Source organism: Pelophylax lessonae (genome assembly GCF_965119305.1).
Source record: "Pelophylax lessonae genome assembly, chromosome: 7".
In the NCBI taxonomy this organism is placed as follows: Eukaryota; Metazoa; Chordata; class Amphibia; order Anura; family Ranidae; genus Pelophylax; species Pelophylax lessonae.
The window spans coordinates 260,646,455-260,718,543 of record NC_138774.1 but is presented as its reverse complement, the minus strand read 5'-3'; positions in this window follow the sequence as shown (position 1 = coordinate 260,718,543).

The window sequence follows — 72,089 nt, the reverse complement described above, 5'->3', positions numbered from 1 at the left end:
GTCTACCTCCGGAGTTCCCCACCAGTCACATAGGAGATGAAACCCCTCCGGATAAAGGGACCATTCTCCTTGATCCAGCACCTGACGACTCAGGTAATCCACTTGCCAATTCTCCACACCCAGAATGTGGACTGCAGAAAGAGCCGGAATATTGTCTTCCACCCACACCAGATTCTCGGCCACCTCCTTGGCCACCAGGACACTCTTGGTGCCCCCTTGATGATTAATGTAAGCCACAGCTGTGGCACTGTCCGATTGGATCCGAACCGGAGAACCGTGCAACCAATTTGTCCAGTGGATCAGGCAAAGCTTGATTGTTCTGAGCTCCAGAATATTGATCGGTAAGAAGACTCCTCTGTTAACAAGGTCCCCTGGGCACAGAACTTCCCCAGCATTCCACCCCAGCCTGACAGGCTGGCATCCGTGGTGACCACCGTCCAAAACAGTGGTAGGAAGGACTTGCCCTGACACAATGCGGGCGACTGGATCCACCAGGGTAGAGCAGACCTTGTGAGTCGGCTCAAGCGTATCATTTTCCCTAAAGACTGAGCAAACAGAACCGCCTCAATGGTGGATACCATCAGACCCAGGGCTCTAATGCAAGTCCATAGTGAGGACAGATCAGTTCCAACAGCAACCGGATCGCTCCTTGCAACTTCTGAAGTTTTTCCAGGGGAAGAAATACCCTCACCAAGGTGGAATCTAGAGTCCCAGATAATCCAACCTCACTGAGGGCATCAGAGCAGATTTTTTGAAATTGATAGTCCACCCTAATTCCTGAAGGGTCTGAACTGGAACTGATTTACAAGTTTTTAGAGAAGATAATTTATTAAGGACTAAAACCTTTTTTAAAGCAACTGATCAAAATGGATACATACCCACTTCAAGTTGTCACCATCCTAGATGGATAGAAAACATTCCCAAAGGGCAATTCAAAAGGCTTAGGAGAAACTGTGATAATGTCAATGACTTCGAATCACAAGCACTTACTCTTATACAAAGATTCAAAGAAAAAGGATATGACCAGAAGAAGTTGATCAAAGCCAAAGAACAAGTAAAGAAAACGAAAAGAGAAGACCTACTATACAAACAACAAGGGAATAAACAGAACTTCACATACCTAGCATTCATTACCGGATTCAATAGGCAATATAAATCCACAAAACATATAAAGAAATATTGGCCCATATTAAAATCAGATAGGGTCTTATCTAAATTACTTCCAAATAAACCAAAATTTGTTTATCGAAGACCACCTACCTTAAGGAACCATCTAGTACATAATGTAGTGAACCCTCCCAAAACCGTGAACATGTTCCCACAGACAAAAGGGTTCTTCAGGTGTAAACGCTGCCTACCATGCAAGACAAATAGGAATGTACCAAGAAAGACTATCAAATTTAAATCAAGGTGCAATAACGAGGAATTCCAAATCAGGGAACTGATCACTTGTAACACCACCCACGTGACGTATGTCATAGAATGCCCCTGCAGGCTTCAATATGTCGGTAGGAGTACTAGACCCCTTTATGTCAGAATCCGCGAGCATATTAATAATATCCGTAAAGGATTCCCGAAACACAGTCTCTCCAAACATTTTGCTGAAGCCCATAACAAAGACCCAAGTGGAATAGTATTTTATGGGATTGATACCTTAAAACCCCACTGGAGAGGTGACAACAAGAGAATTAGGATCTCAAGAAATTAAACCGCTTGGATTTTTAAATTAGATACTTTGCAACCCAAGGGGTTTAACATAGACATAGGCCTTAACTGTTTTATTTCAAATTTTTAATTTTAAATAAAGGATGCAAGGTCACCAAGAAAGCCCCTTAACATTTTATGACATTCATACTTTATTTATATTTATTTTTATCCTATTTTCTGTTGCCAACTAGCATGTGTTTGAACACTGGGATCTTTATTTTTCTCCGCTCTGCCCTCCCATGAAATTTCACATCAAAAAGTCCTCACATATCACCTTTAGTTTGTTTCCACCCCATGTATCACATTCGTATTATATATGTATGTCCTTTCATGTACACCATATTACCTCACTTTTTTGGATCCCTGGAGTAGGTGATTTAGATATTTTCTTTCCTTCATACCCTTGCCCCTTCATATTACCCATCCATCAAGATTTATTTGGGGGACTTTAATCATACAGATATAGACTGGGCAGAAGGAACCGCGCATTCAGCCAAGGCTCGGCAGTTCCTAAATGTTTTGCAGGACAATTTCATGGGTCAGATGGTGAATGCACCGACAAGAAACAATGCGGTACTTGACCTACTGATTACCAAAAATACAGACCTGCTCACGGATATAGAAATACGGGTCAACTTCGGAAACAGTGACCATAGGTCAATTAGTTTCAGTATTAATTATAGTAATAGTAAACACAAGGGTAATAAAAGGACACTATATTTCAAAAGAGCCAATTTCTCAAAACTGCGCTCTCTGCTAGAAAATATCAAATGGGATAGAACCCTTGGAACAAAGAACATGGAGGAAAAATGGGAGTGCTTCAATAGCATACTTAAAGGGATTGACCAGTGTATTCCAAAGGGAAATAAATTTAAAAAAGAGCAAAACTAAACCCTGGGTGGCTAAACTCCAACATAAAAATGCATATCAATGCTAAAGGAAAGGCCTTCAAAAAATACAAGACTGAGGGGTCATTGGCAGCATTCAAGCATTACAAAGAGTGTAATAAGAAATGTAAAGATGAAATCAGGGTGGCTAAAATAGAACACGAGAGACATATAGCGGAAGAGAGTAAAAAGAACCCCAAGAAATTCTTTAAGTATATAAACAGTAAGAAAGCGAGGCCAGAACACATTGGCCCCATAAAAGACGATAAGGGAGTTTTGGCCACAGAGGACAGGGAAAAGGCGGTAGTGTTAAATAATTTCTTCTCTTCAGTCTTCACAAAAGAATCAGGGGGCTACACTAACCCAGCTTGTAAGGCCAAACTAAACAACACACCTCAGGAAATACCGCCATGGCTAACAGAAGATAGACTTAGAACTAAACTAGAGAAACTTAACATAAATAAATCCCCAAGACCGGATGGCTTGCACCTGAGGGTTCTTAAAGAGCTCAGCCAGGTGATTGCCAGACCATTATTCTTGATCTTTAAGGATAGCTTACAGACGGGTATGGTGCCAGCTGATTGGAAAAAAGCCAACGTGGTACCAATATTTAAAAAGGGGCCGAGATATATCCCAGTTAACTATAGGCCAGTCAGCCTAACATCAGTAGTCTGCAAGATTTTGGAGGGGATGTTAAGGGACCACATACAAGACTTTAGTAATGAAAATGGTATCATTAGTAGTAATCAGCATGGATTCATGAAAAATCGTTCTTGCCAAACCAATTTATTAACCTACTATGATGAAGTCAGCTGCCACCTAGATAAAGGTAAGCCTGTGGATGTGTTGTACCTGGACTTCGCAAAGGCCTTTGACACCGTTCCCCACAAACGCTTACTGTTCAAACAAAGGAAGGTAGGTATGGACATTATGGTGAGTACCTGGATAGAGAACTGGCTCCAGGGGAGGTTGCAAAGGGTGGTGATTAATGGGGAGTACTCAGATTGGGCGGGTGTGGAAAGAGGGGGGCCCCCAGGGTTCTGTTCTGGGGCAAATCCTGTTTAATTTATTCATAAATGATCTAGAGGAGGGGATATCGAGTAAAATCTCAGTATTTGTGGATGATACTAAACTAAGTATGCCAATATCTTCTGGGCAGGATGTGGAAACCTTACAAGCGGACCTGAACAAAATAATGGGGTGAACAAATACATGGCAGATGAGGTTTAATGTTGAAAAATGTAAAGTAATGCACCTGGGTGCCAGAAACCAGAAAGCAAGCTACTCACTAAGGGGGGGGGGGAACCTCTGGGTGAGTCTAAGATGGAAAAGGACCTGGGGGTACTGGTAGACAACAGGCTTGGAAGTGGCATGCAATGCCAAGGCGCTGCAAGCAAAGCCAACAGAATACTGGGATGTATAAAATAGGGGATTCACTCCAGAAATAAAGAGATTATTCTCCCTCTCTACAAGACTCTGGTCCGGCCACATCTGGAGTATGCTGTCCAGTTCTGGGCACCGGTCCTCAGGAAGGATGTGCTGGAACTGGAGAAAGTCCAAAGAAGGGCAACAAAAATAATTAGGGGAATGGAGGACATCAGCTATGAGGAAAGACTATAAGCACTGAACCTATTCTCTCTGGAGAAGAGACGATTGAGGGGTGATATGATATCAATGTACAAAATATTGTACTAGCAACCCTAGCATATGGAAAAACTTATTCAGAGAAAGGAAATACAATAAGACACGTGGCCACTCACTAAGACTAGAGGAAAGGTGGTTTAATCTTAAAATACGCAGGGGGTTCTTCACTGTAAGAGCAGTAAGGATGTGGAATTCTCTTCCACAAGCAGTCGTATCAGCAGGGAGCATTGATAGTTTCAAAAAACTATTAGATGGGCACCTTAAAGACCACAACATACAGGGGTATACAATGTACAGTTAGCAGCAAACACACACACATCATAGGTTGAACTGGATGGACTGGTGTCTTTTTTCAACCTCACTATGTAATCTTTATACTTTCATATATATATATGCATTTCTACCACAATTTTTCACTAATTTAAGTTATATTTATCTATTTTTAATTCAAATTTTATCCACAGGACTGTTCTTCCTCCTATAAAAATGTACACATATACAATTCTTTAATATTATGGGCTCAATTTTTTATATACACAAACTAGACCCCTCCTATATTTTGGTTTTTATATATATATATATAATATGTATTTTAGTTCTTTTATATTGAGACTTGCTGCTGTTTATATTTCATAATATGCATGAATTTATTTTAAATTTATTATACAAACCCGATTTCAAAAAAGTTGGGATACTGTACAAATTGTGAATAAAAACAGAATGCAATGATGTGGAAGTTTCGAATGTCAATATTTTATTCAAAATACAACATAGATGACATATCAAATGTTTAAACTGAGAACATTTATAATTTTAAGGGAAAAATAAGTTGATTTTAAATTTCATGGCATCAACACATCTCAAAAAAGTTGGGACAAGGCCATGTTTACCACTGTGTGGCATCCCCTTTTTACCACATGGGGAGAGTGGAGCTGTAGCCAAGGAAGGCCCAATACAATGGGGTTAGAGGCTTTGGGTAGGATGAGAAAGGATATCCACTCCTGGTGGAGAGTCCCTACCGACATCCTAATAGGTAGCGTCTGAAAGCGAATAGGGCCCCCTGGAAGAACAGTGCCATCAATTGCCGAGAATACCAACGGCGTAGAAAGGGGTGAAAGGGTGAGCTTCATAGAAGAAGCAGTTCTCCAGTCCAAAAAGTTGCCGGCAGCCCCGGAATCCAGATACGCAAGGGTCGATTGGGGAGAAGTGCTTACATGAACGGACACCGGAAGAAAAATACGGGAAGGTGATGTGTTTCTGGGTCCAATATTCCACCTTCTAAATGTTTTACCTGAGCGTTTCTCGGGGGAAGCGAGCAGGAGTCATGAAGGTGGCCCTTGCCTACATAATAGAGGCATAAGCCCAAAGTTCTGCGCCTAGCACGTTCTTCGGGGGAAAGGGTCCTTTCACACGGCCGCCTTTTTTTTTTTCCACGGAGCGGATGACATTTCTGTCATCCGCTACGTGTGCCCGCATATCATCCCATCCGTTTGCGGATGATATGCGGACATAATGTAAGTATATGGCACTGCGGATGTCAGCGGATGACACCGCTGACATCCGATTTTCCTTCCTTTCCGTTTTTTACACGGAAGAAAAAATGGGGTTCTGTTCCATTCGTAAAAACGGAACAGAACTGAAAGGAGGAAAATCGGATGTCAGCGGATGGTATTCCGCTGACACCCGCAGTGCCATTCACTTACATTATGTCCGCAAATCATCCGCAAACGGATGGGATGATTTGCGGACACACGGAGCGGCCGTGTGAAAGGACCCTTAGTCTGGTCCGGCCCAGCTGCATAGGTTCCTCAACAGGCAGAGGATGCTCAACGGGACAAAGACCTAGGGAGTGTTGGCGTCTTTCTTCTATGGACCTCTCCTGAAAACGAATATCGATCTGGTTGCATAAAAAGATGACATCGTCCAGACCGACGGGGATGGTTCTTCCCGCTAATTCGTCCTTCACTCGGTCAGAGAGGCAATGCAAAAAGGTAGCGACCAGGGCCTCATTGTTCCAGCTCAATTCAGCTGAGAGGATACGGAACTGGAGAGCATATTGTCCCACTTAACGGGATTCTTGGCGGAGACGTAAAAGAGCACATGCCGCTGAATAAGCCCGAGCCGGCTCCTTGAAGATGTTACGAAAGAGCTTCAAGAAGTCGGACAGGTTGGAAACTACTGGATTGTTCTTCTCCCATAGGGGGGCAGCCCAGGCTAGAGCTTCACCGGAAAGGAGGGAAATAATATAGGCTACCCTTGCCCGATCTGACCGGAAGTTTCGCGGCTGAAGCTCAAAATGGATGGTGCATTGACTAAGAAACCCCCTGCAGGCCTTGGAGTCTCCAGAAAAACGGATTGGAGGAGGCAGTGAATGCGAATCTGCGACAGGCCCAACCACTGGTTGCTCTTGGGGTTGCGGATTCGGGGTTCCCAACAAGGTCTGAAGCTGTTCAAAGCGGGAAGCCAGCTCCTGCAGGAATCGCAACACCTTACATAGTTAGTGAGGTCAAAAAAAGACATCCGTCCATCCAGTTCAACCTATAATGTGTGTGTGTGTTTGCTGTTAACCGTACATTGTATACCCCTGTATGTTGTGGTCTTTAAGGTGCCCATCTAATAGTTTTTTTAAACTAATCGATGCTCCCTGCTGATACAACTGCTTGTAGAAGAGAATTCCACATCCTTATTGCTCTTACAGTGAAGAACCCCCTACGTATTTTAAGGTTAAACCGTTTTTCCACTAGTTTTAGTGAGTGGCCACGTGTCTTATTGTATTCCCTTTCTCTGAATAGTTTGTTCCTTATGCTAGGGTCGCCAGTACAGTATTTGTACATTGATATCATATCCCCCCTCAATCGTCTCTTCTCCAGAGAGAATAAGTTCAGTGCTTGTAGTCTTTCCTCATAGCTGATGTCCTCCATTCCCCTAATTATTTTTGTTGCCCTTCTCTGGACTCTCTCCAGTTCCAGCACATCCTTCCTGAGGATGAGAGTGGGAGAGAGAGTGGGAGAATCTCTTTATTTCTGGAGTGAATCCCCTTTTTTATGCATCTCAGTATTCGGAGTCTGATTAGCTTCTTGCGTCTCGAGTCTGCGAACTAAGCCCTGTAATGGATCGTCTGGAGGGTGCGGCACGTCGGCCGGGTTCATGGCTGTTCAAACTGTCAGGTCACCTGTGGGCAGGTGACAACTGCACCCTTTAGGAGACAGGGGTGCAGCGCAAGGTAGTGAACCCAATAGCTGATTGCTGCGGATGGACAGGAACGTGAGCCCAAGATTCCCCAGGGCGCGGAGTCTAAGACCCAGCAGGTGTTCACCAGAGCCTCTAGTGGTAAAGATGGACTTGGCTGCAGCTGGGCCCAGGTCACGGTCCCTGGGATCCCCCGGGTCACGCTCCGTAGAGAGAGAGGGGAAGCAGCCACTCAGGACACAAGGGATAATGATGGGTAAGCCGAGGTCGGGGCAAAAGACAGATGAGGGTAACCAAAGGACAGGCCGAAGGTCAGGGTAACCAGCAAACAGGAATAGTCAGAGACAAGCCAAAGTCGGTACACAGACAGGTAGATCAAGCACACGGCAGACAGGAACAGAACTAACAAACACTGTTGAACAGCAAAGCAGACCTGCAGTGTGCTGGTTAATATAGACTTCCTGGAATGGCCTGGGGTGGAGCCAAACAGGGAAGAGAGATGATAAAAAGCAACCAGGAGTCTGGCCTCTAATGCAGACATGAGGATAAGGTAAGCTACCAAACACTATTGCATGTCCTTGACACTTCTCTATGAGGTCTTTTATTAAACTTTCCAGGATCTTCCCAACTATGGTTAAACAAACAGGTTTATAGTTACTTGGTAAAGACTTTAATTCCTTAAATATAGGCACCACATTGGCCTTACGCCAATCCAGTAGTACTATTCCTGTTATTGAAGAGTCCCTAAAAATAAGAAACAATGGCTTTGAAATGACAGAGCTCAATTATTTAAGGATCTGTGGGTGTATGTTATTAGGTCCAGGTGGTTTGTTCACCTTTACTTGGTCCAAATATTTCTGGATCACATCAAATTTGAGCCATTGTGGATCATTTGGGGCTGTGACAATACCATCCCCATTATTTACATGAGTTCCCCCATTGCTCCTTTGTGTGACCTAAATTTCCTTTTTACGTATTATGATCTGCGTGATCTAAGCCTTAGGCCTTGTTTACACATGCAGTTGGGGGGGAGGGGGGCAGCAAAAATTCACGATTAAGCTGCGTTTCTGCTGCCCACCAACCACCCCCCATAAGCTGGCAGCCAAGAGGCAGCGGAGGTAGTTGTTTAAATACTGCAGCCAAGAGGCTTTGTTTTCCACCTAAAGAGACCCCTAATGTCTTTTTTTTTTTTTTTTAGACAGTTTACTCTGTGTCAGTGATGAATGGAAAGAGTATTCGGTAGACATCACTTTGTTCATTCAGGAAAGAAAAGGGGCAGGTAAAGACATCCTGACACTAACCAATCACATTCTTCCAGGTAGCAGCTGCAGTTGGCGGGGGGAGGGGCTGCATGGACTGCCCGCCGAGGATTGGCGAGTTGCAGAAGCACTAAAGAGGGGCGGACATAATTTTTCAAGATTATAAAAAAAAGTTTAGCAATGCAATAGCCGGGAGAGGGGGGGGTGATGGGGGGAATAGATGGTGAAGCCAGAGGACAGTGGGGAGGGGGCAATGCAGGAGGAGAGGAAGAAGAGGGTGAGAGGTAAAGTGGTGGTGGCAGTTGGGGAGGGGGGAGGTGTCATTTTAGGTGAATAACTCTGATCAGCTGCTTATTAGCCGCTAATCAGAGCTACTCTTTGGTTCAGCAGAGTCTGAACGGACTCTGGCAGTAATAGGAAAATACTTTGCAGTTCACATACAGTCTTTTTGGAAAAATTTGCTCTCCTAAAGTTGTGTTTTTTTATATTTCCCATAGGTGTATGTTGCTTACAGTTAACATTAAATGAAATCATGTTACAGTCACTGCTACCCAGATGTTCTTTTATATGAACATTATTAAAAAGCTCTGCACGGTTTGAAATTACCAACTCCAGCAGAGCATTATTCCTAGTCGGGCCTCATTGAACTGGACCATAAAATTGTGTTGTAACAGGTTTATACAGTGCCTTGCGAAAGTATTTGGCCCCCTTGAACTTTGCGACCTTTTGCCACATTTCAGGGTTCAAACAAAGATAAAAAAAATTTAATTTTTTGTGAACAATCAACAACTAGTGGGACACAATCATGAAGTGGAACGAAATTTATTGGATATTTCAAACTTTGTTAACAAATAAAAAACTGAAAAATTGGGTGTGCAAAATTATTCAGCCCCTTTACTTTCAGTGCAGCAAACTCTCTCCAGAAGTTCAGTGAGGATCTCTGAATGATCCAATGTTGACCTAAATGACTAATGATGATAAATAGAATCCACCTGTGTGTAATCAAGTCTCCTTATAAATGCACCTGTGATGTGATAGTCTCAGAGGTCCGTTTAAAGTGCAGAGAGCATCATGAAGAACAGGGAACACACCAGGCAGGTCCGATATACTGTTGTGGAGAAGTTTAAAGCTGGATTTGGATACAAAAAGATTTCCCAAGCTTTAAACATCCCAAGGAGCACTGTTAAAGCGATAATATTGAAATGGAAGGAGTATCAGACCACTGCAAATCTACGAAGACCTGGCCGTCCCTCTAAACTTTCAGCTCATACAAGAAGAAGACTGATCAGAGATGCAGCCAAGAGGCCCATGGTCACTCTGGATGAACTGCAGAGATCTACAGCTGAGGTGGGAGACTCTGTCCATAGGACAACAATCAGTCGTATACTGCACAAATCTGACCTTTATGAGTGGCAAGAAGAAAGCCATTTCTTAAAGATATCCATAAAAAGTGTTGTTTAAAGTTTGCCACAAGCCACCTGGGAGACACACCAAACATGTGGAAGAAGGTGCTCTGGTCAAATGAAACCAAAATCGAACTTTTTGGCAACAATGCAAAACGTTATGTTTGGCGTAAAAGCAACACAGCTCATCACCCTGAACACACCATCCCAACTGTCACGCATGGTGGTGGCAGCATCGTGGTTTGGGCCTGCTTTTCTTCAGCAGGGACAGGGAAGATGGTTAAAATTGATGGGAAGATGGATGGAGCCAAATACAGGACCATTCTGGAAGAAAATCTGATGGAGTCTGCAAAAGACCTGAAACTGGGACGGAGATTTGTCTTCCAACAAGACAATGATCCAAAACAAAGCAAAATCTTCAATGGAATGGTTCACAAATAAACATATCCAGGTGTTAGAATGGCCAAGTCAAAGTCCAGACCTGAATCCAATGGAGAATCTGTGTAAAGAACTGAAAACTGCTGTTCACAAATGCTCTCCATCCAACCTCACTGAACTCCAGCTGTTTTGCAAGGAGGAATGGGCAAAAATTTCAGTCTCTCGATGTGCAAAACTGATAGAGACATACCCCAAGTGACTTACAGCTGAAATTGCAGCAAAAGGTGGCGCTACAAAGTAATAACTTAAGGGGGCTGAATAATTTTGCACGCCCAATTTTTCAGTTTTTTATTTGTTAAAAAGTTTGCAATATCCAATAAATTTCGTTCCACTTCATGATTGTGTCCCACTTGCTGTTGATTCTTCACAAAAAATTACAGTTTTATATCTTTATGTTTGAAGCCTGAAATGTGGCAAAAGGTTGCAAAGTTCAAGGGGGCCGAATACTTTCGCAAGGCACTGTACATTTTTGTTCTTTAACTGTTCCAGCAGTGCCATTACTCCAGTCAATGTCTGGGTAGTTAAAATCCCCTCATTATTATCAATTTGTTCATTGCACTGTCCTTGCAGCATTCTCTATCTGTGCAATGTGCCAAGTTATCCTCTTTGTTAAAATTGAGTTGCCTATAACAAACTACATTGATAACCCTCGTAGTACGCACACCCATGTGCAGTTCCAACCATAATGGACCGGAAGGATTTGCCCCCTAATGACCAGGCGGTTTTTTGCGATTCAGCTCTGCTTAACTTTGACAACTGAGCGGTCGTGTGACGCTGTACCTAAATAAAATTGATGTCCTTTTTTTCCCACAAATAGAGCTTTCTTTTGGTGGTATTTGATCACCTGTGCGATTTCTATTTTTTGCGCTATAAACAAAAAAAGAGCAACATTTCTGAAAAAAAAATATATATATATTCCACATTCTGCTATAGAACAGTCCCGAAAAAAAAAATCATTTTTTTTTCATCCTTTTAGGCCAATTTGTATTCTGCTACATATTTTTGGTAGAAAAAAAAAAAAAAATTGCTATAAGAGTATTTTGATAGGTTTGCTCAAAAGTTATCGCGTCTTCAAACTAGGGGAAAGATTTATGTCATTTTTATTAATTTATTATTTTCTTTACTAGTAATGGCAGCAATCTGAGATTTTTTAGTGGGACTGCAACATTGTGGTGGACAGATGAGACCCCTGACATTTTTGACACTTTTGGGGGGACCAGTGACATTACTACAGTAATCAGTAGAGATAGACCGATATGGTTTTTCCAGGGCCGATACCGATATTTTGGTCACAAAGTATTGGTATCGGTCTATATTCTGCACATTCAATCACACCTCCAATGCAGAGTGACCAGTGCCCCCATTCAATTCAGAGTGAGCAGTGCCCCCATCCAATGCAGAGTGAGCAGTGCCCCGTCCAATGCAGAGTGACCAGTGCATGGGGATTAGAGCGCCGCCTGATTACACATAGCAGGGTTCTTCTGCATACCCGGTGCGGGCATGGTCATACGAAGTCCCGCCTCCTGGACCGACTCCTATGCTAGACGTCACCAGTGTGCTGTCTATCATAGGTAGGAGCCAGTCCAGGAGGCGGGACTTCGCCGGGTAAGCACAAGAACCCTGCTCTGTGTAATCAGGCGGTGCTCTAATCCCCCCCCCCCCCCCCGCTTCCCCTCTGGAGGCAGCCCAATAGATCCTACCTTAAGAAAATATCGGTCACATTAGCCAAGTTTGTGGCCGATACTTTCAAAAAAATGAATATCAGCCTCCGATTATTGGCCAAACTTATAATCAGTCGATCCCTAGTAATTAGTGCTGTTACTGTAATAATGACAATAGCAGGGAAGGGGTTAACCCAGTGGTGATCAAAAGGTTAAATGTGAGCCTAGTGTGAGCCTAGGGGTGTGATTTCTAACTGTATGGGGGAGGGACTTGTGAAATGAGCATAGAGACCTGTGATTCTAAAGAAGAGGATCACAGGCGCTGTGTTCATTGCAGAGACAACGGTCTGCAGTGTTTACAACAGCTGGCCGTTGTTCTATCTCAACGGAGACAATGGCAGATGGCCAGCGGCAATCGGTGCTCACCCCTAGGACCGCTCCTGCGAACCGACGTACCCATACATCGATTCGCGCAGCCGAGCCAACCTGCCACAGTATATCTGCGGCGGGCGGTCGACAAGCGGTTAAATAACCTAGGAGTATGCGGTGGGAATATAATGTAACCTATTTTCTACTGTAGCATTCTAGGGTGGTGTAGGGAAACTGCAGCTATCCGTGCCCTGTTTCCGGGACAAATCCCGGGACATACAGTAGGTACAGTGGCGTGATTCGCTCCTGCTGCTGTCAAAGTCGGTCAGCCGATCAGGAGAAAGAAGGGGCGGGTTGAGGCTCCGAATCTGAATGGACACAGGTAGCTGTGACTCGGCCCGGGTGCCCCCATAGCAAGCTGCTTGCTGTGGGAGCACTCAACGGGAGAGAGGGGCCAGGAGCACAGAAGAGGGACCCGAGAAGAGGAGGATCCAAGCCACTCTGTGCAAAACCAACTGCACAGAGCAGGTAGGTATAACATGTTTGTTTTAAAAAAAAATAAAATAAAAACAAGACTTTACAATCAATCACTTTAAAGGTAGGGGTCCTGGAGCTGCAGCTCCAATAGCTCCTACATTAATCCAGGCCCTGCCTGTAAGACAGACTAAAGCAAGCCAAATCTACTTATAATGTGATGCATAAGCCTCGCATATCTTCAGTTATTTTATCTAAGCCAACTCCTCCTTTATTTGTGCTTCACACGCTCTCTCTCCTAGACACTGCAGTCTACAATTGTAGGGTTTCAGCAAAAAAGGCAAAGCTGTCAATCTGGAAAACAGTGTGCAGGACTAGGTGTGGCCATTGACAAGCTACTGGCCTTTTAATTTTTTGCAGTGAGAATGATAGCCACACTCTCTGCAACATTTTCTCATTCCACTGTAGTGCAAACCTATATAAGAATGGCAACTTTCTCTGAATTCAGGAGCAGTACATCATCATTGCCACCTCGCCACCGGAAGCTTCATTAGGTGGACTTTACTGACAGTCTCAACAGGTATTTGCAGTACTTTGCAGGGGGCTAAGGGCATTCACACCAGCAGAGTTGTGCAAAACAGCCCACCACCTTATTGGGCATTTTGCTCAATAAAAGCATTTAGTAACTGCATTGCAATGTTTCAAAATAACACCTAGGTGTATTTACTCTATTGGCACTTTTCCACTGCATGGAACTGAACGGTTCGGTTCGCTTTTGTGCTTTTCCACTGCTGGTACCGCATGGTACGATGTAGGAACGGTTCGGTACAGTACGGTGGCGCTTTTCCACTGCATGGAACCGAACGGTACGGCTCTCTAAAACAGTACCACCTCAATTGTAGTTCCAAGAGGTACCATACCGGTACCATATCACACAATCCTTTGCATGCAGTCACTACTAGCCACTGATTGGTCAGAGAATCATTGTTATCCCACCCACTTAACTTTAGTACTAGTTTAGTGGAAAAGCAAACCTATACCGTACCGTACTGAACCGTTCCAACACTGTACCATGCGGTACCAGCAGTGGAAAAGCAAACAGGGCCAAGCAGGGCCAAGTAGAGCCGAGCCGGTACTTGCAGTGGAAAAGTGCCATATTTTATCCACCTGTTTTAGGGATGATCAGCTATTAGACCCACAAATATCACAAGAAAGTATAAGAAGCTAGTCAGTTCACCTAAAAGAAGAAAGTTACAGGTGTCTGAACATCAAACGGCAATGACGTGCGAGGCCTGGAGGATCTCAGCGACTTTGTACCTTTCTCCAGCACAAAGATATATTCTGACGGATTTTCAGCTTTGACCTCCAGTAGAAATCAGGCCTTTGCTTTGTGATTCAGTCAAATGAAAGCGTGGTGACCTATATTTTCAGTCTGGGTTCACACACCCACACACGAAAAGCAGCAAGACCATTTAAGCTAAAATGCAGTGAATTTAGAGAATTAAAACACTAACAAGTTCCATAAAGTAAACTTGTAACCCTAAAATATGAAGGAAATGCAAATTAAAGAATTTATAAAATGTGTATGCTGTGACTATTCTTTCTAAAGTGAGAACGAGATGGGGTTCTTTATAAAGCACATGCGCATTTTTACTATTTAACTAGATAAATCATTAATAAAAGAGCTTTTTGTGTGAATAAATTGTCAAGCTTTATTATTGTTCATTAAAAACCACAACTATTACGTATATAGCTTGGGTACACAAAGAGAACAGCAATAGTAGCTGTGGCTTAAGGTGGAGCTAAACTCAAAAATAAAAAAAAAACAAATGCTAAAAAGGGAAGATTTTTTGGGGGTATAAATGACTAGCAAGTAAGAGTATTTTCTATCCATGTTTTCTATAATTTCTACTACCAATTTTCATTGTGTACACTGCCTGCTGTGCTTACTTCTAGGCCTTTCCTGGCATCTGCATCATGGCCACCACTGGCTGAAGTTAGTAGACACCAGACCTGGAAAAGGCAGCAAAGAAAATGGTGGGGGTGGACAGAGCAGCAAGGGTTATCACTGAAATGTCAGTGCTGGAAGAGGATAAACACAAGGGCAAGTCTCCTGGGCATACTTGCATACTATGGTAAGAACGTCACCTGCAGATGGCAGTTATAAAGCCAGAGCCTTGACACCAATCAGACTAAACCCAGACTTCCCTCCTGGGATGCACCGTAGCTTTCTCTCAAATAATTGGTCCTCATGAAAGGTGTTAGCCTACAAATTCTTCCATGGATCCAAACTACTACTAGCGTCAGCAGTTGCGAATGTTATGAAAATGCCTCCGATACCTACATGGACCTATCTTTTAGTCTCTCAATTCCTTCGCTCCATCAATCGTTCTTTAGTGTGTACTAGACCTAGCTCAGCCTTTGAAAATCTATGCCTTCAACAAGGCCATCAACAAAATCTCATTTCAACTTTATACACCATATTATACAACCCCTACTCCTCCAAACCCAACAATTTCAACACCACCTGGGAAAAGGATCTCTCCATCTCATTTTCCCAGGATGAATGGGCCAAAATATATCTCAATGTCCACAAGGGTTCAGTTAATGTCTCCACTCAAGAGAACCGCTATAAAATTCTGACATACCATAATACACAAATTTCGTCCTGAGATACCGAACACCTGCTGGAGGTGTCAAACCGATGTTGGCTCCCTTCTACACATTTGGTGGTCCTGTCCAATGATAAAACACTACTGGCAGTCGGTAAAAGACATCATCTACAAAGTTACTGAACTGGACTTGGAATTTTCCCTGACACTTTTTCTTTTACACCATTCGACCCTTCCACACAAATCCTAGCATAAAGCATTGGCAATGCACATGGTTAATGCAGCTAAAATTTGCCTACCCAGGCACTGGAACTCCCCCAACCCACCTAGCATCCTGGAGGTTTCATTGCTTTAACAAAGTGGAATAAATGGAAGAATTGATCCATATCTCAAGAGACTCACAAAACACTTTCCTCCAGAAATGGGCCAGATGGTCCCACTTCAAAACAACCGATTATTACAAAAAACACCTTCATTAAGTAATACCTCAGATACCTTTCTCCACATCTTTAAATATCAAGAAGAGCACCTCGTAGGTCTCTAAACTACTGCAACCCCTGAACTATAATTCAGATAACCACCCACCTCCTTGACATCAGAAATGCACAAATATCAACACTCATGTACAAATACCAACACTCGTGTGCAAAAACCCCATGCCCCCCCCCCTTTTTTTATATACATTTCTTTTTTCTCCACCCCCTCCTCCTCTCCCACTTCCCTTTCCTCCTCATTATTTCTCCCTCTACTCCTACCTCCTTTCCATCCCCATTCTACACCCCTATCCCATAGAAATGTTTCCAGAACCTTGCTATTTACCCACCGAAACATATTTAGCAATAAACTTCAGCCTATTACAGATACAACAATCTCTCCAATCTTCATCATTATTTAGTTCCAGAGAGCTCATTGATCTATACATCTTAGAAAACCGATAACTAGCCACTGTTTTTATGTTCATATGCCTCAGATTATTATCAGTACTATTGTTACTGCACTGTTCACACTACTGTTATTGTATTGAAAATTATTTTGTCTGTTCTACATTTTTATACCAATACACCATGTTGGTATTGCTGATATCTGTATCTCTTTTCTAATACGAATAAAAACTTTTGGAAAAAAAAATGAAAAAAAATAAAGCCAGAGCCTATATTCTGTATACACTGCACACTCATGCCCTGGTCATTATGCATGGTTATTATACATTGAAAATACTGTTCATTCCTGTGCCACAAGCAAGCGTCTCTCAGGCACATACAAACCTCAGGGAAAACAATCAAAAAAAAAAATCCCAGAAATTAGCTTTTCTGCACACAAAATATAGACAGACAACTATCGGGCTCTCTTTAAAGAAACATTGTAACTTTGCCAAATTTTGGGAACCTTGTGTGAAAAGCCCTCAGCCAATGTAAAATACCTGGGGCTTCCGGGTATAGAGGAGCATGTGATCTCCTCCCATGTGATCTCCTCCCGGGCCTAGCAGCCATTCCAAATATGACAGAGGCAGCCATGTCGGTATTCCCCAAGATCGAACACCATTTGACACCAGGTATTTTGACACCCATTGCAGCAGCAGGGGAAGCACTGGAAAAGTGAGTATCAATGGTTGGGTGTGGCCTTTTTGCAAACACTGTTGCTTTGTTCTGAATGGCCAAAGTTCTTTCATGACCGAAGGTCAATGAAACCTAAATGCCCAAAGTAAATGTAATAAACCAACATTTTTCAACACCTGACCCATCTAGTTCAATTTTCCATGGATCAAAAGGTCATAACCCTAATGCTGGTAAAGGCAGTTGTCATTTTTGTGGGAATTTTCCTAAATTTCCTTTTAATGCGCTATAATGATAATGCACTGCATGTGCCTTTGTACTTTAGTCAGCTGGCTTAAAAGGGTAAAAAATTAGTGCACCAGCTCTGTCACTATAAAGGGAGGGGAGGGTACAGGGCAACCATAGTATCAGCTTTTGAATTTATTTTCAATGGGAATACAGCAACACAAGCCCCACATTTGGCTTGTAGTTGCGATACGGCCCCATCCACTTAAGTAGGTCGCATTCCCCAGTGGTACTCCCTGCTGAATGTGAAAAGGGGGATAATTTTTGCCACAACACAAAGCATTGTGTCATGTTTATACCCCCATATGGCTGCCTTACAGCTTAAGCTTATCATGAACGTTGTGTCCATCCGAAATTAATTTACCAATTTAAGGTCTGACCTCCCTGTTCAGTTTGGGAACTGTAAAAAGTTTGAGTAGAACCCCCAATACCTCTTCCTCAGAGACCTGTATCACAACTCCCTGAGTCTAAAGTTAGGATATAGCTTTCAGTAAGTCCACTCTGTGCTGAAGAAACGAAGGAACACTTAATGCCAAAAAACTAGTTGGAGGGCAGCTCCAAAATTCTACTTTGTAAACAGAGGATTTGACGCCCTGTACCCAGGAGTCTGAAATCTCCTGGCACCAGATGTTTGCAAAGGGCAGCAAACATCCCCCAACTGATATCAGTGGGGGTGTCTCTTCATTGTGAAGGGGACTTGAGTCATAGGCTTTGATTCGCTTATCCAAAAGGCTCCTGAAAGTAGACATGTCCTCCAGTAGAACCTTGAGAATTTTACTGAGGAATGAAATAGCTGGTTCTGTCTCTGGAACAACCTATTTAAGGAATTATAATGTATTGTTGTGCTAAGTGCTTAGGAGGAATGTCAGCTTTTTCTGGATGTTTCCAATCTTCGTACAAAACATCCTTTGCTAAGGCATGAACAGAAAACCCATTAGAAGTTTTTTTTCTGTTTCCCAAAACCTTTGTTGGTCACTTTTGGGCCCTCAGTCTAACTTGAGACACTTGTGCACCTTCCCTATAAGCACCAAAAAGGTATCTTTCAATTTTTGGCAACAGGAAGGCAGAAGGGGCTCCTTTCACAGATGAATCATCTGAATCAGAAGAAGAACCACCCCTAGTTGCATCAACCGCTTCTACATCTGAGCAGTCAGAAGACTCTGTCAGAAGGCTAAGAGGAAACCGAGGGACTGTGAGCCCTAGCCGTTTTGGCTGATTGTTTGAAAAATGGTTCAATGTCCTTCCTAGGAGAGGAAATTTGGTGGAGAATTCTGCTTTGCTCTAACAGGAGTGTAAAGACTCTAGATGACACTGACTCTGATTCTGAGGATAGGGAGAGTCCTGATTCAGGGTAGAGATCTCTGGGCCTTGGTTCCCTGCCAGAAACAGCACAATACGTGGAACAGTAGAGAGTGAATGTAGCTTAGTCAAATTACTAATACCCTTCTCCTCCTACTCCCCCCCCCCCCCATGTTTAGAATCACCCCTGTTGCAGTTCCCTGTGGGTTACAATCCAATATCAGATGGAAAAACATTGCTACTTGTAAAGGGGCTGGGCAGAATCAGTAGCAATCAGCATGGATTTATGAAAAATCGTTCTTGCCAAACCAATCTATTAACCTTCTACGATGAAGTGAGCTGCCACCTAGATAAAGGTAAGCCTGTGGATGTGGTGTATCTGGACTTTGCAAAGGCCTTTGACACCGTTCCCCACAAACGCTTACTGTACAAACTAAGGAAGGTAGGTATGGACCATAAGGTGAGTACCTGGATAGAGAACTGGCTCCAGGGGAGAGTTCAGAGGGTGGTGATTAATGGGGAGTACTCGGATTGGGCGGGTGTGTAAAGTGAGGTCCCCCAGGGTTCTGTCCTGGGACCAATCCTGTTTAATTTTTCCATAAATGATTTAGAGGAGGGGATATCTAGTACAATCTCAGTATTTGCAGATGATACTAAACTAAGCATGCCAATATCTTCTATGCAGGATGTGGAAACCTTGCAAGTGGACCTGAACAAAATAACGGGGTGGGCAACTACATGGCAGATGAGGTTTAATGTTGAAAAATGTAAAGTAAAAACCAGAAAGCAAGCTACTCACTAGGGGGGGAGCCTCTGGGTGAGTCTAGGATGGAAAAAGACTTGGGGGTACTGGTAGACAACAGGCTTGGCAGTGGCATGCAATGCCAAGCCGCTGCAAGTAAAGCCAACAGAATACTGGGATGTATAAAAAAGGGGATTCACTCCAGAAATAAAGAGATTATTCTCCCACTCTACAAGACTCTGGTCCGGCCACATCTGGAGTATGCTGTCCAGTTCTGGGCACCGGTCTTCAGGAAGGATGTGCTGGAACTGGAGAGAGTCCAGAGAAGGGCAACAAAAATAATTAGGGGAATGGAGGACATCAGCTATGAGGAAAGACTGCAAGCACTGAACCTATTCTCTCTGGAGAAGAGACGACTGAGGGGGGATATGATATCAATGTACAAATACTGTACTGGCGACCCTAGCATAAGGAACAAACTATTCAGAGAAAGGAGATACAATAAGACACGTGGCCACTCACTAAAACTAGAGTAAAGGCGGTTTAACCTTAAAATGCGTAAGGGGTTCTTCACTGTAAGAGCGGTAAGGATGTGGAATTCTCTTCCACAAGCAGTGGTATCAGCTGGGAGCATTGATAGTTTCAAAAAACTGTTAGATGGGCACCTTAGAGACCACAACATACAGGGTTATACAATGTACGGTTAAAAGCAAACACACACACATCATAGGTTGAACTGGATGGACTGATGTCTTTTTTCAACCTCACCAACTATGTAAGAATAACCCCAGTTTGGAGTGGTTTGCCCTACATGTCCTTTTGTAACAGGTTCTAGTCTGTCCACTGGTTCTGAAAAATGGTGCCTGCGGCTGCTTACACTCCACTGCACGCTAGGGCTGCAACTAACGATTAATTTGTCTGTCGACTAATCTATCGGTTATTTTTACGATTAGTCGACTAATCTAACGATTACATTTTTTCTTTTTTTGCTTAATCTAGTGTTCTTTCTTTGATTAGTTAAATAATCCTTTGAATAACTTTACAAAAAATGATGCGTACAACTTCTAATATAATATTTCAACTTTTATTAAAGTTTTTCCAAAAAATACTTCAATGTGGTTGAAGTTTCAGTGGCAAAAATAAAATGTAAACAACACTTTAACATCAGGCAGGAATAATGCCATTAATTCAAAACCAAAAGCATTCAAAATGCCATATAAATTATAAAGCACTGCAGTGCTCAACAACACTTGTGCAACTGTGCAAAAATACAAGAGACACATAAAGTGCCAAACACTTTAGGGCATCAGGCATGAAAAATGCCATATCTGCCTAACAGTACTTTAACTTCTTTAAACTACAAGTCAGCTCTCTGCCTTCAGGTAATCTTTTGCTGTATTGGCCATTACTTTTGCACAGTGTTGAGCAGTGCTTTTGTTGGACTAGTTGGCTCCTTTAAAACTTGGTTACTTTTTAGGTATGTTTTCCATATACAGTGTTATTGTTGACCACTATTTTTTTTTGGTGTGTGTGTTACTTGTAAATGTAAAACATACCTAAAAACTAACAGTTTTAAAGGAGCCAAGTCCAACAAAAAGCAAGCACCGCTCAACACTGTGCAAATTATAATGGCCAATACTGAGGAATGATTACCTGAAGGCAGCCAACAGCCATCGTGTAGTTTAAAGAAGTCCAACAATACAACCCAAGAGTGTAACAGTTACAGGTTGGGGGCCTGTATCTATAATATAGCATTGCAATGGAGGAAGGTTAACATATCGACATGCTCTGCAGTTAGGCTTGCTCTTTTTTTAGTCACAATGTTGCCAGCAACTGAGAAAAGCCTTTCAGATGGGGTTGATGTTGCAGGCACAGACAAGTAACTCTTTGCCAGCATGGCCAAGATGGGAAACCTCCCTTCATTTTCCTTCCACCATTTCAGTGGATTGTCTTCCTTTGGAATGGCCTGCTCACTAAAGTACATGTGTATCTCATTCCTCACAACTTCACTGTGAATTTCTGGATCTTGGATGTGACCAGTGTCATCCTCACCATTATTGTGGTGTTCATCTGAATCTGAACCGTGCAAAGAGTCCAACATAGACACTTGCCTCTTTTCTGAAAGTTTCATGTCTGGACTCATTGCACTGGCTGACTGAACCTGTTCCTCACATTGACGTTGATGTGTTTGCTCTTCCTCATATCTTCTTTTCTCTTCAAGAGCAAGAGCTTGGACCTTGAGGTGAACTTTTAAACTATCCTCTGCTGCCAGGAATTTTAGCTTGTGGAATCTGGGGTCCAGGGCTGCTGCAATAAGACATATATTTTCCCCTCCGTCATCTCTGAATTTAGTTTCCCTCTCCCATCTTGTGGTCATCTCCTGTGCAGCAACATTTTGGAAAGCCTTGACTGCCGCTGTCTCGCAAATTGTGCCTTGTATGGATTTCTGGAGGCCTTTTACCAAAGGAGGTAGAGCGGAACCAGTCACATAGGACTCTCCACTCAAGAAAACAGTAGCACACTCAAAAGGCTTCAAGACTTGTTCCACTTCCTCAAGTAAGCTCCACTGATCATGTTTTAAATCCAGGAAGCGCTTCCCTCGTGGTGTGACATCAGGATCGGAAAGTGTTGCAGTCACAGGCCACCTCTGTTCAAGCAGGCGACTGATCATGTGTAAAGTACTGTTCCATCTTACGGATACATCATTTATTAGTGCATGATCAGGGGTACCCATTTGTTGTTGCTTTACTTTAAGCTTTGTAGTGGCCAGCTCGCTTTTTTTAAAATGTTCCACAAGGCACTTCGCAGCCCGCAGTGTCTTGCTGATCTGGGGATCCCTCAGGGCATGGTTGACAACTAACTGCAATGTATGACCAGCACACCTGAGAGAAGAGATGCCAGGATGCTTTTCTTCCAAAATAAGCAAAGCAGCGACAACATTTGCAGCATTATCATGGACAACTGCAATTACATTGGTCATGGATATCTCAAACTTCTTAGCTGCTTTTTCCACCCAGTTAGCAATGTTTTCAGCTGTGTGGCGATCTTCAAGTGGCATAGTGGTCAGATTGTAGGATGTAAGCTTCCAGTCTTCATTAATGAAGTGGCATGTGACACCCAAGTATGCCTCTGTGGCAATACTGGTCCATGCGTCTGTGGTGAGAGCTATTTTGGATTTGACATCTTTGATTGACGCTTTCAATCTTTCAAAATTCACCTCATATTTCCACTCCATCAGCTTCGTGAAATGGGACCTGGAGGGAAGTGTGTATCCTGGGTAAAATGTGCTGATCATCTCACGAAATCCTTGACCGTCTACAATGGAAAGAGGTCTCATATCTTTTACAATCATGTTGAGTATGCTATTGGTAAGTGTAATGGCCACTTGGGGTGTGCAAGCAGTGACATCCTTTTTATGAAAGAAAAAATCTTGTACACAGCTTTGCCTCTTCCTGAGGAAAAACAACAATAATAATAATTAATAACATTACCAATTTACACATCTATGATGCTCAGCCTCAACGCTAACAATATTAATTGTATTTTTTCTAGTAGAAGTTTGAGATATCCATGGCCAATGTTGTAATTAATAATGCTGCAGTGCAGTGACAGTCAAAATAGCTCTCAGGTGTGCTGGTGGTCATGGTCAGATCATTGCACTTGTCAATCATGACCTGAGGGATCCACAGATCAGCAAGACAGACACTGAGGGCTGCAAATGCAAATTGCCTTGTAGTCCATTTAAGAAAAGTGAGCTGGCCCGGCCTGAGCAATCATCAGCTAGCAATGCATTAATTATATTGTTGAAATTAGTAGTACTAGTACTTACAAAGATGGCTCTTCCTTTGTGGTCAGTGCGCCAGGATGCTTTCTTCTGAGGTGCTCGTGCATAGCAGTTGTGCTGCCGTGGTATGCCATTTCACTTTTGCAAAGGGAAAAAAAGGACCATTTTATTTGGCCTCTGCTGAAAGTATTCCCATACCCTTGATGACCGTGATCGTGCTCTCGCTCCCTTTTGTACTGGAACTGTGCTGCTGGAAGCCTTTTGTGGTACTGGTACTCTGCTGCTGGACGTGGAACTGCTGCTTCTGTTGGCTCTTTCTCCCCCAGGATCAGATGTCGCCATTACCGCTGCTATGTTCCGCTATTTTAATGCAACTCGCGCGAGATGCGTGTGACGTTGCGTCAACGCTTTTCACGCACGTCGACGATTTTTTGTAGTCGACGCGTCGTGTCAGCCCTACTGCACGCCTGCATTGTAAAAGACAAGATGGTGCCTGCACAGGTTTCAAGACTGGGCAAGGGAACAGAGGTGGCACCTGTGCATGCACATTGGGTCCATCCAGGTGTATCCCCTCTGTTTTAGGAAGATATAAAATATAGTTTGCCAGTTTTTTTTTTAAATTATAATCCTAAATACCTTCTTGCACATCCCTGCTGTGCAGTCATGTGACCTCACTCCTTTCCCCATCTAAGGGGAGCAAGATGGGCTGAGATTTCCCTCTGACCTCCCTCCAGCCAGCAGTCCCATGACCGCACAGTGGCACAGTGCAAGAAGGTATTTAGGTATTTAGAATTATAATTTTTTAAAAACCTACATACTGTACTTAATATTTTCCTAAAACAGAGGACATTGAAGTATTTTTTATGCATTTCTTTACAGCCACAGTGGAATAGCGGCAGGAGGGGAGGGGAGGAGATATGTTCTCACAACGCAGACTACTGAACTGGCAGCCAGGGAGAGATTGACCACACAGCGAGATGATGAAGGGCAGGCAAACTGACCATGATATCATGGATTAGCAGCCATGATTACCGTGGTCAGTACACATGGGAGGGGGAGAGGGGGCACAGGAACAGGCAGAATCAACCAGGTATTTTATAAAATATAGTGGGATATATTACAGACGCACTATGCTATAGATCATGTTGTAAAGGAACAGAAGAATATTTTTTTTTTTTTCAGGGCTACAACCGCTTCAGTCTTAGTTGTATATAATGTTACATTTATCATAGATGTTGGTGTACCTAGTATATTTAAATTGGGACAGACTGTTTCTGAAAACCCCCTGGCCATACCTGGATAACCCATGGCCATACCTGAATAAACACAGATGCTTGTTGCATCCTTGACATGAGCACATGATGTATTCCTCGCATGCAGAAATTTGGGAAATACATCATATGCACATGAAAATGAGAACCAGCATTCATACTCAATAGTCGCTTACAGCCATTCACTTCTATGGTCAGCTCTACGCATAACCTGCATCTCCCCGGGCATAGAAACACACTGGGATTTTTACGCAGGAGCATATTTGGGCCTTTATGATGTTGAGTGTTAAAAGACTGAACTATCCATTTAGTATAAGTCATTTCTGAGAGATATAATTCTTTAATAGTTCAGTCACAATACTGAGCTTTCGTAGCACTGTAGCATATGTCTATGGACAGCATAAGACATCATTAGAACTCCATTTACAAACTCAGTTATAGCACTGTCCTGCATATGAATATCCTACTTACCGTGCTCAGTGGTAGTGCATCGCAGTAAGTTCACTGCAAGCTAGATATGCTTGTTGGCCCACTTTTATTTAAACAGAAAGTCCAACAAATAGCTTTCCTTGCATGGGGTTCCCACCACCAATCTGAAATGAACAATATTTTGTCTCCTGGATCTTATTGGCTGCCCAGCTGCTCAGGCCTTTCTCCCTGGTCCTCCAAATCATCTAACACAGCACCCCTGTGCTCTCGAACAAACGCTGTATCTCTGTCTCTTTCCTGCAGCTCCCTGCTATACCATCTTTTGGGCTCAGGTCTCTGTCTGTCTTGTCCCAGATAGCACCATGCAAACACCTCTCTGGCTGCCCCCTTGCAACTGCACAGAGTCTCTTCAGGAGGGTGAATCCATAAACTATGGTAAGGCCCTAGATAAGGACTATAAACACCTGCACGCTCGGCCTTCTACTTACTGGAAGGTTGAAGACCCTTTGTCACTTTTTCATACATTTTCACTGTGGCAGGGCCTTGCACTAACACAATATTCTTTACTTTTTATTATTTTCCCCAAATACGGCTATGGTGCCCTGGAAGTATCATCAGCTGCAATGTAACAAAATATCTGTTACATATCAATTTGCTCATGCTATAATCTTGGCATTGAAAAGGCTACCAACAGATTATAAACCGCAGAATTTCAGAGCACAGCAGCCTCTCACAAGCAGGAGGAATGTCACACCTGTGTGAAGATGTACAATATGCAGGGAATCTGCAAGTTTCAGATATGTGATTAGGCTTTTAACTAGACAAGGTACACAGGAAAGGGCCTGCTAGTTGTCAGGTATGCCTTTGCATCTGTAGTTCAAATTACCTTAGAGCAGCCATGTCAAACTGGAGTTTTTTTGAGCCGCATGTGGCCCTTTAACTCCTTTTTTTATGACCCATTTTGGGGTTTTGTATATACAAGGGCAAATTTGATTGGAATATCTATATTGCCCTAAAGGTAGTTACTCTCTTTTTTCCACTTTTTTTGTGTCAAAACTTTTTTTTTTGGATTAATATCTGTTAGGCTCCGTTCACATCTAGGCGTTTTGGGGCGTTTTTGGGGTGTTTTTCTGCTCTAGGATCAGCTCTCAAAACGCCCAACAAGACAAATCCTATTCATTTCAATGGCCCCTGTTCACATCTGAGCGTTTTGATGCTGTATACAAAACGCCCAACGCTCAAAAAAGTACATGAGCTTCTTTTTGGGCAGATTACAGGCGTTTCCCATTGATCTCTATTCAATCTAAAAACGCCTGCACAAAAATCGCGGTAAAAATCGCGGTAAAAAACGCCGCAAAAATCGCGGTAAAAATCGCGGTAAAAAACGCGCGAAAAACGCTACGCTCAGGTGTGAATGTAGCCTTATGGATATTAATCCAAATCAATTCATGTATATAATAAATATTATATATTATTATATACATGAATTGATTATGATTTTTCATTTCTTAGTAGTGTTTATTTTATTTTATATTTTCCAGGGTTGTTTCATTCATCCATTTTTTCATAGCATTTTTTCTGTATAACTTTATATACGGTCACTTAAGGAGGCATGCTTCATATGCATCGATATCCTCTACATGAGACCTAGATGCATGTTTTCCTTTATTGCCATTTCGGCGGTGCATGTATGTATTTCATATTATCTAAATCGAGGGACTTCTCTCTCTTTCTTTTTCCTTTAAAGAGGTTTTATAGTCTGTACTAGGAGAGATCATCCCAGCAACTCACATGCATTTTACGGATATGGCTCCCTATTTCTTATTTTGCTCTACATTTTTATATTTATTTTTATTTTCTATAGCTTTTGCTTTGTCTTTTTCTTCTTTTTTTCTTTTTCTACATTATCTTTGTTATTATTGCTTTTTATTTCTTTTATTCTGTCTTCTATTTTTCATACCCATTGCAATTGCCTTGCTGTGGGTGGTGTCTCCATACATGAAATTTTGCTGGGCTGTTTCCATTTGTGAACTGGGTGTGGATGACTTACAGCTGTGTGCTCAATTAACGATGATCAAGGATGAGCTCAGGAAGTGTTAGCCACTATTTAAGCAATATCTCTTCATGTATGTGCATGGTTACGACTAAGCGGACGTTTATCCGTGAAACGCGTCAACTACTATGCGTTCATCTCTTGTCTCTGACTGTACTATGGATACACTTTGAATTGATTGTATCTTTTGGATACGAATAAAACAGATTTGGGCGCTTTCTGGCCAAGGTACATTGTAAAAATAATTTTAAATGTTCATTCGTTCTGGCTTTAAAGTCAGTTTGTTCTATGTTGCAGATACTGGTACTGATATCCCTGAAGAAGATGTTTGTATTCACTCGAAAACGCATTGGATACCCCCACCTACTTGGAACCATTATGGGTTGCCATCTATTAAAGATGGAACCAAGCTTTAAGTAGCTGGGAAATACCACTATTTCATGCTTATTCTATGTATCTCATGATGTCATTATTTGTCACTTCATATACAATGAGTTCCATGGAATATTTTATAGCTTTATAGCTTGATATATGTATTTTAAAATGAAAAAAAAAAAAGATAACTTTATTATATACGGTTGTTTAATTGCCCATAAAATCCCATTAAAAGAGGAGATTGCCTACAAATATTTATGGCCCTTAGCCTATTTTAGGTTTTAGATTAAATGAAGCCCAAGCCTCCTTACATAACTTTTATAGTATATATTTTTTTGGAATAAAATGACTTTAATATGAAATACATCATATAATGTTAATTGTCAAAAAGCTTTAATTTTTACTTTAAAAAGAGGATTTCAGGTTTACTTCCACCTTAAATAGTTAGTTTGGGCCAAGCGGGCCAAACAAATTATTTTCATGCCAAAGCAATCTGGCAGCTGGGCTGCTGATTTGGATTTTGTAGTAGCATTAGCTACAAACAGCAGCACTGCGGTCTAAAATGAGAAAGAGACACTTTCTCTCTGCTGCCAGGCACAGTTGGTTATATCACATCTCTGCCATTCAGGAAAAACCTTGTATTTCAAAAGTGATATCATGCTTCTCTGATCGGCTGAAGTGGAGAGGCACTATCTCCATTACGGACAATCAGAGGAAGCCTTGTAATCATTGACAAATATACAAGGCTTCTCCTGAATTACATAGTTACATAGTATGTGAGGTTGAAAAAAGACATCAGTCCATCCAGTTCAACCTATGATGTGTGTGTGTTTGCTGTTAACCGTACATTGTATACCCCTGTATGTTGTGGTCTTTAACCGCTTGCCGACCGCCACAAGTACATATACTGCGTCGGTCGGCCTGGGCCAGGCAAAGTGACGTATACAGGCCCCTCTCAAATAATTAGCATATTGTGATAAAGTTCATTATTTTCTGTAATGTACTGATAAACATTAGACTTTCATATATGTTAGATTCATTACACACAACTGAAGTAGTGCAAGCCTTTTATTGTTTTAATATTGATGATTTTGGCATACAGCTCATGAAAAACCAAAATTCCTATCTCAAAAAATTAGCATATCATGAAAAGGTTCTCTAAACGAGCTATTAACCTAATCATCTGAATCAACTAATTAACTCTAAACACCTGCAAAAGATTCCTGAGGCTTTTAAAAACTCCCAGCCTGGTTCATTACTCAAAACCGCAATCATGGGTAAGACTGCCGACCTGACTGCTCATTGACACCCTCAAGCAAGAGGGTAAGACACAGAAAGAAATTTCTGAACGAATAGGCTGTTCCCAGAGTGCTGTATCAAGGCACCTCAGTTGGAAGTCTGTGGGAAGGAAAAAGTGTGGCAGAAAACGCTGCACAGCGAGAAGAGGTGACCGGACCCTGAGGAAGATTGTGGAGAAGAACCGATTCCAGACCTTGGGGGACCTGCGGAAGCAGTGGACTGAGTCTGGAGTAGAAACATCTAGAGCCACCGTGTACAGGCGTGTGCAGGAAATGGGCTACAGGTGCCGCATTCCCCAGGTCAAGCCACTTTTGAACCAGAAACAGCGGCAGAAGCGCCTGACCTGGGCTACAGAGAAGCAGCACTGGACTGTTGCTCAGTGGTCCAAAGTACTTTTTTCGGATGAAAGCAAATTTTGCATGCCATTCGGATATCAAGGTACCAGAGTCTGGAGTCTTGATAAAAAAAAATCACAAAAAACCCCCTGGTCAGGAAGGGGGTAAAATCTTCCGGGGCTTAAGTGGTTAAGGTGCCTATCTAATAGTTTTTTTAAACTATCGATGCTAATGACAGAGGTGCCATACAACTCTATTTCCAGCAGCAGTGAGGAAATTTCTACTAACGCTGCTGCACACACAGCACCACTTATTGTATGTCGTTAATGCTACTACAGTCTGTTTCAGCAGACCCAGTAGCCAGACTGATCTGGAATGGAAAAATAATTAGTTTGGGCCACATTGGCCCAAACCAGCATTTCATATGAAAGTAAACCTGGAATTATCTTTTAATTAGTAAGTTGGGTGGCTCTCAGTATACATGATGTGGCCCCTTCATGATTTAGTCCACAAAATTTGGAGTAATTTTCCAGCGGGAAAGGTAGGAGGTAAGGATAAATGAAGGTCACAAAACAGTCAGGGAGAATGTAAGCTAAAGCGACCTGCAAATAATAATTTTTTTTTATAGAGTTTATAAAGTGCCAGCATTGTATGCAGCACTTTACAATATAAAAGGGAGACAGAACAGTTACAATACAATAAAATACAAGAGGGTCCTGCTCATAAGAGATGACAAGCAAACATCCCCCCCACCATCTCCCCAACTTTTGGCATAGGACCACCTTGAATGAGTCTAGAGAGGCATTTCCAGGCACCTCTTAGGAAGGGAATGGTAAAAACAAGTCCAAAATATTGGGTTTTCACTAGCTGACAAATATTTTGGACCTATTTTTTGGACTTGGGAAAACACAGTGGACCAACACCAGCAGATGACATGGCTCCCCAAATCAGCACTGACTGTGGAAACTTCACACTGGACCTCTTGTAACTTGGATTCTGTCTCTCTCTACCCTTCCTTCAGACTCCGAGACCTTGATTTCCAAATAAAATTCAACATTTTCCACAGTCTGTGATGATTTGGGGAGCCATGTCATCTGCTGGTGTTGATCCACTGTGCTTTATCAAGTCCAAAGTCAGCGCAGCCTCTACCAGGAAATTCTAGCGCTTTATGGAGATGCTGATTTCCTTTTCCAGTACTTGGCACATGCCCACACTACCAATACCTGGTTTAATGAGCTGCATGTTCATGTAACCATCCAGAGACTAGGTATCCTTTGTAATCCATACCCCACTTCAGTTTCACCACTACTGGCTTACTATTAAGGAATGGTTATGGGTTTAGTGGCAAATGCATTCTGCCACTTAAGCCGCTGCTATTTACAGACCAGTGAAAGGAAGAAAAAATTTCCCAGTGGAAACACACCACCAGAGAGAGCAGAAAATGGCTTGCGTGTTAACGCCTTAGCGCACCCAGTCTCCTTAACATGTTTAATAATCCTACCAATTTAATCCATGGTGCCACGCCAAATATCAGTCTTACCTCCACTGTCTCCAGACTAAAGCTGGCCACAGATAGATCCAAAGTCGGCCAGTCCATGTATGGCTGTTCCCCTTCCAGAGAAGTCGATCCAACTATTATAAGTGCACGCATATACAGTCAAGGCCAAAAATATTGGCACCCCTGCATTTCTAACAGATAATGCACCACTTCACCCAGAAAATTGTTGCAATTACAAATCTATAGGCATTCTCATGTTTATTTATTTTGTTTGTATTGGTATGCAACAAAAAGGTGGAGAAACAAAAAGCCAAATCTGAAATTTCATGCTTAACTCCAAAAACGGACAGGACAAACTTATTTGCACCTTCTCGAAATTTTAAGAAATAATTGCATTCCAAGTTTGTCATGCTCCTGTCATTTGTAATTAAACACACCTGTATCAATTAACAGGTACTGACAATATATAAATCACACCATCATACAGTAAAAATAGTGAAAAATTGACTCAACCTTTCTGTTGTGTGTTTCTGTGTGCCACACAGAGCATGGAGAAGAGAAAGAACAGCAAAGAATTGTCTGAGGATTTGAGAACAAAAATTGTGGAAAAGCATGGACAATCTCAAGGTTACAAGTCAAATCTGCAGCAATACTAATGTTCACGTGTCCACTGTGCACAGCATTGTCAAGAAGTTTACAGCCCATGGCACTGTAGTTAATCTCGCTGGATGTGGATGAAAGGAAAAAAACTGATCAAAGATTGCAGCAAAGAATTGTTTGAATGGTGGATAAAGAACCTTGATCAACTTCCTGAAAAATTCAAGCAGACCTTCAGCCACAGGGTACAACTGTGTTAGCTTACACTATACGTCACCATCTGAATGAAAAGGGACGCTATGGTAGAGGACCCAAGAGGACCCCACTGCAGACACAAACATAAAAAAGCCAGATTGGAGTTTGCCAAAACTTACTTGAGGAAGCCGAATTCCTTTTGGGAGAATGTGCTGTGAACAGACGAAACAAACTTACAGCTTTTGGGTAAAGCCCATCATTTTACTGTTTTCAGAAGAATAAATGAGGCCTTTAAGGAAAATAATACAGTCAAACATGGTGGCGGTTCACTGAGGTTTTGGAGCTGCTTTGCTGCTTCAGGCACTGGATGTCTTGACAGTGTGCATGGCATCATGAAATCGGAAGACTACCAGAGAATTCTAAATTGCAATGTAGGGCCCAGTGTCAGAAGGTTGGGTCTCCGTCAGAGGTCAAGGGTCTTAAAGCAGTTGAACAGACAAGGAGTCACTGCTCAAGGTGGTGTGATTGCCTGATGACTCACACCGGTGCATGCCCCGGCTCGCCTCCGTGAAAACTTGATAAAAGAAAAGGAATTGGCAGCACTCCAGGTTGAGTCAAAATCCAGATTTATTGACTGGACATCCAAATATGACAATCGTGACAAGGTAGACGCGTTTCACACACTGACTGTGTGCTTAATCATCATTAATGATTAAGCACACAGTCAGTGTGTGAAACGCGTCTACCTTGTCACGATTGTCATATTTGGATGTCCAGTCAATAAATCTGGATTTTGACTCAACCTGGAGTGCTGCCAATTCCTTTTCTTTTATCAGGTCTTAAAGCAGGACAATGACCCAAAGCACTCATCAAAAAGCACCCAAAAATGGTTTAAGATAAAGTGCTGGAGAGTATTGAACTGGCTAGCAATGAGCCCAGATCTAAATGCCATAGAGCCCCTGTGGAGAGGTCTCAAAACATCAGTTGGGAAAAGGAACCCTTCCAATCTGAGAGACCTGGAGCAGTTGGTGAAAGAAGAGTGGTCCGGAAATTGCAGTAGATAGGTGCGAGAAACTCATTGATGGTTACAGGAAGTGAATGATTTTAGTTATATTTTCAAAGAGGTGTGCTGCCAAATATTAAATTGAGGGTGCAGATAAATTTGTCCAGTCTATTTGTGGAGTTTTGCGTGGAAGATGTCAGATTTGGCTTTTTGCTTCTCCACTTTTTTGTGTCATACCAATACAAACAAGAAATAAAGAGGAGAATGCTAAACATTTGTAATTGCAACAGTTTTCTAGGCGAAGTGGTGCACTGACAGAAATGCAGGGGTGCTAATATATGACTGTTTAGAAATACCTTGCAAGGGTTTGCATTGCTTTTACTTAGATACATTCTTCAAGTGTGTGTGTTTTGAGTTTGACATATTTGAATTGTACCATGAAAGAATAAGGATGGTTCATTTCAGATGCTTTCCTACTTACATTTTTAAAGTCACAATCACACAGATCAACGTGCATGTATGCAGTGTAGGTTGGAAAAAATCTAGAACTGAAGTTGTGCTGTAATAATGCAAAATCTTTCTGTCTGCAATGTAATCTTCCCTGACATATTGAGTCTATGATTTGCCTCCAGAACTCCACAGCTGTGACCTCATTTTTTTTTATTCTTGTAATGGCCTCACTTCAGTTTTTCCAGCCACAGCTATTTCAGGTCACCCTGGCAAACGTTTCATTGGTCAACTCTAGGCAAAATAGAGAGGAAACAGACCAATGAAGACAAAAAAACATGAACCCAGTGGTTAATGCCTTAATAGAAATTAGAAGCAAGGACATGAGAGGAGAAGCTTAGGGAAATAAAATAATAAAAATGTATAGGATAACAGAAAAACAAGCTAAAGTAATACCTTGGCTTGTTATGAAATATATCAAAAGCTGATCCATATCTGTGGGAGACAATATTTTTGCGAATAAGAAAATATATGCAGTTTAATGAGTCTATATTACACAGTTGATCTCCACGACTTGAATTTGATTTTAACCACTTGCCGACCCCCCCCCGCCGCAGACATACTGCGCACTAGGGATGGACCGATTATCGGCAAGGCCGATATATCTGTGGCCGATATGCACTTTGACCGATATATCGGTATCGGCCTCAGAACTGGCCGATATTTGTGTGACGTCATTCTGCCTTCTTAGGCCACCTCCCTCGCCTTGGACAGGCTCATCTGGAGTCGGGACTAGTCTCACGGGAGTGTATCACAGCCATATACCCACCCACAGCAGCCCGGTGCCAGTCAGCCACCACATCCACAGGTGAGCCAGCGAGCCAGCCACCTACAGGCTCTGTACCAGCCAGCCACAGGCACTGTACCAGCCAGCCAGCCACCACAGGGTGCCAGACAGCCAGCCACCCACAGACAGGGTGCCAGACAGCCAGCCACCCACAGACAGGGTGCCAGACAGCCAGCCAGCCACCCACAGACAGGGTGCCAGACAGCCAGCCAGCCACCCACAGACAGGGTGCCAGACAGCCAGCCACCCACAGGCCCTGTACCAGCCAGCCACAGGCACTGTACCAGCCTGCCGCCCACATGCCCTGTACCAGCCAGCCACCCACAGCCCCTGTGCCAGCCACCCACCACAGGGTGCCAGCCAGCCACCCACCCCCCACAGGGTGCCAGCCAGCCACCCACCACAGGGTGCCAGCCAGCCACCCACCACAATGTGCCAGCCAGCCACCCACCACAGGGTGCCAGCCAGCCACCCACCCACCACAGGGTGCCAGCCAGCCACCCAACACAGGGTGCCAGCCAGCCACCCAACACAGGGTGCCAGCCAGCCATTAAGCTATAAACAAAAATTAACATGTTCAGTACCAGATTTGTGCCAAAAATTTTCTTTATTTTTCAAAAAAGTAAATGTACAAAATATCGGCCCATATCGGCAGATACCAATATGTTCTGACCAAAAGATCGGTATCAGCCCTGAAAAAAACATATCGGTCTATCCCTACTACACACCCCCCGCCTGTTGTCCCCGCAACGTTCTGATTCGGTTCAAAACCGTTCAGTCATCAGGTCCAGGCCAATGATTTTTGGCCTGGACCTGTTGATCAAGTCTGACCAATGGCAGAATATCCTGTACACAGGCACAGGATATGATGTGGAATAAACTTATATAGTGCTATATAAAGGTTGCGCTCAACCAATCGAATACACTTAGTATTAGGTGCAAATTATAAATCGTATCAAATAAGCAAGCATAAACAAAGTGCAAGGTGCAATAAATAAAATATAAATATTCAATCCAATATTGTTAAGTGCAAATATAGGCAAAGTGCAATAAATTATGACAAAATAATCAATTCTGAAAGAGATATGTAAAGTCTCTGATTATAACAATTGTTTTGTTGCCACACTTCTTAACCACTTGCCGACCGCTCACATGAAGCGTACTGAGGCAAAGTGGCTCGTTATCGTCCAGCGACGTAGACCTACATCGCTGGACTCCTCCCCTTGAGTGCAAGTTTATTCCACTTGTACGTTTATCACATTTACGTTGCTGCTCCTAATTAGGAATAATTCCTTACACTATTATATTATTTCATTCTTACTCACATATTAATAACTTTTCATTGCGCGGGTATTGTTGGTGCTTAACACCAATATATTTATTTACAGGATATGATGTAATCTCCTCTTCTGGAGTCCTTTTCGATTCCAGCATGAGAGAAAGAACATCTACTGTGAGTACAGAGGCACTACACTGACACCAGTACACATAGGCCAACATTTATCCCCTGATCACCCCCTAATTAACCCTTTCACTCCCTGTCACGGTTTACACTATATACAGTACAGATAAAATTTACTGATCACTGTATTAGTGTCACTTGTGACTTCAGATAGTGTGAGAGGCAGTTAGTGGTAGTCCCAAAAAGGTTTAGGGTCCCTGCCAAATATCCCCCAAAAATGATTTAACCCCTGATCACCCCCCATTAACTCTTTCACTCCCTGTCACAGTGTACACGATATACAGTGTACAGACAATTTACTGATCACTGTATTAGTGTCACATGTCACTTCAGTTCGTTTGAGAGGCAGTTTGTGGTAGTTAGAGGCAGTCTCAGATATGTTTAGGGTCCCTGCCATATATCCTCTAATAAAGATTTAACCCCCTGATCACCCCCAGTTAACCCCTTCATTGCCCTGTCACAATGTCATTATTCTAGTGTACAGATCTTTTTTCTGATCACTGTATTAGTGTCACAGGTAACATAAGTTAGTAAGCATCAATTCAGGACAGCATCAGATTGCCCGCCACATATTTAGTAATACATTTTAACCCTTTGATTGCAAGTGACACACAAACACACTAAACACCTCAATTACTAGTATAATGTCTGAACGGATCAATATCTTTGATCTGATCAGAACTATACTAGCGTCCCCAATAGTTTAGTGTTCCAAAAATGCAGCGTTAGCAGGATCAGCCCTGACATCTGCCAGCACCTGAGTTTAGCCCCTTCGACCCCCCTAAGATGTGCAGAATCAGCAGATCTATTCTGTTGCTGAGGTGCAACAACTGCAAGCTTCTCGTATGCCGCAGAGTGTTGGTACTAGTGCCGCTCAACCTTCTGGTGAACTGGCAAGCACCAGTGGCCTAGTACATCCTGGTCATAGTCAAGCCAGCACTGCAGTAACACTTGGTGACATGGCGAATCCCATAAGTGCAGTTCAAGCTGGTGCAGTGGCTAGCACAAGTAGTGTCCCGCAGCCACCAAGGATTAAAAGACAGGTCCGTAAAGCGCAAAGTGTCATTCCTGATGCGCTTGCAAATCCTGATTGGGAGCCCACCACTTCTGCAGAGCCCATACTTCCCCCATTCACTGGCCAACCAGAAATTCAGGTGGAAACAGCCAATTTTACTTCCCTTGATCTTTATGAGCTGTTTTTCACAGAAGATCTTTACAGATCTAATGTGAACCAAAGCAATTTATATGCCGATCAAGTCATCGTCACAAATCCAAATTGGATACTTGCCCGTAAGACCAGACGCTGGAACAAAAAAGTGTCTTTTTTATTATTTCAACTAGCTCTGCTGAACGCTTATGTGCTTTACTTCAGGAAGAAGTGGATCCTTCCTAAAATTCCAGGAAGAGATAATCACAGCCCTTCTGTATCCAGAAGGTGTTGTGGCCCAAATTCAATATCCAGATGCAGTGAGCCAGCTGCATGAGAGGCATTTTTGGGATTTCCTCCCTAGTACCCCTACCCAAATTACACCCCAAAGATGATGTTGTGTCTGTAAGAAATGCAGATTTAGGAGTGACACCCATTATTTTTGGCCCTCCTATCCTGGCCAACCTGGTCTCTGCATTGGGGACTGTTGCTACCACACACTAGTAGAGTATTAGTATAGGGTACAACAGGGCACAGGGGTCTCAAAAGATGTTGGCTATAGCATTTTGAGACACCCTACCCTGGAGCAGTTTCTTTTTACAGTTACAGAAAAGGTGTAAAAAAAAAAAAAAAAGAAAGAAAATTTAAAAATAAAGCCAAAAACAGTCGTTTTATTAAGTTAATTTTCTGTTCTTACTCTACTTTTACTGTACTTTATAATATATGGTTATGCTATAATGTTTTATTGTTACTGTGTTTTATTGTTAACCATTGTTTGCTTTGCAGGTACGCCCATCAGCTGCAGCACTGATTTGCTTATTTTGACAGCAACAGCGTTTACTCTCACCATATACGTAATCAAGGATTGTAGCACTGTAGGAGGTGATTTCACCACCAGTTAGAGCATATATGGTGAAGCAGAGGGGATGTGGTGGACACAGAGGGAGGATCTCCCTTATACTTCACCATATTTTTTTAACACTTTTCTTGGCAGAGATTTCTTCATCCCCATTGATCGAAGCGAATGGAGGAATCTGTCATGTTCTTTTTTTTTTCCTTCAGCCCATGGGCTGAACAAAAAAACACATTGCATGTATGCCCATCATTAGAAGTGGGTGGATGCTGGGAGGTCTAATGGTGGGCATACCACACACTTTCTGGTATAGTTTTATTTTTACAGCCAGTGGGCAGCTTTCATGTAAAAGCAATCCTAGCAGATAATTAGCTGCTAAACTGCTTTTACAAGTAGTGGGAGGGGACCCCCTCCCGCTCCCTTCCACGGTTTTCTCGGGCTCTCCTGCTCTACCGGATAACCCGAAACTGCAGTCGGTGACTCTGTCAGCAGACCATAGAACTGATTGGAGACCAGAATGTCTTTAATTATCTCTATGGCCTAAGAGACCGGAAGCTACGAGCATTTTATGACTTTGGTTTCAACAGATATAAACCGCTATTGAGAAATTGGAAAGGCATCTTATCACACCAATCTTGGTGTGGTCAGATGCTTTAAGGGCAGAGGAGAGATCAAGAGTCCAATAGACCCCAATTTTTGTTAAAAAAAAAAAAAGAGTACCTGCCACTACTTATTGCTATCATAGGGGATATTTAAATTTCCTGTGAGAACAATAAAAATTATAAAAAAAAAAAAATGAAAGGGAAGGTGTCCAAATAAAAAAAAGCAAAAAAAAGTAATTAAAAAAAATAAAAAAATGTAAGCATCCCACTTGTCCCCCCCCCCCCCCCCGTGTTTGCGTGCAAGCATCGGTCTGGTGTCATATGTAAACAGCAGTTGCGCCATGCATGTGAGGTATCGCCGCGAACGTCAGATCGAGGACAGTAATTCTTGCAGTAGACCTCCTCTGTAAATTTAAAGTGGTTACCTATAAAGGCTTTAAAAATGTATGTAGTATGTTGCCGCTGCATGGCGTGCGCAATTTTAAAGCATGCCATGTTTGGTATCTATGTACTTGGCATAAGGTCACATTTTATGTGTTACCAAACAATTGGGCAATATATGGTGTATTCGTGCATTAAATTTAAAAAAAGTGTTTTTTTTTTTTTTTTCAAAAAATTGCGTTTGGAAAATCTCTTGGTTTTTTTTTCGTCCTTTTTCAAACACCTGTGACAAAAAAATTAAATATTCAGTGGGCTTAACATGCCTCTCAGAAAATTCCTTCGGGTGTCTACTTTCCAAAAAGGGGGTTGTACTGCCCTGCCATTTTAGCACTTCAAGAAATGAGATAGGCAGTCAGAAAATAAAAGCTGCGTAAATTCCAGTATTTACACCATAGTTTGTAGTTGCTATAACTTTTGCACAAACCAATATACGCTTATTGAGGTTTTTTTTTTTTAATCAAAGATATGTAGCTAAACATGTTTTGGCCTAAATGTATGACAAAAATTGAGTTTATTGACTACTTTTATAAGAAAAAGTAGAAAATGCTTTTTTATCGTTTATATCGCAAATAATAAAAACTGCAGAAGTGATCAAATACAACCAAAAGAAAGCTCTATTTGTGGGAAAAAAAGAGCATAAATTTGCTTTGGGAACAATATTGCATGACTGCGCAGTTGTCAGTTAAATTCACACAGTGCCAAATTGCAAAAAAAAAAAAAAGGCCTGATAATTAACCACTTACCGACCGCCCGCCATCGATTTACGTCGGTATTTTGACGCTAAATACCGGGGTTATGGCAGCAGATAGCTGCCATAACCCCGGTATATTTCGAAACGGCGGGCAGTCCTCTAAGATAAGGGTGGTCCCAGCGGTTGATTCGCCGTGGGATCACCCTTATGGTGCGGCGGAAGAGGTGCCCCCCCTCCCGCCGTGTCCCGGTCATTTTCCACACTTACTGGACAGGCCAGCAGCGGGGAAAACGAGCCGATCCTCTCTCCTTGCAGACAGGAATTGGAGTGAGGGCAAGATGGCCCCCACTGGACTCTATGGTCTTGGAGGACCGGAGCGACGTCAAATGTCATCTCCTAGCAACCGCTTTAAAGAGACAATTTTTTTATAGCAATTTTTTTTTCTTTTTTAGTATAGTTGTGAGGTCTTTTTGACCCCAGATCTCACAATAAAGAGGACCTGTCATGCTTATTTCTATAACAAGGGATGTTTACATTCCTTGCAATAGAAATAAAAATGATCATTTTTTTTTTTTTAATAACTGTAAAAATAAAAAATAAATGAAATAAATAGGAAAAAAAAATAGGAAAAAAAAATTAAAAGCGCACTGTCCCCGTTACCTCGCACGCAGAAGCGAACGCATACGCAAGTCCCGCCCACATATGTAAACTGAGTTCAAACCATACATGTGAGGTATACCTGCGATCGTTAGAGCAAGAGCAATAATTTGAGCCCTAGACCTTCTCTTTATCTCTAAGCTGGTAACCTGTAGAATTTTTGAAAGTGTCGCCTATGGGGATTTTTAACCACTCAAGCCCCGGAAGATTTTACCCCCTTCCTGACCAGGGCCTATTTTGCGATTCGGCACTGCGTGAATTTAACGGACAATTGCGCGGTCGAGCGACGCTATACCCAAATAAAATTGACGTCCTTTTTTTCCCACAAACAGACCTTTCTCGCCCGCCCGCTATTGGCTCCCAGGCTAGTGACGTACCCACACGTCACTTTGCCTGGCCGGGGCTGACCGCCGCAGTATATGTACTTGCGGCGGTTGGCAACCGGTTAAGCGGTTAAGTACCAATGTTTGTCGCCATTCCACGAGTGTGCACAATTTTGAAGCATGACATGCTGGGTATCTATTTACTCAGCGTAACATTATCTTTCACAATATAGAAAATAATTGAGCTAAATTTACTTTTTTTTTTATTTTTGAATTAAAAAAATGAATTTTTTCCAAAAACAAAATTGCGTCTGGAAGACCGCGGCGCAAAAACAGTGTAATAAAAAATATTGCAACAATCTCCATTTTATTCTCTAGGGTCTCTGCTAAAAAAAATATATAATGTTTGGGAGTTCTAAGAAGTTTTCTAGCAAAAAAAAAAAAATGATTTTAGCTTGTAAACAAGTGTCAGAAATAGGCCCGGTCCTTAAGTGGTTAAGGGGGTAAATCCTTCCGGTCCAGAAGTGGTTAAAGACAGAATCAATGTTAGTATACATATTCAGAGAACAATGAATACAACAAGTTCTCTAATTGCACAAGGTGGAGACTGTGATGCCATCTGCACCTTCATCTTCCTATCCCCTCGTCCAATCAGAGAACAACTTTCATACAAAAAGAAATACAAGGCATTCTTTGAATGGTGGTGGGGCAGAGCGAGCAACTGACTGCCTGTGTGCATTGTGGAGAAGGGAAGCCACCACAGCAGCAATACTTTCACCATATGTAGCACAAACGAATACGGTGATCTTCAGTGGCCCTCTGGATATCAAAAATTTATATTAACATCAAGTAAAGCTGGACCAATGTAAGATTACAGAAATTTCTGGAGTTCTACTTTAAACTCCAGGGACAAAGCCTAACAGCTAGGAGTGTCATTTTCATTCCCATGATTAATTTTCTTCACTTGACAGTCTTGAAACCAAAATCACTATAGTTGTTAATATCTCTGTGTAGCACCCTCCTAGACAGGTGCTAGGTAAAGTATTTGTTTTGCTCTGTCTGCTTATCAGAGGAGCCTGATCTTTTAGTTAGGCCTGCTCTCTGTGCTCAGTGTGCATTCATCTGGTCTGAGGGAGTGTCCCCACTGCATCCAATAGGGAGGCCTGTTGGACAGTGGAGGAAACCTGGCCAAAGATGCACAGGCTTTTGTGGGAGTCCCAGTGGGAGGGCACCACCGCAGTGTATCCCGAAAAGCCGAAAACACATGTGACAGGGTGTCTTTGACGGGAAGCAGAGTCCCAGGAGGAGGGTGACGGCTGGCTCTCCTTCTGTATGCTGAGGAAAAGTGGTCACAGGCAGTCGGCCTAGTGAGCCAGGTGTGGAGCTGAGCCTTAAAGGTCCTGGAGAAATTGACAGTGGAGCTGAAGGCAGAGCTAACTGGGAAAAACAGTGTCCGTGAGTACCAGGGGTCCTGCCAGGGGTCTGCCCAGGAAAAGGGACCACTCCAGTGAGGTCAGTGGACAGAAGGTCAATGCACACTGAGAAAGGGGGTGCCAAGTAGAACCCTGAAGAGTAACCTACCAAGTAGTTTGCCTTTCAAAATACTTCACTTCAGTGGCAGGGTGAAGCAGCGGCCTTGCCGCATTCAACATAAGATAGAAGTCCTCAAGATTGTGCAAAATTTGCTTAGTTGGAGCATCCCACTCATCCCTTCTCCCATCCCATCATAAAATAAAAACAAAAACAAAATCCCCTGGACTCTTTACTGACTGAGCCAAGAATCTAAAGTAATAAGAATTTACAGGTCATTGCTATAGGTAACCCAGGGGAACCCGCTTTAAGCAGCTCCCATGGGAGCAGTGCTACATCTGTTTTCTGAATGGTCCTAATAGTGAGCCATTGCATATGCAAGCCATTGTGAAGGTAAAAGGGTTGAATCGGCGTTCGTTCCATTTAGTGTTCAAGATATAATATCTTAGATAGACACAGTGGAAGACTCCTATGGCTGGGTATAACATACAATCACAAATAATAGTGTGCAAAATCGCATAAAATCACAGTGATGATCTGCATAAATGCATAAAGTGGCAAGTAGTAGAGACTGTGCAAAGATGCCGTCACATCAATTTTATAGAATTTTGTAAAGGTATGTACCGACGACCAGGTGGCCGCCTTACATACCTGGACCACTGACGCCTGATGGCGAAAGGCCCAGGAAGTACTGAGCGCTCGAGTGGAGTGCGCCCTAACAGGGAACGGAGGACTCTGACCCTTAATAGAATAAGCCTGTACCATCGTTTGTCTAATCCATTTGGCAATGGTCGCGGCAGATGCAGGCAAACCCTTTCTGGGGCCATCCGTGATCACAAAAAGTGAATCCGTCTTACGGAATGATTCCGTAGCTTTCAGGTATACCCTGATTGCCCGAACCACATCTAAGGAATGCAACGCATGTTTCCCGATGATGCTTGGGCTGAGGACACAAGGAAGGTAGTACAATATCTTCATTCAGATGAAAATCTTAAACCACCTTAGGAAGAAAAGATGGCTTAGGATGAAGGATCAAGTAGTAGAGACTGTGCAAAGATGCATCAAATGGCAGATAAATGAAATATGTGTCTAGATAAGACTAAGATGAAGTGTTTCCAGATATGCAATATGCAAAGTCGCATACAATGGAAAAAAATGTTGTGCAAATTCACAAAAATATAAGGTGTGTCTTGGCACAAAGGAATAAATGTTCAAAATGGCAATTCAAGGGTCCTTGATAAAGTCACGTGTTTAGTGACGCAACGCGTCAGCAGGAGCCGAGTGACGTCACTTCCGGTCTAAGGCCGAGACCGGAAGTCTCTGATCGATACCGCATTTGCGGCTGCTTGTCTTCACTTACCTGAATGTGAATTTTTACTTTTTTTTAAATACATTTACCTTACATACTTCACCATGAGTGCCTATTTGTTTCTCTGAGCCACTGGAGGCGCATTGTGAATATCCCGAGGAGTAATACATACTCCTAGTGCTCTACTACTTGCCACTTTATGCGTTTTTGCACATCACTGTGATTTTATGCGATTTTGCACACTATTATTTGTGATTGTATGTTCTACCCAGCCACTGTGTTCTGAAATCTTACCATTCTAACTCTATATATCTTCTTGAACACTAAATGAAACTAGCGCTGATTCAACCCTTTTACCTTCATTATGGTGATAGTACAGAATTGGCTGCCCGTTTCTTATAGCAGTGGTCCTCAACCCTGGTCCTCCGGGCCCACTAACAGGCCATGTTTGCAAGATAACTGAAATACATCACAGGTGATATCATTTGCTGCTCAGTGATTGCAGTATTCTAGTCTGCATCTCCCCAAGGTAATACTTAAAATCTGGCCTGTTAGTGGGCCCTGAGGACCGGAGTTGAGGACCACTGACTTATAGGACCTTTGTCCTAATATTACTTGTTTCTTTAGACTTATACCTATTACCCTTAAACCCACCGTTTTACCACGTCCTACCTGAGTGGTAGCGCATGGGCTCTCGTTTCAGTATATGCAAGCCATTGCATTCCCTTGTTCCAGAATTATACTGTCAAAGCCTAAAGCAGATCCCCACAACTGTTGGATCCCTGGATGGAGGTTAGACAACACAGAATCATGTGACAAACAATGCAAATCGGCCCTGGGGTACAATGAAAAACCTACTGCATCTGTCTACGATAGATTATATAAAACTCATATTATAGGTATATTGAGCTGACTTTCTAACTGAGATCCTGCCACATTTGTAAAATTTCCTGGATATTATCTGCATTTACTGATTTATTCACCTCCAAAACAAGATGGAAGCTGTGCTGTTCAAAATCTATATGCATAAGATGGAATATACATGGCTTTTTAAATCCATTTTTTTTTCTATTATTTAATCACCCCAATAACCCTGACATCTCCTTTATCATACTGAGCGATTTATAAGAATCATCACTCTTGCAAGAAATTAGAATATTAAAGTTATACTAAAGGCTAATTTTTTCCCCTAAAATAAAGATATAAAGGATATTGCAAAGAGCGACCCCTAACGACGCTCTCTGTTTGTGCCCCCATTGCAAGTCAGGCGAACATGCCAGCGTGCTCCGGAGCCAGGCTGTGTGCCTATACACACATGCACAGCACAGTTCTTTCTCTTCACTGGATTGAACTTAAAGCAGCTGGAGCCAATGGTTCTTTCAGCTCTGTCTGTGCTGTGAGAGCAGGAAAAGAGGCTAGCGGTGCTGCAGATAGGCATGCTGGATCAAGAGAGGACTCGGGTAAGTATTTAAAGAGGGGGAAGAAACAGCAAGTGTAAGTTTTTAGTTTTTTTTTTTACCTTAATGCAGGAAATGCATTAACCGGTTAAGGACCGCTCACCACTGTTATACTGCAGCAGGCAGCCCCTCTTGCGCGAACTGACGTAGGTATAAGTCAGTCACACGCCTGCAACTAGGAGGCAAACGCACGCTGCCGGTGGCGCGCTCCCACCCCCACTCGGCAGCAGGGGCTCCGATGCACGGGGCAGGCAGCTCCAATTGCTGCCTGACACCCGCCATCATTCCCCGCTGAGCGAGATGAACGGGCAGCTGTTGTAAACACAGCTGACTGCTCTTCTATCTGGAATGATCACAGAGCTCGTGTAATCATTCTATGTAGGAACACAGGTCTCTATGGTCATTTCAGAAGCCACGCCCCCCCCAGTTAGAATCACTCCCATAGGCTCGCATTTAACCCCTTGATCACCCACAGTGTCAACCCCTTCCCTGCCTTTTACAGTAAAAGTGCATATTTTTAGCACTGATTACTGTAGTAATGTCACTGGTCCCCCCAAAAGTGTAAGAAATGTCAGTTAGGGGCCCGATCTGCCTGCCGCAATGTTTCTGTCCCGCAAAAAAAAAAAAAAAAATCGCAGATCGCTGCCATTAATAGTAAAAAAAAAAAAACAATAAAAAGGACAAATCTTTCCCGTAGTTAGTAGACGCGATAACTTTTGGGCAAACCAATTAAAATACACTTATTGCGATTTTTTTATCCAAAAATATGTAGCAGAAAACAAATTGGCCTAAAAATGTTAAAAAATTTAGATTTTTACTTTGGGAATGTTATATAGCAGAAAGTGAAAAATATATATATATTTTTTAAAGAATAGTCGCTCTTTTTTTGTTTATAGCGCAAAAAATTAAAATTGTAGAGGTGATCAAATACCACCAAAAGAAAGCTCCATTTCTGGGGGGGGAAAAAAAATCTATTTTATTTGGGTACAGCATCGCACGACCGCGCAATTGTCCATTAAAGTAACTCAGTGCCGAATCGCAAAAACTGGCCTGGTCATTAAGGGGGCAAATCCTTCCGGTCCAGAAGTGGTTGAGGTAAAAAAAAAAACTTTTTGACTTTAGAACCACTTTAATTCAAGAGTAGTTTTGACCTGCTGCCCAGTTCATAATTTTTACATATGCGGTGTGTCCTGGTATGATTTATGGAGAGGTTGTATTGCCATAGCAAGGTCCCTTCCACACCAACATCTGTTCTCTAGCTCCCCTTGATTAGCTATGGCCTCAGGCAAGCACCAAAAAACAAAAAAAAAGGAGAACATCCACTTTGCAGCCATTCTCCGATCAAGGAAGTGGAGCATAGGTGCAGGGTGTACACAGGCATCTCTCTCCTTTTATCTCCTTAACTAGATTGAGTATTACCAGACATAAAAAGACATCGAAGAATAAAAACACATCGATATGGTTTATATCATGCAAAGTATTCTCAGATTCTTTACAGAGAGAATCATCCATTGGTGTCTATCCGTAAACGATCATTTGGTAACAATGTAACAAATATGAGGCAAGGGATACTGGGTAATGTAGGGACCAAAACAAACTATATTACACAATTATGTATGTGTGTATAGAGCAGGAGTTCCCAAACTGTGGGTCGGGACCCACTGGTGGGTCGCGAGCTACATTTGAGTGGGTCGCGAAGAGCCGAAAATCACAGAGCAGGCCCGCTTAAATTGTGCTGTGCGAGCCTGCGTAAATTACAGAGAGCCAGAACAGTCAGATTGCGATGGATTCAGGACCGTACCCACGCAGTTAATGGAGACTGATCTGCATTTCCCACGAGGAGGATACTTGCATCAGTGAGTACATATGTGGGCTGTTATGTAGGATATGTTCATGGGGTGCAGAGCCAGCTCCTCGGTCCTGCTGGCAGCAGCGGTGGTGGCTAGACTGGCGGCAGGATTCTCACAGCTATAGCGGACAGAGACAGCAGCCTTGGTGCCATAGGAGGACCAGGTGGCCTGGCGGTGTCAGGAGTTCATGGCAGCTTCTGTGACCCCAGTAGAGGATCTGAAGGAGAAGAGCCAGGACACCAAGACCAGAATAGAGCTCCTCATCATGGAGACTCTGGGTGAGGTGTGCTGGGCCCTGGAGAGGGCAAACAGGGGCTTCACCTTCACTATGGACTGCTGGTAGAGGAAGGAGGGTGAGTGCCATATAGCCTTATATTTATTTAAATATTAAATGTATTAAAAAATAAATTGAAAAGTAGTAAATTGATATTTTTAATTTAACATCCCCCTCCCTTTAACCACTTAAGCCCCGGAAGATTTTACCCCCTTCCTGACCAGGGGGTTTTTTGCGATTTTTTACTGCGTGACTTTAACGGACAATTGCGCGGTCGTGCGACGCTGTAGCTAAACTAATTTCACGTCCTTTTTTTTCCCACAAACAGAGCTTTCTTTTGGTGGTATTTGATCACCTGTGCGATTTTTTGATCATGCGCTATAAACAAAAAAAGAGCGTAAATTTTGCAAAAACAACAATATTTTTCACATTTTTTTATATGAAATTCCCCCCCAAAAAAATGTAAAAATCAAAATTTTTTAACATTTTCGGCCAATTTGTTTTATGCTACATACGTTTGGTAAAAAAAAAAAAAAATCGCAAAAAGCGTATTTTGATTGGTTTGCGCAAAAGTTATCGCGTTTACTAACAAAGGGAAAGATTTCTGTCATTTTTGGTGTTTTTTTTTTTAACGAGTAATGGCGGCGATCTGCGATTTTTTTTTGCGGTACTGCGACATTGCGGCGGACAGATCGGACCCTTGACTGACATTTTTGACACTTTTGGGGGTACCAGTGACATTACTGCAGTAATCAGTGCTATATATATATGCACTGTTACTGTAAAAATGACACTGGCAGGGAAGGGGTTAACTGTATTGGACAGGGAGGGGTTAAGTGTGTCCTAGGGGCGTGATTCTAACTGTAGTGGGACATTGCTATTGGTGTAAAAACAAAGATCAACGGTTCTACATAGTAGAACCGTCTGATCTGCATTTTTACACAGGGGAGAATGACAGGCGGCTTGTTTACATAAGCCTCTCTGTCTTTCTCCCGCTGTACCAACGATCGTAGTGTGACCGGCGGACATCGGGTCCGCCGGTCACACGCCCGCACTCCTCCCTGAACGAGCCTCAGCGGGCGCGCGCTCGCCCGCTATTGGCTCTAATAGCAGTGACAGGCGAGTGACGTAGATCTACGTCACTCTGCCTGGCCGGGGCTGACTGCCGCAGTAAATATACTGTGCGCAGTCGGCAACCGGTTAAATTGTAAAGGCCACATTCACAAATTGTAAACACTTAGAATCACACACATTTTGTGCTACATTTATTTATTCCATTGAATGATCTATGAAAAATTAAACAATATGGCTGCCTGTGAAACAAATGTTAACTGACTGGACCAGCAGTGACTTCTGACTCCTGTCAATAAGTAAATATGTACGCTCCCAATTCTATCCAGAAAACACCATCAACCCTGTATTGCATTCTCCTGCAGCCAGACATGGAAAGCCTTTCACAATGCCCCTGCATCGTCTTGCCAGTCCATCTCTATGCTTTCAGAAAACTCCAGTGGGATTGTATTGGGATATGAATAATTCTTTCTGGATAATTAGGGCAGCATGCTGCCAGCAGTTCCTTTGTCTTTTTAAAAGGCAGCTGTACCTTTCTACCAATTTTTATAAGTTCAAAGCTATATTGTACCAACCCCATGCTGCTTATTTACCTTGTCTTGGCCTCTTTAGGTGTTTTGGAGCCTGTTCTGATGACATTTTCTTCAGCCTTGGCTGTACCTGTGCACCAAGTCTACGTTGACTTGAATTTGGCCATATTCCAAACTGGAGACGGTTGGTATGCTGCACCCTCTAGGTTAACAGTGCAGAATGGGCCAGCACTAAAGAGATTAAATCAGAAATTGAGTCTGACTCCGAAACGAAGGTAACCATCTGAGAAGAGGGGTTAGCGCAGTTTAGCTTAGAGATTAGGAGAGTGGCTTTAGTAGAAGCTGATATCTTATGCTTTAAAATGTTTTTATATTTAATGCAAACTGCCGAACCCTTTTCTAAAGCAAAAAATATCCAACGGTCAAAATAATTTTATATCCTGACACAGCATAAAAATACATGGTTTTAACCACATCTGGACCAAAAGGATTTGCCCCCTTAATGACCAAGCCATTATTCGGCACTGCGTTACTTTAACGTACAATTGCGCGGTCGTGCAACGATGTACCCAAATAAAATTGATGTCCTTTTTTTTTACCTACAAATAGAACTTTCTTTTGGTGGTATTTGATCACCTCTGCGATTTTTATTTTTTGCGCTATAAACAAAAAAAGAGCGACAATTCTGAAAAAAAAATATATATATATATATTGTTCACTTTCTGCTATATAACATTCCCAAAAACAAATTTTAAATCAACATTTTTTAACATTTTCAGCCAATTTGTTTTCTGCTACATATTTTTGGTAAAAATTGCAATAAGCGTATTTTGATTGGTTTGCCCAATAAGTTATCGCATCTACTAAGTACGGGAAAGATTTAGGTCATTTTTATAACATATAGTTACACAGTAGGTGAGGTTGAATAAAGACAATAGTCCATCCAGTTCAACCTGTGTAGGTGTGTGTGGCTGTACTCATCTCACATACCCCTGAATGTTCTGATCCTTGAGATGTAAGTCTAAGAGTCTTTTGAAAGCCACCATACTTCCCGCAGAAACCACCTCTTGTGGTAGAGAATTCCACAATCTTGTAGCTCTAACAGTAAAGAACCCCCCACGTTGCCTGAGGGTAAAACGCTTCTCCTCTAATCGCAATGTATGCCCTCGAGTCCTCATGCACTCTCTACGACTGAATAGCTTTTTTTCTATGTCGAGATCACCATTGAGATATTTATAAATTGCTATCATGTCCCCTCTCAGGCGTCTCTTCTCCAGGGAGAATATATTTTATTTTTTATTTTTTTACTAGTAATGCGATTTTTTGCAGGACTGCGACATTGCAGCAACATTGCCAACTGACATTTTTTACACTTTTGGGGGGACCAGGGACATTACTATAGTAATCAGTGCTAAAAATATGCACTGTTACTGTAATAATTACACTGGCAGGGAAGGGGTTAATACTGTGGGTGATCAAGGAGTTAAATGTGAGCCTAGGGGAGTGATTATAACTGTGGGGGCGTGGCTTGTGAAATGATTACAGAGACCGGGTGATCCTACATAGAAGGATCACAGGCACTCTGTGATCATTTCAGAGAGAAGAACGGTCAGCTGTGTTTACAACAGATGACCGTTCTTCTCTCTCAGCGGCGAGCAATCGCGGGTGTCAGGCGGCAATTGGAGCCGTCTGCCCCATGCATCCGAGTCCCCACTGCCAATTGGGAGCGGGAGCCTGTGGCGCGCTTACCCCCTAGCTGCAGGCGCGCGAACGACGTAAACCTACGTCGGTTCGTGCAAGAGGGCCAGCCTGCCGCAGTATAACTGCGGTGGGCGGTCCTTAAGTGGTTAAAATACATTTTAAATTGTAATGCCAATTTAATGCTTGACCAATCAGTACTATGCATATATTGTGTCTACAGCAGTTTAAAATAAGACTTAATGGTTCAAGTTGGCAAATATGAAGATTAAGACATACTGAATCTACAGGCCCATTAAAAGAAAATAGTATAAAAATATGAAATAGGAGGGTTGTGGGTTGGGTAGCCACAATACAACTGTGACGGAACCGAACCAGAGTGTGCGTGTGTGCTTCCGTCAGAATACCGCTTCCTTCAGTCTTGAACATGGATATCAGATATTATTGCCGCAATATACAAGTCTAGCCGACAACTTAGCTTGTATAAGATCTGGAACGTCTATTGAACAAACTTACACAGAATATATACCTCACCAGGTCAGGTGCCTGATTACACTATCATATGCAGATGAAATTGTATACAGAAATATAATTAACATATCTAAGGAACAACCAACACAAACAGTATTCTACTTTCCCACTAGCAACTAATAGCTGACAGTAATTTAACCAGTTCCCATCCGCGCTACAGCCTATATACGGCTGCAGCGCGGACTCGAATTTTCGGGAGGCCGTTTTTAAACGGCCTCCCAGTGACACGCCCCCCGCGCGCTCCCGCGAGCGTGCAGCGGGGAGAATCTGTGTCGGCCGTGTCCCTTGGACACAGCCGATCACAGATCGTGGTGAATGGCCAATCACAGCTGCCATTCACCACGTGATCGGATCATCCAATGAGAGATGATCTCATATGTAAACATATGAGATCATCTCTCATCGCCGGCGCTCCTTCCTCACACGGAGCCTGCAGTGTGAGGAAGGAGGGAGAGCTGCACAGCGCCAGGGACAAAGAGACATGTAATCAGGGCACTGATTACCAGTGCCCTGATTACTAAAAAGTAAAAAACATACACAGTGCCCCCCCATCAGTGCCCACAGTGCCCTCCATCAGTGTCCCCCATCAATGCCCACAATCAGTGCCCATAGTGCTGCCAGTCAGTGCCCATCAGTGCCTGCTCATCTAGGCACTGATAAGCACTGACTGGCAGCACTGTGGGCACTGATGGTGCTGCCCATCAGTGCTCATCAGTTCTGCCCATCAGTGCTCATCAGTGCCACCCGTCAGTGTCCATCAGTGCCATCCGCCAGTGCCCATCAGTGCCGCCTCTCAGTGCCCATCAGTGCCGCCCGCCAGTGCCGCCTCTCAGTGCCCAGCAGTGCCACCTCAGTGCCCAGCAGTGCCACCTCTCAGTGCCCAGCAGTGCCGCCTATCAGTGCTCATCAGTGCCGCCTATCAGTGCCGCATATCAGTGCCACCTATCAGTGCCGCCTATCAGTGCCACCTATCAATGCCGCCTATCAGTGCTCATCATTGCGGCATATTAGTACCTCCTCATCAGTGCCCATAAGTGCCACCTCATCAGTGCCCATAAGTGCCACCTCATCAGTGCCCATAAGTGCCACCTCATCAGTGCCCATAAGTGCCACCTCATCAGTGCCCATCAGTGCAGCCTATCAGTGCCCATCAGTGCCGCCTCATCAGCGCCCTTCAGTGAAGGAGAAAAATTTATTTTCAAAATTTACTCACAGAAAATAAGAAAAACTTTTTTTTTTTTTCAAAATTTTCTGTCTTTATTCTTTTTTTTTGTAAAAAATAAAAAACCCAGAGATGATTAAATACCACCAAAAGAAAGCTCTATTTGTGTGAAAAAAATGATAAAAATTTCAAATGGGTACAGTGTAGCACGACCGCGCAATTGTCATTCAAAGTGTGACAGCGCTGAAAGCTGAAAATTGGCCTGGATGGGAAGGGTGTTTAAGTGCACAGTAGGCAAGTGGTTAACTTGAGCTAATGACCTAGCAGACTGCCGGCATTGAGCTCATGAAGTACAATACACATTATTATAAGTGTAAACACATCCCCACAGTAGACAATAGGTGAGTTAATTAGTACAATTACCAATGTGTGGAAGGCAGGTGGTTGAGCTGATATTAGCATCTGCTATGAGTCTGACTGTGCGGAGCAATCCTTTATTGGTAATAGGCAGCTAGCCCTTTAACATGGATCCTGAGCCTAGAGTCCCAGACTGTGTCTTGGGGAGACATGGACTTGAATCCAAATTAACATTACTCCAAGGGTCCCCCAGCATACACCTCACAAAGTAGTGTTCCCTTAAAAGCCAGGGCCCATCGTCAGTAGGCAAGAGGCTAGCCTACAATCCCCTCCAAAAGCCCCTGTCCTGATTGAGTTTGTCACAACAACCAACCTCCATCTCTTGTGAGGGCAGAGCACTCCACAAACAGTTAAATGGAACATTACTTTAAAGTCTTTAGATGGAGGTAGGAGAGCAGCTAAGGCTGGTCATAAATTATGCATTTTTTAAATTCAACCAACGGCTTCAACGAAAAAATGTTTTGCTTCTCCTATCAAGACACTCGCAATTCCTCCCAGGGAGCTATTGTATTCTGATAGTGGGAGGAGTTCTCTACCCCCAGAACACAATGATTAGTGTTGCCAGCTATAGCCGGTGGCACTAATCAGGCAAAAAAAAAAAAATGAGAGATTGACTTCTGTACAACCAGACTGCCTATAAATAAAAATTTGGCTGATCCAATCCTATTATGGCCAGCTTAAGAAGACTATTACCTATCTCTGAAAAACAGGGAGGAACATACACTATATTGTCAAAATTATTGGGGCGCCTGCCTTTACACGCAGATGAACTTTAATGGCATTCCAGCCTTAGTCCGTATGGTTCAATATTGAGTTGGCCTACCCTTCGCAGCTATAACAGCTTCAACTCTTCTGGGGAGGCTGTCCACAAGGTTTAGGAGTGCGTCTATGGGAATTTTTGACCATTCTTCCCAAAGTGAATTTGTGAGGTCAGGCACTGATGTTGGACGAGAATGCCTGACTCGCAGTCTCCTCTGTAATTCATCCCAAAGGTGTTTTATTGAGTTGAGGTCAGGACTCGCTTTGTGCACTGGTGCGCAGTCATGTTGGAACAGGAAGGGGCCACCCCCAAAGTGTTCCCACAAAGTTGGGAGCATGAACGAAGGGGCCAAGCAAACTAAAAAACAACCCCACACCATAATCCCCTCTCCACCAAATGATTTGGACCAGTGCACAAAGCAAGGTCCATAAAGACATGGATGATTGAGTTTGTGGTGGAGGAACTTGACTGGCCTGCACGAGTCCTCACCTCAACCCAATAGAACATCTTTGGGATGAATTAGAGTAGAGACTGTGAGCTAGGACTTCTCATCCACATCAGTGCCTGACCTCACAAATGCACTTCTGGAAGAATGGTCAAACATTTCCATAGACAAACTCCTAAACCTTGTGGACAGCCTTCCCAGAAGAGCTGAAGCTGGTATAGCTGCAAAGGGTGGGCCAACTCAATATTGAAGCCTAAGGACTAAGACTGGGATGCCATTAAAGTCCATGTGCGTGTAAAGGCACGTGTCCCAATACTTCTGACAATATACATTTAGTATACATATACTATACATGTAGTGTACAAGGGATATTTTTCCTTTCATATACAGAATGGACTCACATACATCTTTCCAGAGTAATCAGCAACAGAGTGTATATCCGTGCATTCTGTTTATTAACCGCTTCCGGACCACCCACCGCTGATTTACTGCGGCAGGGCGGCCCTCCTGCCCGAAACGACGTAGACCTACGTTGGTCGCGAACCTGCAGCTAGGGGGCGAGCGCGCTCCCGCCCCCACTCGGATGCATGGGGCAGGTGGCTCCGATTGCCGCCTGACACCCGCGATCGCTCCCTGCTAAGAGAGAACAACGGTCAGCTGTGTTTACTCTGGAATGATCACAGAGCTCCTTCTATATAGGATCACATGTCTCTATGGTCATTTCACAAGCCACGCCCCCCCACAGTTAGAAAAATGCTCGTAGGTACACATTTAACCCCTTGATCACCCACAGTGTTAACCCTTTCCCTGCCAGTGTCATTATTACAGTTAACATTAATATAATTATACAGGATTTATATAGCGCCAACAGTTTGCGCAGCGCTTAACAAAATGAAGGCAGACATTACAGTTACAATACAATTTGGAACAAAAGGAATCAGAAGGCCCTGCTCATTGCATATTTTTAGCACTGATTACTGTAGTAAGGTCACGGGTCCCCCCAAAAGTGTCAAAAATGTCAGTTAGGGGTCCGATCTGTCCGTCGCAATGTCGCAGTCCTGCTAAAAATTGCAGTTCGCCGCCATTACTAGTAGAAAAAAAAATAAATAAATAAATAAATAAAAATGACATAAATCTTTCCCGTAGTTCGAAAAAGGCGATAACTTTTGCCCAAACCAAGCAAACTACGCTTACTGCTTGTTTTTTTTTTTTTTTTTTACCAAAAATAAGTAGCAGAAAACAAATTGGCCTAAAATGTTAATAAATTTTGATTTTTAGATTTTTTTTTTTTTTTTTGAGAATGTTATATAGCAGAAAATGAAAAATATTGGGTTTTTTTTTTTTTTCAGAATGGTCGGTCTTTTTTTTGTTTATAGCGCAAAAAATAAAAAAATAAAAACTTGCAGAGGCGATCAAATACCACCAAAAGAAAGCTCTATTTGAGGGGGAAAAAAAGGACATACATTTTATTTGGGTACAGCATCGCACGACCGCACAATTGTCCGTTAAAGTAACGCAGTTCCGAATCGCAAAATATGGCCTGGTCATTAAGGGGGTAAATGTCCTGGCCCAGAGGTCGTTAATATTGTACATAGAAACACATAAAACAAAAAGGTTTAAAATTAAAAGAAAATAAAAGAAGGAAAGGCATTGCACTCTTCTAAACAATTTGTATATAATACTTCATGTGCTGATAACCGATTGGCTAAATGTTGTCGTTTTCATTTAAAGCTTTAAGTTCTGCTCAGACTACACATGATGTCACTCCATACTGTGTTGCTCTGCAGACACCACATCGTTCTGCTGCCCTGCTTTGTCCTGCAATGACCTCTCGCTGTGAATGCCTGCATACAGTAGCAGAAAGAAGTGGGACAAAGAAAAAAAAAAGTAGGCAAGGCAAACAAGTCGTTTTTTTTTTTCCTTTTGACAGCCGCCCACTGCTCCAAACTCACAATGACACAAGGTTCTCCCCATGCCGGAAATCCCCTGAGATGACTCCTAAAAGATGAAAGAAACAATTGAGTAATGTCCACGATATTTTTTTTAAATCGCACAACTTAGAATTTTCCAGGATAAGCTTTCGGGGTATGCCCGTTTCTTCAAGGTCTGAGCAGTACTAATTCACAAAAGTTTTAGAACAATGTAACAAAAAAAAAAAAAAAGAAGACAAACACTCTCTGAGGGGAAACACAAACAATACTAGCAGAGCTAGTGAGATAAGACAGAGGGAGAGCTAAATACTGGAGGGGGATGACAGTCACAGAGGGTTAGATAAGGAGCAAGAAAACTAGTGATCGACCGATATCGGTGTTTCGTTGCCGATACCGAGATTTTGGCCATTGAATATCGGTATCGGCCGATATTTTCATACATTTAAAAAAATACATATTTCATCCTCTCATAACCACTTAAGCCCCGGAAGATTTTTCCCCCTTCCTGACCAGGGCCTATTTTGCGATTCGGCACTGCGTGCCTTTAACGGACAATTGCGCGGTTGTGCAACGCTGTACCTAAACTAATTTGACGTCCTTTTTTTTCCCACAAACAGAGCTTTCTTTTGGTGGTATTTGATCACCTGTGCGATTTTTTGATCATGCGCTATAAACAAAAAAATAGCGTCAATTTTGCAAAAATAACAATATTTTTCACATTTTTTTATATGAAATTCCCCAAAAAAATTTAAAAATGAAAATTTTTTAACATTTTTAGGCCAATTTGTTTTGTGCTACATATGTTTGTTAAAAAAAAAAAATCGCAAAAAGCGTACTTTGATTGGTTTGCGCAAAATTTATTGCGTTTACTAACTTAGTGAAAGATTTTTGACATTTTTGTTGTTTTTTTTAAAACGAGTAATGGCGGCGATCTGCAATTTTTTTTGCGGTACTGCGACATTGCGGCGGACAGATCGGACCCTTGACTGACATTTTTGACACTTTTGGGATTACCAGTGACATTACTACAGTAATCAGTGCTATACATATGCACTGTTACTGTAAAAATGACACTGGCAGGGAAGAGGTTAACTTTATTTGAGAGAGAGGGGTTAAATGTGTCCCTAGGGGCGTGATTCTAACTGTGATTGGATGTGGCTTGAGGTGTAAGAACAGATCAACGGTCATACATAGCAGAACCGTATGATCTCAATTCTTACACAGGGGAGAATGACAGGCGGCTTTGTTTACGGTAGCCGCCTGCCTTTCTCCCGATGTAACGGACATTCGCGAGTGCCCGGTGGACATCGGGTCTGCCGGGCAAATGCACGGGGGGTCCGTGAGCGAACGGGAGCGCGCCTCCAGCGGCACGCGCTCGCTGCCTAGACCTACGTCACTTTGCCTGTGAGGGGCTGACTGCCGACGTAAATCGTCGTTAGGCAGTCGGCAAGTGGTTAATAGACTGCAGCAGACGCTTAAGCTATGGGAACCATGGATTTCCAAGTAGCCCTCAGTTGTTCCGTGACTGTACTTTTCCTTCCCCTACCCTCTCCCTCCGTGACTGTACTTTTCCTTCCCCTACCCTCTCCCTTAGTTTCCTGTTATAATACCGACAGTTTGAAGTTGGTGTGCTCCCATGACCCTCTTACTTGATGGACATATATGCTTGATGGGTAGCAGGGGCGACTCTTCTTGGTGCTTGCTGCTTTTCTTGGGTTCCGCCCGTCTTGTCCCCTGGCCAGGTTCAGAGACTCAGGGGACGAGCGGACGAGAGCCAGTGAGGAGAGGAGTCACATGCCCCTCGACAATCCTAGGCCTTCATATGGTTAATACCCATCTGACAACCATCTGTATGAAACTCATTGTTATTGTATTTCACTATGCGCGTCATGCGAGACCTTCATTTGTTCTCGTTTGTGTACTTCTTTTTTGAAAATTCGAATAATTTATTGATTATAAAAAATATATATTTTTTATTTTTAAAACTTGGCAGGTACTGTGTGGAGGGATCTGGGGGTCTGAAAGACTCCAAACCCCTCCTCTGCACTTAAAAGCATTCAAAACGCCAAGTTTGGCTGTTTTGAATGCTGTCATTTTTTTAAATCTGGCGCTGAGTACCCGGAAGTGATGTCATGACATCACTTCCGGGTTTTACATGGAGACTCGATCAGAGCCGAATGCGGCTTTGATTGGGTCTTTGGCGGCCGTGCTGGCTGGTTGCCCGGGTCTCCCAGTGGGACGAGAAACCCGGGCGAGCCGCAGAAGCCGGCAGGAGGGGGGGGGGGAACGTCCCCTCCCGCTCCTTGTAATAACAGCCGAGCGGCTTCTCAGCCGCATCGGATGTCATTACAAGACAGCCGACCGTCGGCCATGGACGCCGGTACCGGGGTTATGCTTCTAGCTGCAGGCATCACTCCGGTACAAGCACTTTCAGGAAATATCGGTAACTTCAGAGGCAGATTCCGATATATCAGCCCCCGATAATCGGTCGATCTCGAAAGAAAACCCATATCTAAATTTGGGCTGTTATCTTTTGTATAAAATAGAACTTCCATTCTTATGTAGGCCATACATGGGTCGAATTCCGAACAAATTTTCTTTTGAATCAGAAATTTTGTGCATTTTGTGATCCGATGGTGCCACAATGGATTTAGAAATTCGACCATCCAAGCCTTCAATTTCACCTCCTGTTGCTACAGAAAACCATTTTCTCAACAGGTTCTTCTCATCCAAACTGCGCCTATCACCAGACCGCTTAAGGGATCTCCTGGAGACAGTACAAGATCTGCTGTCGCAAAGGGTGATTGTGCCGGTACCCTCTCAGGAAAGTTTTCAAGGGTTTTATTCAAACCTGTTTATGGTAACCAGGAAGGAAGGCAAAGTGCGTCCAATCCTGGACCTCAAGGCTTTGAACTGCTTTGTGCGGGTACAGAGGTTTTGAATGGAGTCCATTTGCACAGTAGTGGCGTCCATACAACAGGGAGACTTTTTGGCCTCCCTAAATATCAAGGACGCATATCTACACATCCCTATCTGCTCTGTAAACCAGCATTTTCTCCGCTTCACTATAGGAGAGGAGCATTATCAATTTGCGGCATTACCCTTTGGTCTTGCCTCAGCCCCCAGGGTCTTTACCAAGGTGCTGGCTCCGGTGCATGACCAGAATCGGGTGAGGGCGCCCCTTTATGCAGACGAGGATTTGTCTGCAGATCCGGATTGGCCTGTCTTCAGTTTACCTGACCATGTCTTCTTAGAACTCCCAGAAGACCTGAATGGCTTTCCTTTTTCTTGCGACCCGGAGATACGAAAAAGCCGCCTATGAGCAGTAAAGAAAGGCCCTCCCGTCTAGCACGCAGTGCCTTGCTCTTGGAGGATTGAGGGAGAAGAGTACTCTTCCCACCTGTAAGGCCTTTGATCAACTCATCCAGGGAGGATCCAAACAACCTGTCCCCAGTAAAGGGAAGGTCAGAAAGAGCCTTTTTGGAAGCCCGGTCCAAAGACCAGATTTTTAGCTACACCATGCGTCTAATAGCAATCCCCACCGTGGACAATCTGGCTACCAGTGGAGCCGCATCCAGCGACGCATCACATATATTACAGAAGGGCTTGAGCCATTTGATCCAAGAGCTCAATCAGCTGTTCCGTTTCCAAGACACCTTTCGGTAACTTCATCCATTCAGTGATAGACTGACACCAGGGTGGTCACAAAAATTGGTTTCAATATTGAGCCCGCTAACACATGTAAATGGCGGAACAGGGACTCAATCCGTCTATCAACGGGGTCCGTAGAGGCTGGGGATTCTTCCACTGGGACCACAGTAGACTTATTCAGTCTGGAAACTGGATGATCTACCTTTGGTGGCACGGTCTACCGAGTGGAGACCTTATCCGCGAAGGGATAACAACGTTTAAAACGCTTGGGCACCACTAACATGTGCTTGATGCGTCCCCACTGTTCATTGACAATATTGTCAAAAAGTTCCTGGACAGGGGAACACTTTGCCCGATTTCTAAGATTTGCGGGTGCCAAAAGACACCTGCATTTCTGAAACTGTAGACTCATCCGCCATCTAAAGTTTCTCACACTGAAACTATAAGTGCTTCCACCGTTGCACTTTCCCACGCAGCTGTTTAGCTGCTTTGTTGCTTTTACAGGAGGCAGGAGGGGACGTCCCCCACCTCCTGCCGCTGCTTCTCTGGTCTCGCCTGTGCGATCAGGAAACCGGAGAATACATTTGTTGGAGGCGGCAGTTTACTATAGAGCTGGCATTGGACCATGTACCTGATTTGGAACCATGTACTTGAAGCTTCTCTGAGAACACAGGTGTGCAGGGTCGTTATACACTAAAGCCTTATGATACCTCAGGGTTTCAAGGTTGGAGACAGCTCCCAGTGTGGAAAAAAGGAGGTCTCACCCAAGGGTCAGAGGAGACCCAGCCATTAGTCAAGAGACAGGAGGGTTTCACCCAGGGGTCAGAAGTGCTCGAGCCAGCAAACAGGAGGTCTCATTCCAGGAATCAGGTCAGCTCCAATTGGGGTGTCCGGCGAATCCCTATCCAGAAGCCAAGATTAGGTTGTGCAGTATGGCGCTGCAACTAAAGGCTAAGAAAGCCAAGTAAACAACACAGTCAGAGGGACTGGTAAGAAGTGCAGCAGTGCTGTCAATAAGGAAGTCAGTTCTGTATTTTTGCTTGACTGTTTACATTGACGTAAAATAACTCCTGCGTGGGCTACTGATGATTATGTGAACTTTACGTTTATTTAAATAAAAATGGGCTGCCATGCCCTAAGTTGCAGTTTTGACTGGCACAACTCATTGAAAAGGCATTTGCCACATGAGTATAATCTCCCCAAAACCAATGTTAACAATGCATTTTCCTTAAGTGTTTGCCCTTTGAGGTCACTTCCTCCTCCTTCCTTTCTCCTTGGGCTTTTATGTGCACCACGATGCATTGCAGTGCACTTGTACACGTTTACATGCATTTGTTTGCTGTACTTTTTCACCGCACTGCATTGCAATGACGTGAACTACTGCCATAGGATAAGTTGGATTTTGGACTGTCTAGTCAGTGGAAAATGTACAGGAACAGCCTATAAGTAGTTCAGAATTGTGAAAAGTGAATAGAGCAACCAGCGGTCTTCAATTGAAAAACTTTACTATACACAGTTGATAGCAATAGACAATAGTTAAAAGACTGACTGCTTTGTCATACATAAATCACATGCCTGGGTATACATAACCACATCTAGGTCAACGCACTGTAATACCACATAAATTAAAGGTCACGATTTTAACAGCTCAATGGTAAAAGGGCAGAGCATATGGGGTTTCAAGGAGTCCCAGGTAACCACCGTGGTGTCAGCGCCTAGCGACCGTGCAGCTCACAGTGATCGTCTGGGCTTCTTATTTCTCAAAGTGGACAAAATGAGCTGAACAAAAAATGGTGACCACATGAACGACGGTGTGTGTGGGGGGGGGGTGTGGGGGGGGGGAGGACAGGGGAAATCGCCGCTGCGCCTCCCGCTGTGTCTAAACACAGCTGGAGTGTGGCTCCGGCGGCGTGTGCGCATGCCGCTGAGGCCACATGCACTCCAGTCACGTAGTCGGCAAGTGGTTAAGTAGTACGCTTAAATCTAGTTGATTCATTTGTGTGAGGTGCTACTATCACTTGGGAGATTAAGCTAGAAAAACTCAGTAAAAGGTGTCTCCGTGCCATTAATAAAGAGCAAGCGTGCTAACAAAGTGCAAATAATATCTATTATATCTATATGAAAATAGAATATATGATGCTTATACAGTCAGGTCCATGAATATTGGGACATCGACCCAATTCTAATCTTTTTGGCTCTATACACCACCACAATGGATTTTAACTGCAGACTTTCAGCTTTAATTTGAGGGTATTTACATCCAAATCTGGTGAAAGGTGTAGGAATTACAACAGTTTGAATATGTGCCTCCCACTTTTTAAGGGACCAAAAGTAATGGGACAATTGGCTGCTCAGCTGTTCCATGGCCAGGTGTGTGTTATTCCCTCATTATCCCATTTACAAGGAGCAGATAAAAGGTCCAGAGTTAATTTCAAGTGTGCTATTTGCATTTGGAATCTGTTGCTGTCAACTCTCAATGTGAGATCCAAAGAGCTGTCACTATCAGTGAAGCAAGCTATCATTAGGCTGAAAAAAACAACAAAAAACAAACCCATCAGAGAGATAGCAAAAACCTTAGGTGTGGCCAAAACAACTGTTTGGAACATCCTTAAAAAGAAAGAACGCACCGGTGAGCTCAACAACACCAAAAGACCCGGAAGACCACAGAAAACAACTGTGGTGGATGACTAAAGAATTCTTTCCCTGGTGAAGAAAACACCCTTCACAACAGTTGGCCAGATCAAGAACACTCTCCAGGAGGTAGGTGTATGTGTGTCAAAGTAAACAATCAAGAGAAGGCTTCACCAGAGTGAATACAGAGGGTTCACCACAAGATGTAATCCATTGGTGAGCCACAAAAACAGGAAGGCTAGATTAGAGTTTGCCAAACAACATCTAAAAAAGCCTTCACAGTTCGGGAACAAGCTATGGACAGATGAGACCAAGATCAACTTGTACAAGAGTAATGAGAAGAGGAGAGTATGACGAAGGAAAGGAACTGCTCATGATCCAAAGCATACCAACTCATCAGTGAAGCATGGTGGTGGTAGTGCCATGGTGTGGGCATGTATGGCTGCCAATGGAACTGGTTCTCTTGTATTTATTGATGTGACTGCTGACAAAAGCAGCAGGATGAATTCTGAAGTGTTTTGGGCAATATTATCTGCTCATATTCAGCCATGCTTGAGAAATCATTGGACGGCGCTTCACAGTGCAGATGGACAGTGACCCGAAGCATACTGGGAAAGCAACCAAAGAGTTTTTTAAGGGAAAGAAGTGGAATATTATGCAATGGCCAAGTCAATCACCTGACCGGATATTGATTGAGCTTGCATTTCACTTGCTGAAGACATAACTGAAGGGAAAATGCCCTAAGAACAATCAGGAACTGAAGACAGTTGCAGTAGAGGCCTGGCAGAGCATCACCAGGGATGAAACCCAGCGTCTGTTGATGTCTATGCGTTCCAGACTTTAGGCTGTAATTGACTGCAAAGGATTTGCAACCAAGTATTAAAAAGTGAAAGTTTGATTTATGATCGTTAATCTGTCCCATTACTTTTGGTCCCTTAAAAAGAGGGAGGCACATATACAAACTGTTGTAATTCCTACACCTTTAACCTGATTTTGGATGTAAATACCCTCAAATTAAAGCTGAAAGTTTGCAGTTAAAGCACATCTTGTTTGTTTCATTTCACATCCATTGTGGTGGTGAATAGAGCAAAAACGATTAGAATTGTGTCGATGTCCCAATATTTATGTACCTGACTGTATCTGTGCAATACAAAATAACAGATACACAAAATAAGGCGGTTAGGTATTCAAATTAATATTCAGATATTTGTGCAAATAACAATATATCTGTGAACAGTTCATCAGTCTTATATTAAAAGAGAAAATTCTTCTCCATGTTTCCAAAAAGTGATAAGTGCTTCAAAACAATAAGGTTCTTGTAAATATGTGCTCCATCACCTTGGGCCCCCAGGACCTGTACAGCTAGCATTAACAACCTCTGGTATAGAGATGTGTCACTCCTTATTCCAATGGATGAGCTTGCTTATATTTCCAAAGTGGCTGACCCAATCGTGGTTTATGTGTTCAATATTCCTATGAAATTAATTAAAACATTTTCATTGCGCAATGCCATTTATTAAAATAATTATTGCAGAAATCAATAAAATACACTCACATTAAAAAGTGCTACTAGTAGCACTAACTTGAAAAGCCCGCTTGGATATGGTGTGGAAACGCTGCTTTCTGAAGCGTGCGTTCAACCTTGCCAGGAAGTGACGTAAACCGAATGTGATGCTACTGCGTAAGACCTCAATGCATTTCACCAGAAGTGGCGTCTTCAGGAAGTCATCTTCCACATATTAGTTTAAATAAATAATTTAGTTAGAAGGTAGGCGATGGGAAGGTACAGTACTACCTCACCCCCATGGCTTAGCATGGCTTAGCATCCTTTCTGTGGGGTGCAGAAAAAGGAGGTGGTGTGGGGGGGAGGGGGGTTTGGGGTTCAGTGCTGTTAATGGGAATCAGAGTCTCATGAATACCTGCAGATTAATTTCAGTGTTTAGGGACCTGGGGACCAAAGTCCACAGGCGAAAGATCCATTCTCACAAGTTGTTCAGTATCGCCTCTTCTGCTTGATAATTTTAAATTGAGTGAAAAAAATCCTTTTACCTTTAACCCTTTGTTGGCCCTATAGCACAGTATGAAATTTTTAAGGGGTGTTTTGTCTTACCCACGTAATATTTATGGCCTGGGCACTATAGTATGTAGAGTATCCGGCTTGTGTCGCAATTAATGGTTATCAGACCAGCAGACAAAGGGGGCGGTCTGGTTATTCTCAATAAAAAGGACTACTTAGATGAACTCAACAGGCTGGTTGGAGATCGGGAAACATACAAAAAGTTAAGGAGTAATCCTACCAACAAAAACAAAGCCAAGTTGAAACGATTGATTAAGAGAGCACGGAATGATGAATTGATTAATAAACGAGAAGCAAGATATCTGATCCCAGACACCCCCCGTCTAACTTTAATTTACCAAATCCCTAAAGTACATAAGAACCAAGTCAAACCCCCGGGAAGGCCCATTGTAAGCGGGATTGACTCCCTGTTCAGTAGATTAGGGGAATACATTGATTGCTTTTTGCAACCCCTAGCAAAAAAATTCCCAGCCTACCTGCGAGATAGCAAGGAGGTAATACCGATCTTACAGGGAGTTAACACCAATCCCCAACAGATATTGGCCAGTGTGGATGTGGACTCATTGTATACGAACATTTTTCAGGAACATGCATTACAAGCTATTAGGTGGGCCCTGGAAGGCTCAGACATGGAGCAAGAACAAGTTGAATTTTTACTACAGGAATTGGCCATGAGTGAAAACTTTTTTTGGCATAGTGGTGATTATTTCAGGCAGATCAAAGGGGTGGCGATGGGGGCAAAATATGCCCCCTCGGTGGCTAACATCTTCCTCAGCAAATGGGAGGAAGAAGTAATTTTTAGCAAACCCAGACTGGAATTACGGTTATATAAACGCTACATTGACGATATTCTGATCATTTAGGACGGAAACATGGAGTCATTCCAAGAATTTATGTCAGAGATCAGAACAAATGAATACGATATCTCCTTCTCGGATCAGTGGAATAAGGAACATGTAAATTTCCTGGATTTGGTGATATACAAAAAGGATACAAAACTGTGCACAAAAACCTACTTCAAGGAAGTGGATCGGAACGGATATATCCCGTTACACAGTTGTCACCATCCAAGATGGCTGAATACGGTTCCAAAAAGTCAGCTAATAAGAATTAGACGTAATTGTGATAATGATGAGGATTATGAAATCCAGGCTGACACGATCCTAAAGAGATTTGAAGAGAAGGGGTACAAGATGAAGGCCTTGAAAAAACTAAAAGAAGAAGTCAGGAAATCCAACAGACAACAAATGTTGGAAACCCGCCCAAAAAGTTCGGACAAACAGTATGGGACGGCTTTTATGACTGGTTTTTCTAGGCAACATAAACAACTAGAACACATAATCAGAAAACATTGACATTCTACAGAAAGACCCCATTCTTGAAAAAGTACTACCCAAAAAGCCTGTTTTTATCTACACAAAACTCTTTTTCTTCTCACCACTTTGAGAAACAAACTAGCCAAGAACGTAGTAAACCCACCTAAAGCCATGCAAACATTTTTAGATCAAACTGGTTTCTTTACATGTGGGCGTTGTGTAATATGCAAAACATCAAAACACAGAACCCGCAAAAACCACACAATTCACATCCACTAGTAGAGGAAAAAACTTCAAAATAGATAAATTAATTTCGTGCATGTTCACCCACGTAACATATTTATTGGAGTGTCCATGCAAACTCCAATATGTGGGTCGTACAACCCGTGAGCTAAGGACACGTTTAAGGGAACATGTAACAAATATAAAAACCGGTTTCAGAAAACCTAGTTTGTCTAACCATTTCAGAATGGTACACAATAAAGACCCCTCAGTTTTAAAATTTTGTGGGATTGACAGAGTAAAACCCAATTGGAGGGGAGGTAATATGAAACAGGGAATTTCACAAAATGAGGGCAAATTGATTTTTTTACTAAAAACTATGCAGCCTGAAGGATTGAATGTGGAATTCGACCTAAACTGTTTTCTGTCAAACTGGTAACACAAATTTCCAGTCAGTTCCGCACGCTCCTTTACGTTTTAAAATGTTTTAAAATAATTTTAAAATAATTTTAAAATACTTTTTAACCACTTGCCTACAGTGCACTTTCACCCCCTTCCTGCCCAGACCGATTTTCAGCTTTCAGCGCTCTCACATTTTGACTGAGAATTACTCAGTCATGAAACACTGTACCCATACAAAAATTGTGTCCTTTTTTTCACACAAATAGAGCTTTCTTTTGATGGTATTTGATCAATACTGGGTTTTTTATTTTTTGTGCTATAAATAAAAAAAGACTGAAAATATTGTGAAAAAACGCATTTTTCTTTGTTTCTGTCATAAAATTTTGCAAATTAGTAATTTTTCTTCACAAATTTTGGCCAAAATTTATACTGCTACTTATCTTTGGTAAAAATAACCCAAGTAAGTGTATATTATTTGGTCTTTGTGAAAGTTATAGAGTCCACAAGCTATGGTGCGAATCATTGAAAATTGATCACACTTGATCACACCTGATGTACTGAAGGCCTATCTCATTTCTTGAGACACTAAAAAGTCAGGAAAGTACAAATACCCCCCAAATGACCCCTTTTTGGAAAGTAGACATTCCAAGGTATTTAATAAGGGGCATGGTGAGTTTTTTGAAGTTGTAATTTTTTCCCACAATGCTTTGCAAAATGAAGATTTTTATTTTTTTTTTTATTTTTTTTTACAAATTGCCGTATTAACAGGTTATTTCTCTCACACAGCACATGTATACTTGCAACTACACCCCAAAACACATTCTACTACTCCTCCTGAGTATGGCGATACCACATGTGTGAGACTTTTTCACAGCCTGGCCACATACAGAGGCCTAACATCAAAGTAGCAGCGTCCGGCATTCTAGGAGCACAAATTACACATATAATTTCCTGACAACCTATCGCACTTTTGAAGGCCCTGGAGCACCAGGACAATGGAAACCCCCATAAAATGACCCCATTTTAGAAAGCAAACAGCCCAACGTATAATTTTTGAGGCATAATGAGTCTTTTGAATATGTCATTTTTTTCCACAAGTTTTTGGAAAATGTGGAAAGAAAATGAAAACACATTTTTTTTACACAAAGCTGTCCATTTATGCAATATTTCTAACACATAGCATGTACATAGCAAAAATTGCACCCCAAAATACATTCTGCTATTCCTCCTGAGTATGGCGATACCACATGTGTAACACTTTTTCACAGCCTGGCCACATACATAGGCCTAACATCCAAGTAGCGCTTTACACAAAGTTGTCCATTTATCCACTTTAAGACTGGGCCTATTTTTGACACTTGGTGTTTACAAGCTAAAATCATTTTTTTTTGCTAGAAAACTACTTGGAACCCCCTAACATTATATATTTTTTTTTAGCAGAGACCCTAGAGAATAAAATGGAGATCGTTGCAATATTTTTTATCACACCATATTTGCGCAGCAGTCTTCCAAATGCGTTTTTTTTGAAAAAAAATTCACTTTTTTGAACTAAAACATAAGAAAACAGTAAATTTAGTACAATTTTTTTCCATAATGTGAAAGATAATGTTACGCCAAGTAATTAGATACCCAACATGTCATGCTTCAAAATTGCGCATGCTCACAGAATGGCGCCAAACATTGGTACTTAAAAATCCCCATAGGCAACATTTTAAAAATTTCTGCAGGTTACTAGCTTAGAGTTACAGAGGAGGTCTAGGGCTCAAATTATTGCTCTCGCTCTAACGATCGCGGCGATACCTCACATGTATGGTTTGAACACCGTTTACATATGTGGGCGGGACTTGCGTATGCGTTTGCTTCTGCGCGCGAGCTAACGGGGACAGGGCGCTTTAATTTTTTTTTTTTTTTCCTATTTATTTTATTTATTATTTTTTTATTTTTACACAGTTTAAAAAAAAAAATGTTTTGATCATTTTTATTCCTATTACAAGGAATGTAAACATCTCTTGTAATAGAAATAGGCATGACAGGTCCTCTTTATTGTGAGATCTGGGGTCAAAAAGACCTCACACCTCACAACTACACTAAAAAAGCAAAAAAAAAAAAAAAATTGTTGAAAGAGGAAAAAAAAAAAAGCAAAAAAAAAAAGCGGCCCTTTAAACCGGTTGCTAGGCAACGTCTTTTGACGTAGCTCCGGTCCTCCAAGACCATAGAGTTGAGTGAGGGCCATCTTGCCCTCACTCGACTTCCTGTCTCTGAGGATCCGGGACCGGATAGTTTTCCCCGCTGCCGGCGGGTCCGGTAAGCTGGGAAAACGTCTGGGACGCGGCAGGAGGGGGGGGGCACCTCTTCCCCTGCACCGTAAGGGTAATTCCGCGGTGAATCCGCCACTGGGACCACCCTTATCTGAAAGCCGACCGCCCGCCATTTCAAAAAATACCGGGGTTATGGGGGCTATCTGCTGCCATAACCCCAGTATTTAGCTTTTAATGGCCGACGCATATAGTCGTTAGGCGGTCAGTAAGTGATTGCATGTATATGGCAAACAGGTGACGATGACTGATGGGGTGACAGGTGACGATGACTGATGGGGTGACAGGTGACGATGACTGATGGGGTGACAGGTGACGACTGATGGGGTGACAGGTGACGATGACTGATGGGGTGACAGGTGATGATGATTGATGAGGTGACAGGTGACGATGATTGATGGGGTGACAAGTGACGATCACTGATGGGGTGTCAAGTGACGATGATTGATAGGGTGACAGGTGACGATGACTGATGGGGTGACAGGTGACGATGACTGATGGGGTGACAGGTGACGGTGATTGATGGGGTGACGGGCGATGGTCACTGATGGGTGACAGGTGACGGTGCACGGCGGTACTGATGGCAGTCTCTGGTGACCGGTGAACTTTAGGCTATGTTCACATGTGAGCGTAGCGATCATGGGCAGAATCACTGCGATTCTGCCCGTGATCCAGAAATCATTGCAAATCGCGGGACGCCTGTGCGTTGCCTGTGATTTGCAATAGCACCCCAAACGCTGTGCGATGTTGCAGCCATTTCTGCCTGCCGAATCGAGGTAACATCGAGGCAAACAACGCATGACGCCCCAAAGAAACTCTTGTACCTTTTTTGGGCGTCATGCGATGTTTGCGCGATGTTACCGTGATTCGGCAGGCGGAAATCGCAGCAACATCGCACAGCGTTTGGGGTGCTATTGCAAATCACGGGCAGCGCACAGGCGTCCCGCAATTTGCAATGATTTCTGGATCGTGGGCAGAATTGCGGTTATTCTGCCTGCGATCGCTACTCTCACATGGGAACGTTATGGGTGTCAATTTCTGGGCACTGATGAGGTGACTGTTGGGTGACAGGGGACATTGGGGGGGGCTGAGGACTGTGTGTGGGGACCTTTATTAGTGTGATTTTTACTTTTTACAGGGGTACAGAGCAGTAACTCACTATTTCTAGCTCTTCTCCCCTCATACTGGAAACTGTATGAGGAGAGAAGAGCTAGTAACACTGAGTTACTGCTCTTTGTTTACATTTTGTGATCGGCTGTGAATGGATTCACAGCCGATCACATAGTAAACAGTAACTGTCAGTGACTGTTTACTACCGCCGGTGACAGCTGTGTTCCTACGGAACACAGTGCCACCGGCATGACCGCGCTGCGCGCTCCCGATCGCGCATGCGCGGTCATCTCCCGGGCGCCTCCATTGTGATCGGCTGTGTCATTGGAACACAGCCGATCACGTGGGAAACAGCCATGCCTATTGGCTGTTTCCCCCCTGCCGGTGATCGGCTGTGTCCCGGGGACACGCCGACACCGGCAATGCACGGCGGCGTGCCCGCGATCGCGCGCCTGCCCTGCTTGAATGGGCGGACGTCATATGACGGCCGCCCAGGATAATAGCCGCACCGTCCCGCCGTCATATGACGGCGGGCGGGCGGTAAGTGGTTAAATAAAAAATTTCATGCATATCTTTTTCATATATTTTAAGTATTTTTAATGTGGATCCATAATGGAATATTTAATTAGTGTAATATATTATTTTCTATATAATATTCCATTCTTCTTCAATTGTCACATATTTGTAATGGAAATTTTATTAAAAAATGGAAATGTGTGTTATGAGGATTGACAAATTAACACACTTCGTGTTTTTTTGGATGTTGATAATGTATTGTTGATTGTTGCCCTAAAAACCATTACCATGTTCTTTGATAGGGATATAGGTGTCCCGATGTACATTTAAGTTGCATATTTGCAAAACTTTGGCCCTTATTTCATTGGTTTTATAAATTATTGTATGTTTGTATATGTTCATTTCGATGAGGGAATAGAAATATGGCGGCTCCATTACTTCCTGTTGGGTGGAGATGAAGCCGCATACACCCATCAGGAATAGGAAGTTCGTCATTTGTCAATTAGATGGAGCAATACATAAACACTGCCCATCACCGCAGACCGGAAATACGTCTGTGAAAACGCCCGGAAGAGGAGGGTGAAACGCGTCGACGCATTTCCGGTCTACGTCTTAGCGATACATCACTTCCGGTGCGGTGGAACGCACGCCGAAACCACGGGACGTTCTAGCGGCACCAGCTACTAGGAAGGACGAGATTTTTTACCATATACGCCTTTAATACAGCAACGAAATGTGAGTTTGTTTTTACTATTTGCACAAATAAAAATGGATTTTTGTAAGAACTTACCGTAAAATCCTTTTCTCTTAAGCTCATTGACAGACGTAGTCTTCTTGATTCTCAAGAGCTGGGTTATGTTGTCTCCGCAGGAGTAGGACTAGGCAGAATGACAAAAACGTTCTGGCTCCACCTTAGGGGCAGTCCCTGAGGGTATATCCTCCCTCTCTCTGCTACAGGGAATCAGTTCTGTTTAAAGCAGTACAGAGAATTTAACCCAACCCAACTCAATGATAGAGGGGCGGGTACTACGTCTGTCAATGAGCTTAAGAGAAAAGGATTTTACGGTAAGTTCTTACAAAAATCCATTTTTCTCTATCGCTCATTGACAGACGTAGTCTTCTTGATTCTCAAGAGCTGGGACATCCAGAAGCAGTGCCACAAATGAGGGGTGGGATTGACAAAATCATCCAATCTAGAAGGCTCAACCGGTGCCAAACTAGAAGTTTTAAAGGCTCATTATAAACAAAGAATGAGACTAAAGAAAAATTTTCCAACGGAAAAAACCCTCGAGGTAGACCACTGGTCTCCTCAAATTGCGGCCTGCAAAACCTTGCGGCCAAACGAGGCATCAGATGATGCCATTACATCAACTTTATAATGTTTAGTAAAGGTATGCACCGACGACCAGGTAGCCGCCTTGCACACCTGGACCACTGACGCCTGATGGCGAAAGGCCCATGACGCACTAAGTGCCCGAGTGGAGTGCGCCTTAACAGGGAACGGGGGCTCCCGACCCTTAATAGAATAAGCCTGTACTACCGTCTGTCTGATCCATCTGGAAATGGTCGCGGCAGATGCAGGCAACCCCTTTTTGGGTCCATCTGGGATCACAAAAAGTGAATCCATCTTGCGAAACGAGTCTGTCGTTTTCAAGTATACCCTGATCGCCCGGACCACATCCAAGGAGTGTAACGCAAACTCCCGAGGATGACTGGGCTTAGGACACAGGGAAGGTAATACAATTTCTTCATTCAGATGAAATTCTGAAACCACTTTTGGTAGGAAGGATGGATTCGGACGAAGAACCACCTTATCTCTATGAACCACCAGATATGGTGAACGACAAGATAATGCGGCCAGTTCTGACACCCTGCGTGCAGAAGTAATAGCCACCAAGAAGGCCACCTTCTGGGACAACGTGGGTAGAGGAATCTCCCTAATATCTTCAAAGGGAGGTTTCTGAAGAACCGACAACACTAAATTAAGATCCCAGGGGGGTAACGGCGCGTGCACTGGCGGAGCCAGATGTCGCACCCCCTGGATGAAATTCCGCACCAAGGAATGAGTAGCCAAAGGCTTCTGAAAGAAGATGGCTAATGCTGAGACCTGACCCTTGATAGTACTCAAGGCCAGTTTCTGCTCAACCCCTTGTTGCAGAAAAGCCAATATTCGACTAATCGAATAAGACCGAGGACGGAACCCCAAAGGTTCACACCATGCAATGTAGGACTTCCATGTGCGATGATAAATCTTTCTGGAAGTCGCTTTCCTTGCTTCAACTAGAGTAGGAATAACTGAAGCTGACAAACCTTTGTCCTTCAGCACCTGGGTCTCAATAGCCAGGCCGTTAAAGCCAGCGATCGTAAAGCAGGATGGAAGATCGGTCCCTGAGACAGTAGATCCTCCCTGAGAGGAAGTCTCCACGGGACGTCCGCCACCAGTCTGACCATGTCGGCGTACCAAGCTCGACGAGGCCAGTCCGGAGCTACCAGGATTACTGGGATTCCTTCCTCCTCTATTCTGCGAAGAAGTCTTGGCAGTAACGCGAGAGGAGGGAAGGCATATATTAGCTGGTATTGCCCCCACGGGGCGATCAATGCGTCTGCGGTTTCTGCTAGAGGATCGCGGGAGCGAGCCACGAATCTCTGAACTTTCCTGTTGAATCGTGATGCCAACAGATCCACATCCGGGGTGCCCCACCGTAGGCACAACTGGTGGAAAACGTCTGGATGGAGGGACCATTCCCCCTGATCCAGGGTCTGACGGCTGAGATAATCTGCCTGCCAATTCTCCACCCCCGGAATGAACACCGCAGAGATTGCTGGAACAAATCGTTCCGCCCAGCGAAGAATGCAAGCCACTTCTTTGGCCGCTCGGACACTCTTGGTGCCCCCCTGGTGATTGACATAAGCCACGGCCGTGGCATTGTCCGACTGGATCCGAACCGAGCTGCCCTGGAGCTGCTCGGTCCAGTGAATCAGACAAAGTCTGATCGCTCTCAGTTCCAATACATTTATCGGTAACCTGGATTCTTCCGGGGACCAAAGTCCCT